The 72,089-nt window shown below is 43.1% G+C and overlaps 1 protein-coding gene across 1 annotated transcript; it reads left to right on the top strand.

The window, feature by feature from the left end:
• Positions 1-11,950: 11,950 nt before the first annotated feature.
• UGCG (UDP-glucose ceramide glucosyltransferase) lies at positions 11,951-41,022 on the top strand. The gene is made up of 9 exons (XM_050913027.1): positions 11,951-12,142; positions 29,632-29,773; positions 33,913-34,015; positions 34,919-35,020; positions 35,415-35,527; positions 37,387-37,565; positions 37,984-38,070; positions 38,473-38,662; positions 40,024-41,022. The coding sequence occupies exons 1-9, from the start codon at positions 12,045-12,047 to the stop codon at positions 40,192-40,194; spliced, it is 1,185 nt and encodes a 394-aa protein (XP_050768984.1). The 5' UTR covers positions 11,951-12,044; the 3' UTR covers positions 40,195-41,022.
• The last annotated feature ends 31,067 nt before the right edge of the window (positions 41,023-72,089 follow it).

The raw sequence follows: 72,089 nt of genomic DNA, 5'->3' as shown, positions 1-72,089 counted from the left end.
CCCCAACTAGCCAAAGGGCTATTCCATACCATGGAACGTCATGCCCAGTATATAAACAGGGGGGAGCTGGCCGGGAGGGGCAGATCGCTGCTCTGGCATCGGTCAGCGGATGGTGAGCAATTGCACTGTGCATCACTTGTCTTTTCTTGGGTATTACTTCTTTTTTTGCTGTTATATTCCTTTTCATTACAATTATTATTATTATTATTTTATTATTATTCTTAGTTAGTAGTGTATTTTATTTTACTTTAGTTATTAAACTGTTCTTATCTCAACCCATGAGTTTTACTTTTTTTTTCCTCCTCCCCACCCCACTGGGAGGGGGGAGGGGGAAGCGGCTGCATGGTGCTTGCTTGCTGGCTGGGGTTAAACCTCGACAAGCCCCTTTCGGAGGATGCAGTAATTTGTAGACACTTGCTTCCTACTTATCAAAATTAACCGTCACACCTTACACTGACACCATGGGGTTGGAATACATGATGCAATGCAACAATGACTCACGATGACGAGTACGCGGAATGAACCTGTCCCCTGTATTTCAGGTAATCCACTCAGTTATGATTTACTGGTGAAGGACTGAACTTCTTGTCCTTAGGCAAAGGGCACAGCAGCTGTGTCTCCCAGACATGATGCCAATGCTTCTATGACATCTCCAAGCTCACTCAAGGGAAGACCCATTCAAGAGCAGTTTTGTCTACCACGGGGCTTTTTGGCACAGACAGACAAGCAGAAGGACAAAATCAAGTGCTTTCACTTTCACACTCTGGGCTGAGGTCTCAACTTAAAAGAAAGTGGGGGAAATTGCTCAATTTGTTCACTTTTTACAATATATGAAACAGATTGTGCTCCTGAACAAGGTGAAATTTTGATGGATGCTGCAGCTATTCCCACTGTTTCTTCCTTGATGTCCAGGCTGATATCACCAATGTTGACAGAACAGCAACCAGCTGCTTCTACTTCTGTTTCTGGCAAGACTCTGCTCTTACAAATGTAAGCATGCCTGATGACAGACACTGATGGTTGCTAAGGGCAGTTGATTCCAGAAGCAGGCAAGTATACATTCCATTTCAGGGGCGTAATTTTGGACACCATTCTGCAATTCATCCATACCAAATCAAATTAATTCCTGTCTGTACATCTTTATATGACAGTCACTCTCTGGGTCAATGTCAAGAACTGGACTGGGAAAAAAACTCCTGAATAAAAGCAGAAGTCATTACACGAAAAGACCGTGATGCTAAGAGCTCTAGTAATCCCACATCTCTTCTAACTAGTAGTCCCTAGTATGCACCCAGTTCACACAACACCTAAGAACTTAATATTTACAGTAAAGAAACAAAAATATGCTCTGCTTAGGGAAAGGAAAATGTACATAGAATTTTATAAAATCACCATTGAAAAAGCAGGAGTTCTCAGAATTTTCTCAAAGCTGCCTCCTTTGTAATGCATCAAAGCTCAGCCTTCTCTCTCACCTGCTGTGTGCTTAATTATAAGAATATTCCATTGCAAAGAAATTTAGAAGAGCATTAAACTGTGGGGCTTTTGTTATGGGCTTAAATGGTAACTGAAACTTGTTAATTTCCCCATCAGCTTTCCCCACTTTCTTAAGGAGTAACTCATGTCAAGCAGGAGGTAACAACACAACTAAGGATGATCTTTCATTTGCAAAGACCTAAAAATGCTGTGGAAATGTTGAATATTTTTAGAAACAGAAGCTCAGATAGCATCGGTTATCTAGAGAGAAACTGAAAACTCTGGTTTCAAACTGTGCCTGTCTAGACCCAATGTATATTAGTCTTCTGAGCCACTTAACAGCTGCTTTGCTGTGAGAGTGGTAATTAAATAACCACAGCAGAAATACAAAGGACCACAAAGGCATCACAGGAAACTTGGCAACTCAGACATGTCAGGTCACCATGTTAGTTACCCGTTGTCTTTGCTTTTAACTGGATGCTCGTCCCTGTGCAAAGCCGGAGCCTGTAACTACGGTGGAAAATGGGCATAGCTCAGAATAGATGATCCCTGTGATCTGGGTGAGCATGGTGAGAACATCTGAGGTACCGATCTGAAACTCTCTGCATGAGGGACTCCCCACTGTTTCAGCTAGTCTCGGTTCATCACGCTCTGTGCACTGCCCAGCTGTGCAGAAGTGGCTACTGAGGTCGTAACGACCTATTAGCATTGCCCAGTTCAGCACATAATTGTGAAAATGGCTGTGCCACTGCAAGCCTGCAACAAAAGAGTGGTTGTATCCTTCTGGAAAAAACATTTCTCTGTTTGAAACAGCAGGACTGGACTACACTATAAACACACTTTGGGACAGCGGAGCTTCTTATGTACAGGGGCCTGTTACTTGCAACTCCTTTAAACAGCAGGAACAGAAATGCATGTACTGCTTTTACAGGATGTATACCTGTATTTGACATGGAATAAGAGGTGCTCCTGAGAAACAGTCAGGAAAACTTGCTCAGGGTTGTGGTGAAATATTATTTGCACGGCAGTTTTTATCACATCCCTCTGAGTAGAGCTCTATTTTTGAGCTTGGTTTCACAAAATAAGGAAACTGGGGTGTCAGAAAGTGAAGTGGTAAGATGGAGAAGCAGCAGTAAAAGCTAAGTGAGCAACTCTGGAATCATTCATATTTGATTAATTGAAATAGTGTTAACAATTATTTAGAAACAACTGTTTCTAAAACACTTAAGTAATAGCCACTAAAATAGTTTTTTAAAAAGCAGTCTGAAAAAGCCAGATGAGTTTTCCCCTAACACTTTTAGCAGTGTATTTTTATCCTCAGGCTACGCTGTCCTCAACTTCTTTCAGCAGCACCCAGGTAGAGACTGGACCAGTCAAGCTATCCCTTTCAACCACTGCCACGAATCTGTGACTCTCTGCGATGAGAACCAAGCATACGGTTAGAACAGATGTCTCAGGGAGTTCTGGCTACTTGTACATAACCTTTCTTTCCATCTTCCGTCTGCACCTCCACTCAAATTCTGGGAGATGGCATGCAAATACTTGTATATATCAGGAAGGAGATCTCAGCACTCCATACGGAAGTGCAGAGTGATTCCTGAACGCTTGGCAACTGTGCAGCAGTTGGGAAAGACATAAATACAGCTCATATCTTCGCAGGTGCTTGGGAAAGAGACATTCCTTAGGGATGTCTCTGACGAAGCTAGTGGGGTATGCTGTAATTCTAGTCCTTGAGACATGAGTAGGAAACCGTGTGAGATGTCTTGATGACTATATTCAATCACAAGAGATATCTTGTAACCAGTGTGTTAATTGTGGACTTCAGAAATTGCTAAGCACTCTGCTTCAAGGCGGGGCTGATCCTGATTTCTAAGCCAGATATCTTTCTAAAGCACATATTTCCTCCACTCCCTGAATACTGCGGTGCTTTGATAAGTAAGGGCTGAAACATCTTTATGATTTTGCTCACCTACCTGGCCAAGGCAGTCTTGCTTCCAGGCTCTCATGGCTGTAGTAGTGAGAAAGGACTGAGGGCTTTCCAACTGCTCCTGGATCTGCTTCCACTGAACTCAGGAACCACCTTCCACCCTAGCCACCATTTTTGTACCATAGGTGTCCAGTGTTGGAGCCCAGGAGTGCACCAGTTGCTTTCTTAAGGACTAATTTCTGTGTCAGTATCTATAGATACATCTAGCTATATTATTTGTATCTATTCGTATTCTTGGAGCATCAAACATTTGTTGATGGAAGCATGAAACAATTTCAAATTTAGTGTCATATTCAGTCATGAAACATCACTGCTTAGCTCATTTCTTCTCTGGACGGACCCTGTTCCCCCTATCACGTTTTCCTTTCATTTCACCCTTTTTGGCGCTTGGTCTCAGCTTAAAAAAGCATTTGTATTTTTGGTCCTCTAGCCCAAGGGGGCCCTCTGACCCCAACTTCTGCTCTGTTGCTCCCAGAACAAATTCTTTCCCCCAGTTCTAGCCCTTGCTGGATGCCTTTGGTTCCTAACTCCCTGAACAACTTTCCCTTTATTGAATCCACGAAGACTTTGAAATTGTGCTCTTGTCTGCCCTTGCCTGGGTTAACAAGAATGCAAGTTTCACAGCAAAAAGGATTGCCAGATGCTAAAAACCGGGAGTGTCTGCTTGGGTCCAACATTTGAAAAAAGAAACCTGACTATATGTTTCTATTGGTAGTATGCTTTTTAACTTGCACTCAGCATTTACTTATGGGTGATTTTTATTTGCAAGAATGTTTGTATTGATGGAAACTCAGAAACTCTCCCATTGAATGAATGCTTGCTCTTCCAAAAGTCATGCAAGATTTACCTATCTAATCAATTTGCAATTTTGTTTGATTCTTCTCCTTATCTTTATAAAACTGAATTGTCCATACAGCACATTAACCATTATGAGGTGATGTCAATGGCCAATTGAGCACCATGCATAAAAAAGTAAATTATAGTCAGAGTGAAAAGTCCATGCATAGTGTGTATCTGACTGGACAATAAACAACAACAATTTTTTTGAAGAGACTTGTGAAAAAATCAAAGTTTATTCTCAGAAGTATTAATGAAAAACATAAATTTAAAACATTATCTAAACAGAACAAAACGTTGTAAGACCTGATGACTTTCTCTTTCCTTCTCTGTGTTCATATTCAGTATTTCTCTAATGCATTTTTTGGTCATAAAAACCCAATTATATTTTGACATATATTCTGCTCAGCATGTAAAATTCCATGGACATACCTGCAAACAGATTTAGCTCTTAAAGGGAAGCTGTTTGCTTAATATTCCTTAGAGGGGTGACTTTTTAAACACTGGCACACAGATATTACTTTTCAAACAAAGCTAGCCCCCAAAAGTGAGAGGATTCAGAGCTTTAAAAAAAACCCCTGAGCCTACAAATATATATATACTGTTTCCTTTTGTACCTCAGATATCATTGTCCATGAAGGATTCACATAAATTCCATACGAAAAATATCACAGATATCGAGCTGTTTCAATCAGATGCTCTCACCCCAGATCACCATCCCTTTTTCTCAGATCACCACACAGGGAGAGTCTTGGCCATCCTCCTTAGCCTGTGGCTCAGCAATAATTGAAATACTGTGGCCAGATGGTTTTGTTTTCCAGGAGGTGAGGATAGCATGATGTTCCCCAGAAGGAGCATGTGATTTGTTTACAGGACATTACATTTTTTTAAGAGCAAAAGAAAGCACTGGTGTGTAGATAAGACAATTTTGTGGCAGTCTGTATATTGGAAAATAATGTCTTTTCACCTTAGAGAGATTATCCTTGTCCTGAAAATCTCACAATAAAAATGAACGGAGACAAGGGAAGGTAAAGGAATAAAAAAAAGGGCAGACGAAAATAGAAAAAAGGAGCTGTTAACACTTACTTATAACAAATCCACATTGTTCTTTCTCATTGATAATTGGAAATTAAAAGGAGAAACTCTGGAGTACCTAACAGAGCACAAGATAGAGCAAACACATTTGGGGGCAGGCCTTGGAGAACAAACCCCTGTGAAATGTGGCAGAATATAGTCTAGGGAGCAAGCAGGGATGGAGTAAGTTTGAATAAAAAGAGACTCAGAAAACAAGAGGACAAGAAGACTGGGCAAGGCAGGAGAAAGAGCCATTAAAACGCAAGGAAGATTGAGGTCTACTGGGCCTCCAGAGTGAAGACTAAGAACTTCAAAGGAGAGTCAGGGAAAAGCAGTAAAGAAAGGGTAGATATTCAGAGCATATGAAGGGAAAAGGTTGAAAAGGCCTGCATGGATGAGCAAGGGCTCCTGACCAAAATCAAACATAAAAAGCAATCTTACAAGAGGTGGGAGCCAGACAGGCAACCCAGGAGTAATACAGACACACTCTCTGAGCATGTAGGGAAAGCCACAGTCCATCTGGAGTTGAATCTGATGAGGAATGTGAAGGACACTGTGAAAGCTTCTACAAGTACCCTGTAGCAAAAGGAAGACCACAGAAAATGTGGGACCAGTGCTGAAGGGGGGAGGGTACCTGGTGACAAAGGACATGGAGAAGACTGAAGTACCCAGTGCCTACCTTCAGCGGAGGAGGATCAGATTAGGGAACATTGAACTGAACTGGACACACATGAGACCATTGGATCTGATGGGATGCACACAAGTGCTGAGGGAGCTGGCCAACATCATCATGAGGGCACTTTTGATTGTCTTTGAAAGGTCAGGCAGAACAGGGGAGGTTCCTGAGGACTAGGAGAAAGCAAATGTCCCTCCTGTTTTCCAGAAGAGCAAGAAGTTAGAGCCAGGAAACTACAGGCCTGGGAAGGTGATGGATCAACTAATCCTGGAAACAATTTCTAAACCTATGAAGAACAAAAAGGTGATTGGGAGCAGTCAGCATGGATTTTTGCAGGGGGAATCATACTTAACCAACCTGATAGCCTTCTATGACAAGATGACTGGTTTGGTGAACACGGGCTGGTATCTGGATGTTGTGAATCTGAACTTTAGCAAGGCTTTCAACACTGTCTCCCATAATACACTCATAAGCAAACTGGCAAGGAATGAACTAGATAAGGGTATCCTGAGGTAGACAGAAAGTTGGCTCAACAGCCAGGCTTCAAGCCTGGTGATCAGTGGCAAGAAGTCCAGCCGGAGGCCAGTCGCTACTGGAGTGCATGAGAGGTCAATAGTGGGGCCAATGCTGATTGACATCTTCATTAATGACAGGTTGCACCCTCAGAAAGTTTGCAAATGATACAAAACTGGGAGGAGTGGCTGATACCATACATGGGTGGACTGGCATTCAGAGGGACTTTGACAGGCTGGCAAAATGGGCTGACAGGAATCACATGAAGTTCAAGAAAGAGAAATGCCAAGTCGTGCATCTGAGGAGGAACAAACCCAGGCACCAGTACACACCGAGGGCCAGCTGTCTGGAAGGCAGCTTTGCAGAGAAGGACCCGGGGGTGCTGGTGGACACAAAGTTGACCATAAGCAGCAACGTGCCCTTTTGACAAAGAAGGCCAACAGCATCCTGATTTGCATTAGTACGTGCGTTGCCACTACAGGAGAGGCATGGGCATAGTGGAGTGAGTCCAGCTGAGGGCCACAAAGACGACGGAGGGACTAGAGCATCTGACATACGAGGAGAGGCTGAGAGAGCTGGGATTGTTCAGCCTGGAGAAGAGAAGGGTCAGGGGAATGTTACCGGTGTGCACAAATACCCGGTCGGGGGAGTAATGAAGATGGAGACAGACTCCAAACTGGGCCAACTGCTCTAATTGACCCAGCTTGAGCAGTAGGTTGGAATAGGTGATCTCCAGAGGTCTCTTCCAAACTCAACTATTCTGTGACTCTGTGAAATTATTTACTTTGGTTTTCTAACTTTAATTCTTCTCCGAGTATTCCATAGTTTAATGATGACTGCATAAGCATAACTGTTTTCAGCAGCAACACTTGGGAGAAGGTTTATAGGTTAGTGCAGACCTGCATCAGTTTCTCAAGAAAAATACCATGTTACTGAAACATTTGCATGGCTCTTACAATATTGTCTGACAATCTTTTTTTAAAAAGTGCTTTCACATTCTCTTACGAAAGATTTCTGAAGATCAAAAGTACTGAAGCCTCATTCCTCACAGATTCGTACTTTGAGGTTTCACTGCAAGCTGTAGGTTTAACTTTTTCCATTCATGGGCATTTGTAAGAGCTCTGGTGTCTAATTTTTCTGGTGTTTGATTTGTTGAGACACTCTACCAGACAAGAGACAGCCTGCGCTATGGCTAGCCTAGAGCTGCATTTGTTAAACCTCATGGGCCACTTTACATACGCTGATTAGATAGCTTGTTGCTGCCAAATAAAGAAGATAGTGGCAGAGTTGTCCGATAAGTTCTGTCCCTCTCTCCTCCTCCTCCTAGACAGACTTTTCCTCAATATTTACAAGTGCTCTAAGACTTGAATAAAATTCTGAACTCACTTAGGCAAGGAGACCTAACAGGCAGAGAGCAATTGCATACATTTCTATATCAAATCCAAGTAATGACTGCATACCTTTTTTCATAACCTAAACAAAGGAGATTTAAACAAGAGGAAGCTGCAAGACAGAACATTTGTATAATAACAAACATGCTGAGCAGTAATATACACATTTATTTAATTCAAAGAAAAGGAACAAAAAAGTTATTTTAATAAAAGGTTACTTATACATACCCAACATCCTGCGTGGCCTTGGAGGCAGACTTTTCAGAGTTTTATAATTCTGAACAGAAACAGTAATAGTACAGTGAACTAGGGAGCGTATACTTGGAAATACTAACGAAGGCACACACAACCTGTGAAATAGCATTTCAGCAGATTTTAAATACATTTTTAAGTGGAATTCAGGTGACAAACTGTTTTGCCATCTGAAGATGGAGAACTCTCTCTCCAAAGCTTATGTAAACAATGGTTTTCGACAGAAGCTCTGATGGTTAAGGAGGAAACGGGAAAGTCTGTGTAGGGGTTAAAAGCTTCTACAGATATACTAATAAGCGAAACTTTTGGAGTTTTGTTTTCCACAGTCTTCTCAGAATTAATACCAGTATCACTACAGGTTAACACACTAATGTTCTTTTGGTAATGATCTATACATATCCCTTTTTATCAGTTCAAAATTATATGAGTGTTTATATTACATCATTTTTGTTGTCGGAACAGTAAGTCTCATATCTAGGCCATTTAGGACCCTTAGGAAGGAGATTTCTATTAAATTCATCTTTTTCAGTCTGCAACAAATCTACACTCAAACACTGTTAACTAAATTAATCAATATTTTGGCAAAATGATGAATGAACCAAGAACAGTAGCTCTATAGCACATGGGAGGGTTGTTTTGTTTCTTTGTTTGTTTTTAATTTAAACACAGTACACATTAGCATAAGTCCAAAGCATTTGATTAAAACACCAGGGTGTATCATGCCTCCAAGGCATGATGAGGCATCTTTGAGGAGGAGGCAGATTTGCAGTATCTGAAGAACACTGCTCTCTGTGAATCGTTCATTGCACTCCACACTGAGGGGAGACCGGGAGCATGTCCTCCACCACTCAACTGTCACAGCTCCAGATGGCCCCTTGTTCCAGGGAACCTTTACTCTTTGCTCTCCCACTAAGCTTAATACACCTGCTTAAAGAATCCATGTGGCAGGGTTTGACTAGAAAAATTACTGAGGTCAAAGGCCTTACCCTACCTGACTTTCCTCCACCATGCTCCCAAAGAATCTCCTGAAAGTATACTGGAGCTTCCTATTTTAAACCAGACATCGACTGGAGTGTTGGGTGCTGCAGCTTTTTACCTTAAACCCCTCATCAGAGAGAAGTTCTTTCTCCCCGTACAACAAAGCCAGGAGGACAGAATTCTGTCCCAGAGAGGACGGCAGAAAGATGCGTCCTTTGCTAAACCACAGTTGTTTACGCCAGCTTGGCATTTTTCTGCGTAGTATTTTTTGAGGACTGCTCATTCATCGGTGTGGTTTGCTGAAGTATAGGAGTCAGTAGCAGGTTAAATAACCCTTATTCATTTTATTTATGAAGAAGCCTCAGCAAAGTTTGTTTGCATGGAGCCATTAACTCTAGCTATTGCAAAATAAGCAGCCTACCAACATAATCTCCCAGGCAAACACCTTCTTGGACAAAGAATAAACTTTACTGCTTCAGCTCAATACTTCTTCAAAACCAGAAAAAGTTTAATAAACTGTGATTATTTGCTCAACTGACTGTTGAAGACAGGCCCTCAGTCTTCCTAAATTCACTGTACTGTCATATTTTAATGCAAGATACTGTTTTGCATAGGCTGTTTCTGCCTTGGAAGAGAGATGCAATCCAACTAGATAAGGGTTATATCAGCTATATTCTAACAATTCATACATATCAGCTCATAATTCTCTGGCTAGACTAGTCGTGTGACAGTGCCAAAATTGAGCATGACAACTCAAATCATGGCTAAAAAATGTATATAAAGCTCATTGACACAATCTTAAGTCAATACAAATGTGATCGTTAGACCTTAACTGCAGGAACAAATAGAAAAATGAAAACTGATTGCCACTTTCAGTTACAAATGAGATATGGACACAATCTGTGATAGGGGAATTTGAAAATTAAGGTAATTTGTTTTACTTGAAAACTTAATTTTAAGGAAGTTTTACTAAGAAAACACTGAAGCCAGTGTAAAGGTATGTTGCTGGCCACCATGATTTATGTGGGAACTAATGTTAAGCAGGAACCAACAGACTACACAGACAATGTCGGCTCTAGGATGGACTGATACCCCACCTGTTCTTACCAGAGTTATCAGTAGTTTTTCACTTTCAATTTTAAATTGTGCTTTTAATTTAGTCAATTTCCTGCCACATCACGTGAGATCCTAGCTTTTCTTACAGTAAGTTGCGTTCGAATCGCTACATCCTAACTTCTCATACACAATTAGAGCTACCTTGAAACCTAATTCTTCTACATTTTCAAAGCATTATGGTGACTAGAATGTTTTAAAAAACCATGACAGTTCTTAAGCAGAATTTATGAATGCTCCTTCATCTGCATTAATAATTGAGAGCTGTGGAAGAAAAAAATCTATTAAGAGAGTGTGCATACACTGCAATGTTCAGCTTTTGCTACTGGTCAAGAGACCTGAGGAAAAAGTGTACCTTCTCATGTACAGGTAACCGTAATCTCTTATGTATGGCTATGCTTCTTCCAGTCTAGAACTAACCTGCATCTGGCAAGCTCAGTATGCAGGCACAGGCACTCAAGTAATTCTCTCTTTCCGCAGCATACCCCAGATTAATGGAGTTAAATTTAAAACGGCTAATGCAATGCATGTTTGCCATTACACAATCAGCAGGAGATAAATTGACATTTCTGACCCCAGATCCAAAACACTAGTGTAAACTGTAAAAGCTGAACAGAAGTGCTGGGAAGTTTCTTCATATGAATCCGCTCAAAACGGGGGGCAACATCACAGTAATAGGAATTGCCATAAATACTGTAACAAAATAAAGGCAAGACTAGATGGCTTAGATGATTAGTAACGAGCAACAGACTCTTTCATTAACTGGGCACTAACCCAAACCCAGCCAAGGCTGGTAGTCACCAGGTTGCACTATCACTGCACGGGCCCTGCTGACCAGAGCTGCAGCGTGACTGCTGGCATCACCCCAGTCCTCTCAGCGGCTGGTCTGACTCAGGGAGGATCAGCACCATCAGTGACTTCCAGGTGCACACCTACACTGGAAGTAGCAATCCTGTCCTGCAGCATTCAAGGTCACCGAGACAGCTTTCAGGCTCAAAAAACACTAACTAAAAAATAATAAAGGCCACGCAGCCCTATCAGCCCGTCTGTGCGGGATGAGCTCGGCAACAACCAGCTACCCCGAGCCCTGCTTCTGTGGATAAAGGGCTGTGGTCTCCTCAGCTGCGGCGACAAGGCCTCTGCGGGCCAGGGAGCGTTTTTAAAAGCCACCAGCAAAGTCTGAGGACAAGGAGCGGCCGCCTCCGCCGCTCCCGCGCCCCACCTCAGCGGCCGCCGCGCCGCCCGGCTGCCGCCTCGCCTGCCTCTACAGCGGCCCCGGGCCCCACGCCTCGGTCCTGCCCGCCCGCTGCCGCCGACCCGAGGGGGACACCCTCAGAGTCACGCAGCCGGCAGCAGGGCGAGGCGCCGGACCAGGCCCTGCTCTACGCCCGGGGCAGGGGAGGCGCGGTAACGGATTTAACCGCCCGCCCCGCCGCCACCGCCAGCCCCGTGACTCCCCGCCCCGCCTCTCCGGGGCCAGCCGCGAGCGAGGGGCGGGCGGGGCCTGCGCCTGACAGAAAGGCGGGGGCGGGCGGCGGCAGGCAGGCAGCGGGCAGGCCGGCCGGCGGCTCGTCAGTGCGTGAGCGGCTGGCAGCGCGGAGGCCGCCGGGCCGGTGGAGGAGCAGTGAGGCGCCTCGAGAGCTCGCCCGCGGCAGCCGCCGCTCCGCACGCCGACAGGCCGCTGAGCGACCCTCCCTCGCTTCGCTCCCGCTCCGCCGCCGGCTCCTGCTCGGGCCGCCGCGCCCCGGGGATGGCGGTGCTGGCCCTGGCCCTGGAGGGACTCGCCATCTTCGGGCTCATCCTCTTCGTCGTGCTCTGGCTCATGCACTTCATGTCCATCATCTACACGTAAGCGCGGGCCGCGGGCGGGGGGGGGGGGGGGATGGCGCCGGCGTTGTTCCCTCACCCCCCTCCACCCCACCCACCCTCCCGCCCGCCATCGCGGCGAGAGCAGGAGCGGCCCCGCCGCTGAGGAGCGGGGCAGCGGGCCTTGTCCCCCGCCACCGCGCCGCCTTCCCCGCGGGCCAGCGGCACCTCTTCTCCCGTTCTCTCCCCCCGGGTGTCCGGCACGGAGGAGCCTCCCGCCTCCCTTCCCCTGGCGTGGGGCCGGAGGGGCACACCTGCGGGCCGGCGTGTTGGGAGCGCCCTCCGCATGTGTCCCGCGGCCGCCGGCGTGAGGCATCCCGGGGGTCGGCTCGGCTGTTGTGAGGGCGTAGCTGGTACCTTGCCATCGGTCTTCGGGTAAAACCCGTTCTCTGTAGGCTTCTGCCGCCTGCTTTTGCACCGTGATCTTTGCTCCTTTGCCGTTAGCACTGCTAGGGAAGGCTTGGGTTTTGTTGTTTGCTGGTACACTTGCAAAGTGAGGCTTTTTCGCTGATGGTGGGAGACCAACGTGCACAGCAGTTATAAAATGTGTGCTATTTGACTGTGCAACGAGTGTACAGCAGAACAACCGAAGTAGCGCAGTGCCCTGTGCTGACCAGACAGAATTTTAGCTATACACTTTTTTTTTTGAGAAATAATGGTAGTACCAGTGAAGAGAAGTGTATATAGTATGTCCAGAGCCTTCTTGGATAACTCCAAGGAAAAATGCTTTAAGAGTTTGTGAGGAGTGTCTGCATTTTGGTGGCTGACAAACAACACAGATTCCTGCCTGAGCTTGGCAGAGGAATTGTCTGTGGGTATGTGGGGAAAGGATTAAGAATGCACCTCTCTTTCTGTCGAAGACCATGTTTCTACTCTCTTAAATAAAAGGTCACTGTTGCATCACTACAGGGATTAGAAAATATCTGAATTTCTGTTTGCTTTGCTTGTGCTTATCTGCTCTGCTTTCTTGCTGTTCCACATTCATCTGATAGGTATCTGTGATAAACCCCAGTGCTTGTTGAAGGCAAAGCTCCTCTTGAATTCATGGATGCTAGAGATTTGCTTCTGCTGCCCTTGGTCATGGTTGCCTTGCTCTTTTTATGTGAAATCACTTATAAGCTCTAATAATTTTTCTGTACTGTAGTTTGGTTGCCTTTAGATCTTATATTTACTCGGATGATTACCTTCTTTCTTGAAAACTAGCTGTATGGGTTGTCTTGGGCACAAATGGCAGGATTTCAGTACTGGGGAGCTGCAAGGCCCTGGTGGGGGAAGAGACCATGGACTACCGTGGGCACACCTGATTCTGGACAGCTTTGAAGCTGATGAAGACAGCCCATTGGATGCTAAAACCTTAGCCTATCAGATGAGTGTGTGTGGTGCTGCTGCTCATAAATCTTTAAGAGTGAGGGGCAGGAGACCCAAATGGAGATATGGGGGAAGACATGCGAGAGAATAAACAGGAGGAAAAAAGAGGAGATACACTAAGAGACGTGGGAGAATAGAGGAGAACCAGAGGAAGGGGACACTATTGGGCAGTCCATGCCACAGGAGCTACACCCTCAAAGGGACTGCATCCTGTGGAGGCCGCACTCTGGAGCGGGGACACTCCTGAAAGGCCTGGAGGTAAGCCATGCCAGGGCAAGTACACGTACACCTGAAGGGACTGTGACCTGTGGGCAACCCATGCTGGGGTGGAGACACCCTGAGGGACTGCAGCCTGTGGGTGACCCACCCCTGAGGAGACTGCAGCCCATGGCAGACCCGTACTGGGGCAGAGACTCTGCCAAAGGGATTGTAACTTGTAGGTGAGTCACTCCAGAGCAGGTACACCTGCTGGAGCAGAGTGACAGTTAAGAAGCAACCTGCAGTGGAGGAAAAATGAGTAAGAAGCAAGGTGTGGCAGAAAAAAACATTACGCACTGACCCTCACCTCCTGTGTCACCTCGCTGAAGGGCTCGGGAGGGACTGAGTGTAAGGAGTAGTGAAAACAAGAGCAGTTCAGATAGAAAGGTGGGGAGGAACGGTCTCTGACTGAAGGTGAGCCTGGGGAAGGAGGACAGAAGGTGCTTACCTAAAAATTTGGTTGTCTTTTTTTTCCTCAATACCCAAATCAGTAATTAATTGTCTGTTAATTGGCAATAATTTAAAGTAAGTGGAATTTCCTGAGTTGAGACTGTTTTGCCAGTGACAGTAATTGGTGGGGAATGCAGGTAGCAGCTGGACCTGGTGTGGCCTGGGGCTGGAGTATTTGCAGTGGTGTGAAACTTGGAAGGAGTTGTCTTTTTTGTTATTAGGGAATTTGTGTTGCAAGTGTATGTAATGTGTACGGGGAGATAATGCAAACAATGTGTTAACAGGTAGAAAACCTGCCAGCTGGGAAGGGGATGGGTAAGAATTGGAGTGGTCATGTCCCAACCTGAGAGACCCCTGGAGAAAAGTGTGCTTCCAGTGGGGCTCTCGAGATACCATTTCAGCAGGTACAGAGCCAGGAGCTCACTGTCTTTGTCAGAGTAATGGGCTGGTGGTAACGGGTATTTAGTCTTCAGTGTGAAGAGGTGGCCCTTGGTTGGAGATGAGCAGCTGGTAGCACTGAAGTGACCAAACTGCAAGCTGTGCTGGGTTGGCAGGCTGTTGTGGAGGAGCTTCCCCAGTTACAGTGATTTGGTAGATCTGTACAAACAGGACTGCTGCTCCCTATAGTGTGACCATGCAGCTGCCCTTTGCTTGTAGTGAAATTAAAGAAATGCTGGACACCTACAACAGACCATGCCAGGGAGATGTCCTTGCAGTAGTGGTACTGGGAAACTGGAGCTGGTGGGATATAGCTGATGGTTGGAGAAGGCACTGCTCTGGTGAGTTTGGAGTCTGTGCCACTTGTAAGCACTGCCCTGCACAAGGGAGGAGGGCTGTGGGGTTGTCTGGTGGAATGATATGTGGAGGAATGGCCTGGTCCTGCAAGTGAGATACCCCTGTGAAGGGAATTACCAGGAGGTAATCACCTGTGTTTGCTTCAACTGCTGGAGCGCATTTAGAGGGAAGGGACCCCAGATAAATGGTGATTGTTAATGCCATGGCCTGAAAACTCTGGTGGCTGGACACTGTTATTAGTCCCCCTTATCTCATAGACTATTTCATCCTGGACAATGGGCACAGCACACTGCACCCTTTCCTAGACCACTGAGGTATGAAGGGGTCTTCACTTAGACAGAAACTCCTTTTGATGTCAGTAGGAGGATGTAGTATTAGAGTAGAATTATGTGATGCTTGTCATATACTGAAAGCTACTTATACTGTACCTGTTATAGGCAGTGAAGAAGAAAGATGAAAATAATTAGTCTTCCTGTTTTCTCTTTATGGATGGTATTGTTGGTTTGACATTTTTTAAAGTCACTGGGGTAGAGGCTGTTTGTCCTCGATTTACGCTCTGTCTAGCAATGCTGAACTGGTGTGTTGGAAGGGCTGATCTGTGCCACTTGAGTACTAAGATAATGTTGAAACATATCAGCAAAGCTGTTGTGGCCTAGGCAGTCATCCTCCTGTGGTTCCCCATTGGTATTTTAGATGTTTGATTTAGCAAAATAGTTAAAACATGTGAATTAAGTAGATAAATGGGATTATTCAAGGAAGTAAGCTTTTTTGTCTTGAAGTGCTGTCAGCAGTTGTCAAGGTTAAGGTCATGACAGCACTTCAGCTGTGTTGGTTTGTGCTGTAATTGCTTTAAAACATGTAGGGTTTGGATATCTAAGGTACTGTACAAGGTTTCAGTTGAGGATGAATGTCTGTTCTTCCATACCGCACTTGCAAAATCTGGTTCTTGCCACCTCTTTCCCCTACTGCCCTTCCCTACTTCGAATGGCTTTGGTTTATAAATAAGTACAGTAGCATGGATTGATTTCATACTCCTTTAAAATAAACAGGTGGGCTGAAGGAATGAAATGCAGATAGCCACACTGTTAAGTCAAAAGGCCAATCTTTATAAATTGTCTGATGTATGTTATTAGGAAATGGGTCTTGGTTTGGTGCTTTCTCAGTAATACTGAGTCAGGTGAAGTAAATGCAATAAAAGTGGACCAAATAGCATGTTTTTATAGCTAGTAATTAGATAAAGGGCAGTTTGCCTATATTACTCTGCATAGTAAGGCTGTGATATTTGGCCTGTTTGAGTTGCTATCCTTTATAAACAACTTGGGACATTGACTAAGACCCTTCCTTGCTTGCACATAGGCTCTTCAGCTGGAGTTGAGCCACCAGCTGATCCAGTAGGAAGAGTTCAGTGTTGGAGATTATCTGATATACGGACTCTGAAACCATCTGAAGTTATGTAGTTGTATGGACAACTAAAATGAACTTTCAAAACCGAAACCAAATGTATAGCTATATCTGAAATGGAAGACCGTGTGTATGATGTGCTAATAAAGAAAAAAGATTTATAGTGTTGGCTAAAATGTTGTTGAGGAAACCGAGCAGTAAATTTTGATATTTTAGCAGTCTACTAAAATAGTGTTTTAGTGATTCTTACTAACTTCCATTCTAAGGACATGCAAAGAGTGGAACAGAAGTCTTGTGAAATCAGGGAAAAGGTAAAAAAACCAAACAAACCCCAAAACAAAACTAAAGCTGTTTTCTTGGGGTTTATAGTGCACAAACACATCTTGTAATTCTGAATCACTGGCTAGCAAGATCTGTGGCAGTGGATTTGCTGTTTTAACTGTATTTCAAAATAGATCATTCTAGTTTAATAATGACAGGAGCTTTCTGAACATGATGTGCCTCTTTCTAAAATAAAGCTGGCAAGCGAAGCCTGCAGAACCTAGAAAATGCCTTATTTAAGCATAATCAATCTGATCTCAGTTTCCCTGCTATGTCTTCAGACTTTAGTCTAAAAACGAATGAGAGGTTTTATATTTTTTTCTCTGAATAACTCTCTCACTTTTTGTTGCTGATGATTATTTCAACTTGAACACCAAGTAGAGGTGTGTATTGTAAAGTTTTTCTGGGACTGAGGAGAGGCAATAGAATGGCTTTTAAGTTAAGGAAGTCAGATTCAATCTTTAGTGACTTGCACTCAGCATTGCCTCTGCCACAGAGTTCCTAGAAAATGTTTGGTAAATCTGTTAAGCTGTTTGTATCTTGCTGCTTTATTTGCCTGGTCCACAAAACTGAACTCATGGAATCATGTTCTGGTTTTGAGTCTCCATTGTTTTTGTAGTGGTTGTCAGTGGCAATTCTAATTACAGCACTTAATGTAAATCACTTTCTTTAAGGCATCCGCAGTCAGTTGATACTGAGGTTGTTCACTGTCTTGGTTCCTAGTTGTAAGTGGGAAGGGTAGTGTGTGTCATTTAATTGATAAATGTATTGCTAGTTTTAGCTTTTAAAAATTTAATTGTTTATGTTACAGTAGTCAATGAAGAAATAATCAATTCTGCATTCATGTGGCATTGGGATGTAACTGGGCCCATTGTGCCTTGTCTCCTGAGTGAAACCCAAGACTTTCAGAAACATATAAATGTAATACAACACGTGAATGTAGCTAAAAGTAATTAATAGCCATGCATATGCGTACAAGGAGGAAATTCAGTTTGCACAGATGCATAAAACTCAAGTTTCCTGAAGTACTTCTGCAATGTTGAAGAGCTTTCTAAACGTGGCTTCTAAACCTAAACAAAAAATCCCACATAGCCAATGTTTGATTTCTGTTTTTTTAATGTGAAGTCATTTTGATTGTTTGGTTAATAATCTATTACTATATAGTAGTTGTGACCTTTCATTCTTAAGAAAATAACAATTCTATTTCTCTCGGCCCTATTTGATTGTCTTGTCACCGTGTTTTTCTCTTTGTCCCTCCCTTGCTGCTCAGTCCATGATTTGTGTTCAGACTTACCCTGCTATGTTCGCTGACCTCTCTGTTTGTCTTCTGTCATCTCCTTTTGACGTTTTTGCTTGTTGATGGGGCCATCTCTTCCTTTGGGCTGTCTTATATTTTCCACTGTCAGTGTGTGGCAATAGATTGGCTAAAGTAGCTGTTAAGAGCAGTAGTAGTTATTCACCTTGCCATCATAGGGTTGTATTTTCTTTGGTTTGTGCAAGTGCTTCAGAGGCAGCCTTGTCACAGATAGGAGCCAGGAGGGGATGTAGTGTAGATCTAATTTAAAAGGCAATCTTTAGAGAACTCACTTGTTACTATCAAGTGTTACCAGGCGTAAGTGAACTAACATTTTGATAGACTTTGATGGAGATAATGCAAATACCCGTTTCTGAGATTAGAGGTACCCTTCCTTCTTGTTGATAATCAAACTCAAACAGAAAACTGAGAAGTGTGATTGTACTGGAGCTTCTCTAGGAAGTGGCTGGAAGACGTCTAGCACATGTGGAATGCCACGTCTGTTCTTGGGTTTGTCTTTGTTCCTTAGTTGAATCTTTATTGAACTTGAACCACTTATGCTGAAATTTTGGGTGCAGGTTGTCTACCTCAGCGTAAACAGTTTTTCCAGTTACGTAGCTGATGACAAGCTTGATGGAAAATGTTGGTAACTTTAACAATAGATTGTTGTCTGTGATCTTGTATATGTGGAACTGGGAATGGAGCAAGCTCATGATCTGTATTAGCAATCTCTTTCTGCAAAAATTCTTAGAGAGTTAAGAGCAAGCAAAAAAGGACTTGGATGTTTGACCACAAACTGGGACGTTGGAGAAGCGTGAAAAGTTGGAAAGTTATCTGAGGCTTCTGTTTGTTCTTGGGTAGCATTTTCATCTTCCTGCTCTTTCTCTCAGTAACCCTGTCTCCAATAACCTGTGCATTGAGGATGGACACTACTTTATGCAGAAACCTTAAGGTACTTGCTGTGAGTGTTACATCCATACAACTTGATTGGTTGCTTTTACTGAGCAAGTGAATGACAGCATTATAGCAGAGGCAATCTGAAGGATAGCAATGCAAAGATATGAAGTCAAGTACAGTTACTGAGGAAGAACACAGGAAAATGACAGGCTATGGGAACACACAAGTGGCAGAGACTTTTCTCTAGCAACTTAGAGGCAGAGGTGAGAGTCATTTTTTCAGCACTGTGAAGGAAATCGGAGTGCTTCAGGCTGGAAATGCCTGTTGAAGGTTCAGTTCCAACCCCCTGCTCAAAGCTGTACCAAATTTCAGCAGTTTGCTCTATGCACAGTGCACAGATAGGATAATGATAGCTTGTGATAGAAGATGGAAACCACTGAAGGGATGCGAAGTTTGAGATGTACAAAATCATCAGGGGTCAGTGCTGGGGCCAATAGCATTTGACATCTTCATTAATGACCTGGAAGATGGGACATATCAGCAAACTTGCTGATGATATAGAACTGGGAGGAGTGGCTGATATATCAGGTGGGTGTGCTGCCATTCAGAGGGACCAGGACAGACTGGAGAAATGGTCTGACAGGAACCTCATTGTCCTGGTTTCAGCTGGGATAGAGTTAATTTTCTTCCTAGTAGCTGGTACAGTGCTGTGTTTTGGATTTAGTGTGAGAATAATGTTGATAACACGCTGCTGTCTTAGTTGTTGCTAAGTAGTGCTTATCTTCAGCCAAGGACTTTTCAGTTTCCCATGCTCTGCTAGCAAGCAGGTGTACAAGAAGCTGGGAGGGAGCACAGCCAGGACAGCTGACCTGAACTAGCCAAAGGGGTATTCCATACCATGGAATGTCATGCCCAGTATGTAAACGGGGGAATTGGCCGGGAGGGGCGGATCGCTGCTCGTGCATCGGTCAGTGGGTGGTGAGCTTGTCTTTTCTTCGGTGTTATTTCTTTTTTTGTTATATTCTTTTCATTACAATTATTATGATAATATTATTATTTTTAGTTAGTAGTGTATTTTATTTTACTTTAGTTGTTAAACTGTTCTTATCTCAACCCATGAGTTTTACCTTTTTTTTCTCCTCCTCCCCACCCCACGGGGAGGGGGAAGCGGCTGCGTGGTGCTTAGTTGCTGGCTGGGGTTAAACCATGACACTCATGAAGCTCAACCAAGGAAAATGCCAAGTCCTGCTCCTGGCAGGAATAACTCCATGCATCATCACAGGCTGGGGGCTGACTGGCTAGAAAGCAGCTTGGCAGAAAAGGACCTGGGAGTGCTGGTGGATGCCAATTGGACTATGAACAGCAATGTGCCTGTGCTGGTAAAGGCGGCCAATAGTATGAGAAACACAGATATACTGGAGCAAGTCTGGCTTAGGGCTACAGAGATGATGGTGGGGCTGCAGCATCTGACATACAAGGAGGGGCTGAGAGCTGGGACTATTCAGCCTGGAGGAGGCTGAGGGGGATCCCATCAATGTGTGTACATACCTGATTTTTGGGGGGTAGAGGGGTGTGAGGAAGATGGGGCAAGACTCTTCTGTGGTGCCCAGTGACAGGATGAGAGGCAACAAGCACAAATTCAAATGAAAGACTCTAATTTTAAACAAAAGAAGACTTTCATGGTCAAATGCTGGAACAGGCTTTCCAGAGAGGTTGTGGAGGCTCCATCCTTGGAGACAGGAAGGGCTGACTGGATGCTCCTGAGCAACCTACTCTAGTTAACCTGACTTTGAGCCAGAGAGTTGGAGTAGCTGATATCCAGAGGTGCCTTCCAACCTCTCTTGTTCTGTGATTTTGTGAAAGGTGACACCCAGGCTGCTGCCTGGACTATTATGGAGCAATAGACTGAGAAGGTGGTTGTGTGGAGGGTATAAGTTGTGTATGTTGCTTATTTTAAACAAGCTGAAATTTACCTGACACTGTGTAGTCACAAGACTTAAATTTAGGTAATCCTTAGGGGAAGACAGATCTGGAGAAAGCAGGAGTTAATTTTTGAGTTGTTTATACTAAGATTGTGGTTGAATGAGTTTCTGTATTACAAGATTAATAATTAGGGAAAGCAAAACAGTGCAGAACCAGAAATCTGAGAGTGATAACAATTTGGGAGAAAACCCACATAATGTTGGAGGCAGTTAGGGAAGGCCAATTTTTTAATAGTGTGAGTCAGGAGGATAAGACACAGACTATGAACTTTGGGGTGACAATATGGTAGTAGTGGCTCCAAACATGAATGACTTAACAGAATGCAAGGAACCAAAGCCTAGATTAAAGACTGTCTAGTGTAGATTTAAAGGAGAGGAATTGTGGCAGACTGGATGGTATGCTTATGTTGAGAAGAGAGAAGATGGTGCAATAGATGTGACAAGTGGGCTTTAAAAACAAACCACATCTGTTTGAGTGGTTTGCGTGGAAGGGGAAGATAGACTGTAAGATTTAGAGTATGTTAGATGGAAATGAAATGGGTTGGGTTAGTGAAGCGTGTGGAGCTCTTGGAGCGCAAAAAAAGTATCCAGCCTTGTATGTCAGCTGGAATGGAAGAAGCTGAACAGTGGGATGAGGAAGAATATAATCTTTTTCTCAGCTTTTGTCAGGATATGAAGATTTCAAAGAGGTTTAAAGAAGCTGAGGCTTTATGTGAACCATGTTTCCATAAAGGCATAACTTTTGAGTAAGGTGGGTGAGTAGAGTGGTAGATGATAATTAGTGACTTTAAAAATTAATTTGTGAAATTTCTCTCAGAACTGTTCTGTGGCATGCTAACTATGTAACTAGTTTTACTGGTTTGCTAGAGCACCCTTCAGTATTTGTGTCCGTCACTCCCTGGGAATTACATAATGCCAAATAGCGGTGTCAGAGTTCACTGGGATTTTTACATTTTATTTTAAGCTAAATGAGGTTCTGTGGTTTTGACACACTTAATATTGGTTTTGCATTTTACTGAAGCCTATGGTTTAAAAGAAATGATTAATTACTTTATTTTGAGAAATGTTTTGCTATAGATCAAAAAAAGCTTTTCATTTTGCTAGTTGCAAGGTGAATAGTTTTGCATTTTCTTAAATGTGTTGCTTTTAATAATAGTTGATGAGGACCTAGGCTAGACTATAGCTTCTTATAATTAGCCTGGGTGAATTCATACATTGAGTCAAATTATTGAAGTTGTAGCATGCATAAAGAAAGTCTTATGCTGTCCTTTGGACAAGTAAGGTAAAAACATGTTTACAAGTGTAGACAAAGATAGAAAGCCAAAGTGAAGCATTGTACTAAGTGAAAGATTAGGACTATCTTGACAGTGCTACTTGTAACTTTTTGCTTTGGAATTGTTGCATTTCTTAAAGCAATTTTTGAACACTTGATAGGTGCTTCTAGTGGATCGATCTTTTTTTCATTAAAACAGCAGGATGACTAATAATGTATCTTGGCCAATTTGTGCTGGTAGTTGGTTTGATCTGTTTTAGACCACTTGAATTCTTGTCCCCCTCTTCAGAAACACCTCTTTAAACCAAAGACTGTTTTGGTTTCCCCCCATGCTCCCCCTTGGTAGGGTTCATCTCAGCTTTGTCAGCAGTACAGTCCATGAGGAGGAATCTGTAAATGAAGTTAAGCATTTATTTTTACATTGTTTGCAAGTGTCCTATTTTTATTAAGTGCTTCTCTTGAGGTCTTGGTTCAATATGCCTGTATAGTAATGACTTCCCAGGTGACTGCTGCTTTGGTTTGGTAATGGGTAGTGTGCTACACTTCATTATGAAGCAGAAAAAATATTTCTCTAGTCATGTGCACACTTTGTTAGACGTAGAATAGTCAAGCTGCTGAAAGTCAGATTTTGGTCAATGTACTGAGCTGTTATTGAGGAGATATCCGAAGCACTTTCTACTGACACGCTTTTTTAGTTTAAATCAACATGCATTTTTCTTGCAAGCCTTGCTAAGGTAAGATTCTGGGTTAAAAAGAGGTAGAAAACTTTCAGACTCATCTCCTTCATGAGAACATACATTTTGAGCTGTTGAATGTTCATAATAACAGGAGGAATTCTTCCTGCCTTCGTCCTCACAGATCTCTGTGATGGGCTAGGGGAGAGTAGGCAGGATTTGTAGGCCACAGGAGTCTGTGGGTTTTTTCGCTGCTTTTTCCTCTGCCTGCTAGACTGACTGCACAGTATGAGGTGGTACAGTGGGTGGTTGAAACACAGTTCCAAGGGTTGCACCTGTTAACCTTTTGAAATACTAATGAGATGTTTTAAGATACTCCACACTTCCTTTTAAGCATTTTTAAGAGAGATGATACATATGTTTCATAACAGCATTTCCAAGCAGATTGTTTTATGTAGATTGTGTAGTGGTGAGGGAGGTAAATGGTTTTTTTGAGGGTCTGTGAACCAAGAGTTGTGTGTTGCGGTCTTTTTTTTTTTAGAGAGAAGACAGGTGAAATGTACCAAGTTAGTTTTTCTGGTTTGTATCTGTTGGAAACATTAAAAAAAATTGCTCTTCTGAAATGCTGTTAAATATGGTGTTGAGTGTAGAAGTGTTACTTTAATTTATATTTTCTTTCAAATGTGTTTTTTATAATTGCTTTCTTTCAGTTTCTGATGTTCCTCATAGGAGACTTATTCAGGCTCTCCAAGGCATTTGCAGTGTGAGGGCAGTGACACTGTCTCACTGGCAACTCTGTAGTCCAGACAAGGTTTACGGCTTTTTTTACTACCCCAACTAGGGGTAATAGGGCTGCGACTGTGTGTTCAAACTTGTGTGAATTGGTGTTTGAGTAAGGTTTCTGCTTCAGTGGTATGCTGTTTTGTACTATGGAAACACTTGCAGCTGAGTTAATTAAATAAAAAATGGCCTGTTGTCCACTGAAAATTAAGAAAAAAATATTGGCATGGTATCTGCTTTATGATTCGTTAATGTAGTTTCTGTTTAGTCATTAACATAATTCTGTTACTGACAGTTAACTGTTTTGGAAGCTTTTAGGCAGAAGAAACTGGAAAATATTGATGGGTGGCAGGGATCTTTGGCACAAAGGGAACAGTAAGGAGCAACCTGGGGTCTGTAGGAAGCACATTATCTAATATTTAGCAAAGGTTGTCATTTAAACTTGTGGCTTATGAAATTAATAAGGCTGAGCTATTTTAATCCTATAGATTTGCAAAATAAAAGTCAGAAAAACAAATTGAATAGTCTAACAGTACAAATGTTGTAAAGCTTTGTGTTTTAAAAGAACCCTTACTTAACATGAGGGGTTGGTCCTGTACTAAAAGCTCTCTGCTGTGGTTGGTTTATCTGGCCCAGAGTTACTGCTGTCCACTGGAGATGCTTTCATAAATAAAACACAAATCATGCTGGATGCAGTTCTCTGAAGTTGCATAATACTTGTTGCAAGGAGTCTGTATCAAAAAGCATTTCTGTTTCTATGCCTCAGTGGCTCTTGATTTGATGCTCAAAGGGATAATCCAAATCCCCTCCTACCCCTACACCTTTCTAAACATTTCTGCTATTCTAATCCTGCCTTTAGTGAGCATGTGGCTATGTGGTGACTCAGATCAGCAAGCTAGCTTTTTTTGTGGGATAGTTCTCTGATCAGCAGACTGATCCAATTTATCTTGTGGTGCTGACTGCTTCATAGCCACCAGTAGGCTGAGGGTGTGGGAAAGCAGAAACGGAATGAATTGCTATTTTGATGGCAGCCTGCAGATAGACTAGAAGGAAAAACTGTGTGTTCATTTTAATGCTTGTATGATCCAGTAATGGCTGTGTTGTAGGCAACTTGCTGTGTTTGTTAAGCACATTTCATTTCAGCTTGCTGAATTGTAAACTATTTAGGATTCAGATAGTAAAAGGGTTCCAATTACTTCAGGTTTAACTACAATCTATTGTATGGGAGCCTGTTTATTTATCTTATCATGCAGATGTGGGGGCAGGGAGGGGAGAAGGAGAGAAATTCCTTGATTAAAAAAAGGGAGTGTTTGCTGCTTTTAAGTTGAGTTCTGTAGTGTTTGCTCTTTCTTCTTCCTGAAAGATAAGTTTTTTTTTCCTACTTAAAACTCCAAAACATGTTTGAAAGTTTAAACTCCACCCCTCCCCCCCCCCCCCAAAAGACTGTATCAAGTTATGGATTGTATCTACTGAACATGACTTTTGTGATAACATTTGGAAGATGCTTCTTAAAGAATTTCAGCTGTGTATGAAGATTTCAAATTCAAATTGTCAAATAGCACTAGATAGGATTTCTACTGTTCTGCATTGTATGATTTTGTTTATCTTTGTAACTAGTCACTGCTCGAACTACTACTTCCCAAAACTGGAAGAGCAAATTGAAGTTTGGGTTTTGAGAACATTTACCTTCTGAAAAATTACAGTGATCACAATCTACGTTCTTTCTTGCTCAATTCAGTCTCAAGACCTTTAATTTGACTTTTTTTCAGTGAAAAAGCTTTGACTCTTGCTATTTTGGAGCTTGTTTTAAGGTTGGTTTTTTAAATCATTCCCCTTCCTCTCCACTACTCATTGTGATTTCAGTGCATTACTTTCTAAGGTCCTTTTCTTTTTTGTCTGTGGAGTATGTGTAGTACAGGAGAAGATATGCACTGAAAGTGAATGAAATGTCTGGTCTGCCTTCTACCCTCAGCTGGCTTGTGATGAAGCACTAACCAATTGCAGCATGCTTTTTAACATAAACTTCTGGTATGCAAACAGTAGGATTACATTTTTTGTTTTCCCTTTTTTGCAGGCATGCAGAAACCTGTGACTGTTTCTCTGCTGGCAGACAGCCACAAGAAGTCTGTACTGCAAAGTGGGCACTTGAATCTTACCCACCATTTCCTTCATTCAGACTTGTCTACTTCCTTCTATCTCTGAGCATTTTATCAAGGCCAAGGGATGTGTTAATTGTTTTTAATTACAATTGCTGTCCTACTGAAAGCGACATTAGGGTTTCCTCTTAAGTCCTCTCCACTTGTCCCCAGTTGTGCATTTCTGCTCCTCCCTGTCGTTGGATCTGACGCTTGTGTAACTGTTAGGTCAGTGGGTGGGTGGATTGACTAGCCGTGTGTCCATATGGCCATTGAATTGGATGGGCAAGAGTGGAGGATGGGGGAAGACTGCCTACCTAAGAACACTCTGGTTGGCTGGTAGGATGGGTTGACCTGGGCCAGCAGCCAAGCAAAGGTGTCCTGAACTGGCACCAGCACATTTCTATGGGGCAATCTCTTCCTTTCTGCCAAGAGAGGCAGAAGGGTGGCATGCCTCAAGTATTACTTCAAGAGTCACTTGTGAATGCAGGCAGTGTTTTCTACTAGTAATTAATTCTAGTTAGCTGTTTCTGGCAGGCAAATAAGGGCAGGGAGCAAGCTATGAGGGAGTGAATGCTGTAAAGGAAAACTGTGATGCAGAGTTGGTTGTGGAAGAGTTTTCAAGGGCCCGACCCTAACACTTGTGTACGTTTCTAGAGGAGGATGGTGTGCCCCTGATGCTTCCTTTGTGGTGATGCTGGTCCTCCTCTGACTCCATGGTGAGTGGGCTTATGCTGCTTATCCATGGGCAGCTCAACTCTTCTGGAAGCCCACTGAAGCCTGAGGGGGAAGGAGACCCTAATCCTCCTCTTCTCCCATGATCTTGGCAGCGCATTCACAGCTGTCTTCTTGAACATGTTCTGGAGCTTCTTGTAGCCTTCCCTAAGGTGCCCTAACTCTGACTTGGCAGAAGACAACCTGGAGTGGGAGGAAAAAAGCCAGATTTAACTTTCTGTTGAGTGAGTTGAAGCAGGATTGTATGGGCATTGATACTGGCACAATGTCTTGTTTGGCTAGTGTGGATGGCAGTACAGAGAAGGAACACTGAGGGATCTTTGCTTCTGGTGAAGCTGCATGATCATCTTGCCCCATCCTTTCAAACTGTATACTTGCTAAGTTAAAACTGACAAAATACTAACATTATATATGGGGTAACAGTTATGTGGTGGTTTACATATCTTGACTAGGTCACTGTGGGATCAGATAAATGTAAGCACCACTGAGAAGCACAGCACATCCCAGAAAAAGAGGGGAAAGGAGGAAAGAGGGAGTGCCTCTGAGCAGTAGCCTGTAGTTAAACTGGTTCAGCTATGTTGGATAAGGAATTGGCTGGATGGTCGCACTCAAAAGAGTTGTGGTCAACAGCTTGATCTCCAAGTGGAAACCGGTGACGAATGGCATTCCTCAGGGGTTGGTATTGGGACCGACGCTGTTTAACATCTTTGTTGTCGACATGGACAGCGGGATGGAGTGCACCCTCAGCAAGTTTGCTGATGACACCAAGCTGTGTGAAGCGGTCAACACGCTGGAGGGGAGGGATGCTCTCTGTACAGCCCGGCTGGTCGTCTTCCCTGCCGGCTTGTCTTTTGGCACATGGGGACGGCCTGCTCCTGCGCCTTTAGGATTTCCTTCTTGAAGAATGTCCAGCGTTCCTGGGCTCCTTTGCCCTTCAGGACAAAGATACCTTACTATCTCTGCTGAGAGACCCAGCAGTCTGTCTACTGTAGCAAGCTTTTTGTTTTTGCTAGAATACTCTCCTGCCCTTAATGAGGTGGTGAGAGGAAGTGTAGTCTTGACCTTTAAAAAAAAAGTTTCATTGCTTAATTTGATACAGGTTAGCAAGAATTCATGATGTAGTATACTGGGCAGTGATAACTCAGTAGCCTGGTTTTTGTCTTTGGAAATACTTTTTTTCATCTGCTGAGAGAAGAAGAAACCTAGATTACAGTTGCTTCTGTGGGTTAATTAATATCATGTTAAGGAACTAAGTTTGAGAAAATTTTGCAGATGCCTCTTACATGATAAAGGATAGTGGAACTATAGCTCCTGACACCATTATGCATCCTGCTGCTTTTTTCTTTCCCCACCTACATATACCAGCAGCAGACTGCTTAGAAGGAGTTTCACAGTTTCGCTACCTAGGGATTGCAGGTTCATCCATTTTATGTATGTAGGTGCAAAAGTGCTTATAGATAACCTGGCTACTGGCCTTTCACATATAGGATCTGAAAGTGCCTTTGAGTAGTGCTCTGCCAGCATCTGTTTCAGAGCTCAAAGTTGTTATACATTCCTTGGTATAGTGTTTTTCTGCAGCTTACTGCATTAGGCAGAGGTAGAAAAAAATGCATTAAGCATGTACATCTGTATAGTTAGTGTTTTTGACTGCTTTGGGCTAATTTCAATGCAAAATAACATATAGTATTCTATATGTGATATAAACTTTGTGAAAGGATTGCTTTCCTTTATAATTTTGAACTGTACATGTCATACATGCTCCGTGGTAACAAAAACCACTGTGATCACAACACCTATCTGAGAGAACTGAACCACCATAAGCACAAGTTAGTACTCAAATACCAACTTACTGCTTCATCTTACCTCTACTTTGGAGACTTTGGTACATGTTTTGTAACACACAACTTCATTTAGAACATACCTGCATCAACAGTGTTAAACGTTTAAATTTAGTGTATTTTTTGACTTCCGTGTTAACATGAACTGGAGTCTTATTTTTAAGATAGCATGTTAAAGACAGTCTTACCATACTGAGCCATACTCTGTCAAAAGTGTCAGTGTATGGTATTTTGTAGCTGAATATGTCCTGATACTGCTGCATGCCTCATTTGCATGCTTTGCAAAGTTTCCCTCTCTTGCACCAGGTGTAGGCTTTTCCTTATGTAATTCAATCACCTGTATAATCGTGTGTGTCAGCATGGTTTGTAATATGATGCCTTGCAAGATTCTGCAATTTTATCACTTTGTGCTTATTTTTTATCACAGGTCTGCCTCAAGTCTGTCTTCATCGTTTCTCTCCTTACCTTTTTCCATTTCTTTGCCACTTTCTTCTCTATTTCCTGTTCATCAAGGCTTTTGCCTCTGTACAAAGCTATGTGCTTTGCTACTGTCTGTTTTAAATGGAGTACTGTTTTTTTTCCTTGCGTTATCAACCTTTTGTTCCTCCTAGTCAAAGTTGCATTCTGCAGACTCCCTTCTTATTGGCACTAAAGCCTTGTTTGCTGTTATGTTTGTGAAAATTGGTAAGGAAATCTTTCTCTGTCTGTGGTAGCTATCTGAGCTATTGCTTTCTTACTTTGGTCTGACTGTCCCTTGGCTGTTAATTGCTCAGCAAGACTATTTCAGTTTACCTCTGCAGTGCCCGGGCTTCGACTCAATAACAGTACAAGGACATAATCTGCTTTAATGCAGGAAAAAACACCTGACCCTTTTCTTTTTTTGCCTCATTTACATTGGTTTTTTTTGATTATCCTGTTATAATACTATGAGTTTTAATGCTATGGAGGAAGGCAGAAAAATCTTGTCTCCTGTGTAGCTTGAAAAAAGTTATACTCTTATTGTGCAAAATGCATAGTGCAAAATGCATTTATCTGAAATGTCTGGTAAGTTGAATAAGGTTGAATTTAACCTACATACAATGCAAAGGTTTTTTTAGGCATTGTCTGACATATCAACTGTCAGATATAAAAAGCTGTTGTTTCTACAACCAAAACTAATTTTTTTGCAGCAATTTTAACTCCCAAGCTTTCTTTAGTTCTGACTGTATTTTGAATGGATTTCTCTAGCATATTTTCTTTATGTGGTGGTATATGTTATTTCTCCTTACAGACGCCTCCACCTCAATAAGAAAGCCACAGACAAACAGCCATATAGCAAGCTTCCTGGTGTTTCACTACTAAAACCATTAAAAGGTGTGGATCCTAACCTGATCAACAACTTGGAAACCTTCTTTGAACTGGATTATCCAAAAGTATGTATACTATTTAGTGTCTTTTTCCTTTTCCTCCCATGCCTCCAAAAGACATATCAGGAGCTTGGGCTGGAACTACGCAACTTGATTATGTCTTGGATTGTTCTTCCTTCCACAGCAAATGCGTAATTACACATTTTACATGTTGCAAACAAAACTTACTCCTTTTTAAAAATCTGTCTATAAAGAAACATGACAAAGGCTTAGGGATGAAACATACTCTATACTTCACTAAGATTTGTTAATCATTATTCCCATATTGTAGTGTTCATAGCAGTATGAAACCCTTCAATCTATGGAAGATCATTTGAGAGGCCAGACACCCTCCTCAATTAACTACTTCTGTGTAACAGATCCTCTAAAAGAGGATACTTAACTGGTAGCCTGAAACTTTCTGGTGGGTCTTACTGATGGCTCATCTAACAAACAGTTGCTCAATGATGAGGTGGTGTACCTCACCAGTTGTTGGTAGGCAGGGTAGTCTCCAAGCCACTTATTGGTGTTGGGAAACAAATAGGTAATAAAAGCTTACATTTGCTGTTGAACACTGTTTGACTTTGTAATTGTCGTGGTTTAACCCAGCCAGCAGCTAAGCACCACGCAGCTGCTCCCTCACTCCCTGCCCCTGCTCCCAGTGGGATGGGGAGGAGGATCGGGCAAGAAGGTAAAACTTGTGTGTTGAGATAAGAACAGTTTCATAACGAAAGTAAAATATAGTACTAACAACAATAATAATGAAATATAATAATAATAGTAATGCAAAAGAATATAACAAAAAAAGAAGGGGAGGGATGGAAAAAACAAGTGATGCGCAGTCCAATTGCTCATCACCTGCTGACTCATGCATGAGCAGTGATCTGCCCCTCCTGGCCAGCTCCCCACACTTTATATATTGAGCATGACGTTCCATGGTATGGAATATCCCTTTGGCTAGTTCGGGTCAGCTGCCCCGGCTGTGCTCCCTCCCAGCTTCTTGCACACCTGCTTGCTGGAGAGCATGGGAAACTGAAAAGTCCTTGGCTTAAGATAAGTGCTACTTAGCAACAACTAAACCATCAGCATGTTATCAACAGTATTCTCACACTAAATCCAAAACCCAGCACTGTACCAGCTACTAAGAAGAAAATTAACTCTATCCCAGCTGAAACCAGGACAGTAATATCAGTGACAAGCGTGTCAGATGCTGTCCTTGCTGTAGGGAGCTTACAACTTAAAGTAGAAATCTGTAAATGCGTGCTGCAATGTTCATTACTTGGTATATGCTCCTGTGGATGGAAAAAGGACTACATTTTCTACTGCATATCTCCTCAATTCTAAAACTTGTGGTTTACTTTTAATAAAAACTCTCAATTCTTCTTGAAACTGCTTCTGACACTGCTGCTTCAGTTGTAAAAGGTCAAAGATATGTGTAAGCTGTACAGTGAGTTTCCTTTGTGTATTCTGACCAAGAGCTTTAAACTTACTCCTGAGTAGGCAGGGTAAAACAAACAAAAAACCCCACACCATTTGGAACTTATTAAAAGTTGGATAGTTTTTCTGTAATGAAGCTTGGGACCTTTTGCAAAGCTTCAGGCATGAACATTTGAATCCTTTCAACTCAACAAAAGCGCAATAAAGATTAAGTGTGGTCAAGATAAGTTTAAAGTATACTTGAGGTATGCTGTGTATGCTAATATTGCAAACAGTGCAAAGAAGCTGCGACAATATCTTAAGTTATTTTATGACTATAATAAGCATCAAAACATTATGCAGCTGAAACATTTGACTACAAATACAATTTGTTTGAGAATTCAGAAAAACAGTTATGCTGGATCTTGCTTTATGAGACAGTCTTGACCCTTACTTCTGATAACTTATGCATATGGTTGGCAATCTTAAAATAGTGCTATTCCACACAAATCTGAATTTCAGATAACAATAGTGACAATCATATTTTTCCCAAGGAGAATGAAAATGGAGGTATGAATGCTTCAGTTTACTGGGGCACAGATTATACAGTACAAGCAAGATCCCCAAACTGTTTGAAAACACTTCTGTACCATAACTACAAAAATATTTCATTTAAGAGATTGACGTTACACCACAAAAATTAGAACAGTATTGACTGGTATTCAAAGTTTAGCTGTCCAGGGAAAAATTATTAGGAAAGAATAATCTTAGACTTGTTCCAGTGAAGCTGAGTTCAACCTGCAGTGATACAGATTCTCTCATACTCTTCTGTGATACCCCATGTGTGAAATAATTTTGTCTTGCATGGAAGCCAGTTATGTAGCTTCTAAACTGCAAGACTTACATGTAATATTTTTATCAGTGAACAGTACCTACTGTGCATATCGTAATTTTGGCAGAAATCTTTCTATTCATGTTATGCCTGCATCTTTTGTATTTCTTCTGCTTTAGTCATAGATTTTGTAGTTCTTTACTTTGTTACTGCATACAAAGGCCATTTACTGTGAAACTTTCTGTTTTCAAATATTGGGATGTCAAAGTTTCTTATTATTTGTGGTTGAATTTCTTGGAGAATATGGATATAGAAGTGTCATTGCAACTGTGGATTGAAGATTAGTTATTTAATTACTAGCAAAAATAGTTGTTCTTTTACATATTTAATTGGATGAGCAATAAAGAACTAATTTCTTCAGTTGGTAATTTCTGTGGTGGTCATGCTGTCGGGATTGTTCTGTTGTGGTGGAAGGACCTGTCTGCTTAATGAGATAGGTCTTTTACCCTTTACATTCCATTTTCCACGCTGGTAAAATGATAGGAATCAAGTACTGCTTGCTCTTTTTAGGTAAATTGGTCAATTCTGAGAGGTAGAGATGTGTTTGTCTGATAGTTTGTAGTGCTAGACCAAGTCTTGGCAACTCCCATTTAGTGGTTAATGATTGTAAGTTTCCACAATATTCTGAATGCAGTTAGTCGTTGGGGATTTTTGTATTTAACAATACCATTTTTTTCTGGAAAGAATGTATTTATTTAGCTTAGTGTCTTCTGTTGTATGAAATACTTCTTACTGAACAAGAACATCAGAGATTGTCATCATTGAGCCTACAGGCAGCTTTCAAAGTTCAGATTACTTTTTGCTTAAGTAGTTTACTGAAAGTAAAGTTCAGTGAGGTGATAGAGTAGTATAAGGGAGAATAAGAACTGTTTTGATCACTAGTTGGGACTCTTATTTACAACTGCTGTATCAGATGAGGTCCAAGAAAATTGTTTTTAATGAGATTGAATTTTTAAATCTTGGACTGTAAAAACAGGTATCTTGATCAGAAATTTACATTTTCTGAATTTTATTCTTTGTATTGGTGCTCTAATAACTTGTTTTAATAGTTCAGTAATTTTAACAGGGAGAGAGGAAGGTTGTATCAAGTAAGGAGTATTCAAGGAATTTGCTGTTAATGCAGGAACAGAAATACCTCCATCAAAGCTTGCAAAGCTGTCTGTGTTGAGTGATTCTTAAAATGCTGTTTCCTCACCCACTGTCTGTAGTTCATGTGTAACAAGCTTGTAGCTTGATTGCTGAAACAGCTACGGTTTCCCTTACCTCTTGTTGATTTTTGAACCGTTATTCTATTAACGGGGAAAATACATATACATTACATATATATGTTCCTGAGCATAGCTTTATTATACAATTAAGTGTACGTATACTGGTCTCTGTGGGTTGTCTTCCGAATCTGTTCTGCATGTGTAAGGAAGGTGTAGTTCAGAGGTATGCAGTCAAGTGTATCATAACATCATTCCTTTAATATTTTGTGTGCTGTAATTTCATTGAATATAAGATTGGATTTAAGATTTGTATGTGAACAAAAATGGAAGTGGAAATAAAAATTTTACCTTGTATACTAGGATGTCTTGCTTCATGCCTAACAAACCCTTCCGATAACAGGAAAACTAATGTTCCTCAGTACAAGAGTTTATTGGGATACAGGCTTGGTTCTTTTTTCACAAGTACTTGGTTGTGCATTAAAAAATAGTCTTATTTAGCTGTAAAACAACTGCTTTGGTTTTATTTTTAATTCTATAACAGCACTCTTTATTTTTTCAGTTTGGTACACTATTAAGCTTTATTCCCTAGACCATATTGATAACAACTGTGTGTAAATATACATATGTGTATACATTTTTGTTTTTACTAGTATGAAGTACTACTCTGTGTACAAGATCATGATGATCCAGCTATTGATGTGTGCAAAAAGCTGCTTGGCAAATACCCGAATGTTGATGCTAGACTGTTCATAGGTAAGCAGTGCAACTCGAAGGTAGGACTCTTACTTGCAAAATGTTTTTAGGTCTTAAACTCCATATACAGTATTCTAAAATAAGTAGTCATGTTGTTCAGCCCATGTTGGTTCTGTAGGTTAATCATCAGTTTAGGGTGAATAAATAAGTGTGTAGTCACAATCTGTGACATCGGTCCAGAAAATCTCTAGGAAGAATGATTTATGCAACCCCTGCAACTTTTTCGTTCTACATCTTGAAACAGCAGTTTAAATTCCTGTCTTTGCACTGAACTAAATGTGCAGGAAGTGACTTGGAGTTGTGGCTATATTTGAGCTTGAGGTTCTGCAACAATCCTTTTTCATCAGCTTAGGCTGTAGGGCTCTTTCTTCACTCTACATTTGAATTAGAGGAGGGAAGGGACATTAGAATTAGGTAGTAGAATGTATTTTTTTTCTCTGACATGAAACAAACTGGACCATGGCTATCAGTTGGAAGCAAAAGAGTGTGTCTCACTTTATTCTGCTCCTTCTAGATTTTTCTGCTAAAATTACTGTAGAGAATAATGGTCATAATCAGTAGTATTAAGAAATAAGAGGTAGAAGATATTTACCTCACAGAATGTACTAATAAACTTTGTAGTTCTACTGCCCTTTTAATTACATTAACCTTGTTACCCTGCCATTTTGAGGAAGCATTTGAATATTTTTTTCCTTTTTAATTCTCTGCATAATTGTAGAAGATCTAAAATATACAAGTGAAAGAATACTTAAAATATAAATCCTTTTCATAAGAGTGGACTTTAAGAATTGATGGGTCAACATTTACTGTTCTTCAGTTAGTATATCTAAATATTTTGGGTATTGAGTCTGAATTCTAAAAAAACCCCATACACAAATAGTGTATGATGTTTGTATTTTTTAGGTGGCAAGAAGGTTGGCATCAACCCCAAGATTAACAACTTAATGCCTGGCTATGAAGTTGCTAAATATGATCTCATATGGATTTGTGATAGTGGAATCAGAGGTAGGTGTGTGTTGTAATGACTGTAATATTGCTCTTATTCCCTGTAGGCAAGCAGTTGTTGGAGATAATTGTGACTGAGAATACAAGTAGAAATGAAAGCTAAAAATCTGGAAAAAATATTTTCATGGTATAAAAATGTTTACTCTCTAATTAAAGGTGAAAATCCCATTTAAAAAAAAATACTGTTCAAACTGTTTCCATTGTATTTGTTGTTGATCGTAATAATGATGTTAATCACTTACTATTTTTCTCAAACTTCGTTCCTCCAAAATAATGTGCATCAAAGTATATGTGCTCTTCATATTGGTAATAGAATGAGAATTAGTGTCTCTATACAGTAGTCTGCTAATGACAGAATTGCTCAATGAACTGTCTTTTTTAATTTGTCTCTTAGTAACGCCAGACACACTGACAGATATGGCCAATCAAATGACTGAAAAAGTAGGCTTGGTCCATGGCCTTCCCTATGTCGCGGACAGACAGGGTTTTGCTGCTACCCTTGAACAGGTGAGTGCAATGTTAGTTTTGGGGTTTTTTTTTTTTTTTTGCAAGACCTTGCTGAATAAAAGTTGTATAGTGCCTCTTGCCCATTTTGAGTGAAGAAATGTTTATTTTCAGCTGCCGTCACACTTCAAACTGTCTAGGATAACTTTTAAATGCTCGAATTCTGCTGTGGTGCTCTGAACATTGATTCAATATTTAGGTTTACAATACAAACAATAAAGATTACAGGATGAAAATGATTAATTTCATTTTAAAAATTATTAAAACTGAAGAATTTTCTAGTGCTTAGTCAGAAAGGGCCATTAATTCTATTTTGATGTCTGAAAAGGAACACAGAAATGGCCATGACAAGTCAGAGCAAAGTCCAGCTCACACAGTAGCTTATTTCCAGCAGGGGTTATAAGCAGAGCCTTTGAGTAGAACACAAGCAAGGCTTATATCCTGTTTTCGTGTAATACTGTCTCAACTTTCTGCAGTTTTCAGCTGAGACACTTCCTGAGCAGGAAGTAGACTTGTATATTTACTAGTTCTCAATCTATTAGTATTTTAGTAAGAACAGATTTCTTACATGAACTTTTCTATTCTTTGAGTCCATATAGATTTTGAACATCTATAACTGTCTTTACCAGGAAGTTCCATAGATCTACTATCTGTTACAGGAACTACCACCTTGTTCACTCTGACCCTTGTTCTTCTATAGTGCTATTTCATGTCTCCTAATACTTGTTTTGGAGGAGAAAGTGAACAGTTGATTCTTACTCACTGTCTTCATGTCACTCATTCTGTCCTATTCTCCCCTCTCTTCTTTCTCAGTAAGTTCTCTTTTGTAGAATGAAGAGGTTGAGTTTTCTTGTTTGTTCTTTGTGTCTCAAGGCATGTATCAACTAGCTTTTATTCTAAGCTGGCATGTATAAGGCATTTTGGCCCCAAGGCTGACTAATGTGTGTCAAAGGCAGAAATGTGAGAGATGAAAGTGCAGTGAAATTCAGTACTCCTTCATTGCGTGGAGAGAGGGCAGTTCGTGTGATTTCTGTGACACAAAGTCTGAATTTCCTCTTACAGGAGAAGAGCACAAAGCTCTCAGTACTGCTACATGCTAAAGTAGCAAGAATTATAACTCCTGCTTCTATATTTCTTGAAGAGCTTTTTGCGTCTAGATTCAGTATACTGCAAGATGAGCATGCATTTTCTGCAATGAGTTACTGTATTGGTAAGACCAGTGTGAAGGCCATCTGTAGGAAGAATAGTAGTGAGAGGTGCTAGCACTCATTCCCACTGTCTCTTTATAGGACACTCCTAGTTTTAAGTTACTGAATCTTGTAAAAAGACTTAATCACAATCTGAATTTTTTCTTTGCTATTTCTGTTTGCAAGTACATCAAGTAAACAAAATTCCCCTGCTTCTGTACAACCATATAGTAATTTTCTAAGAACATGTATGCAGAAATGCAGTTAATCTTTACAAGAGGAAGGAGACAGCATGTCTGTCAGCTATCACCAAATAATACATTAATCCTTGTGATTAGTAAGTTACCTAATGAATTTTTTAATATATGTATTCCCTGAGAACAGCCTCAGTAAATTCGAAATGAAATACCAAATGAAATACAATAGTTGAATATGTGGATTTAAAACCCGCTTATAGATTTGTAAAAACACAGCCAATAGTACTACCAGATTTCTCAGATTTGGCTGTAGACTAGATTTCTTAGATTGGTGGTAAAGATCTTTCCAAATACACTGTCATAATTGGCCACATCTAGCACTCTTTTCTGTCCAAACATTTTTGGAGAAAAAGTTGTCAGTGAGTAGTACTTGCATAAATACATACAGAGTTTTAAAAGCCTTATCTTGTTTTGGCAGGTTTATTTTGGAACTTCACATCCAAGGTCATATATTTCAGCCAACTTAACTGGCTTTAAGTGTGTAACAGGAATGTCATGCTTGATGAGGAAGGATGTCTTGGACCAAGCTGGAGGACTGATAGCTTTTGCACAATATATTGCTGAAGATTACTTTATGGCCAAAGCTATAGCTGACCGGTAAGATGACTCTCAAGTAAGCTTATTGCTTTAAGTGCAGTTTAAATCTTTTTTAAATACATAAGTATATACTATAAGTATAGGTGTTCAGGTCAGCTTCACATGTATACAGCAAACATACTTGACACGTGCTTTGTCCTATCAATATAGTCTTTTAGAAATAATTAAACCATATCATTGTCAATTGCTTTAGAAAAAAGTTTCTGAGAACTTGGTTTAAGTATTATTCAAGTGGTATTTGCTCTCTTCCAATGAAGAGACTTGATAAAATACACTTAATTTTTTTGCTTATACCCATTGTAATAATATGGCAGATATGCCAAAGAAACTTTTCAAGCCTAAAAAAAATCTTGGTTGTTCTCTAACTGTTTTTTGCATCTCTTATTTGCACATTTTTTATAATAAATTTGTTTTTCAGGGGCTGGAAATTTGCAATGGCTACACAAGTTGCAATGCAAAACTCTGGTTCATATTCCATTTCTCAGTTTCAGTCCAGAATGATCAGGTAAAACTTTAATCTTTACTTCCTTTCCCACCCACCCCTGTCACCTGCTTCTGATGTGGATAACCTGATAATGAGGGGGAATACGTTTTCTAAGCTAATTTGATCTAATGTCCAGAATGCTGAAGTTCCAATGCACAGCTTGATGCACACTTCTTGTTAGTGCTAATACTTCTTCCACAGAAGTATGACTGATAAGTATTAAACCGCTCCCCTTAGTACCTTTTAAATGCTGTGTGCAGTATCTTTGAAAGGGAGAATTTTTGCAATATTTTGTTTGGAGGTGTAAATTAAATGAGATTAACATTGTCAAAAAAGACCATGATGGCTCATCATTTGATGAGGTGGGGGAGGAGGGCATAAAGAATAATGCATAGTCAGAACTGATTTGTTTGTCTTTTCTAGGTGGGCCAAACTGCGAATTAATATGTTGCCTGCCACAATAATTTGTGAGCCAATCTCAGAGTGCTTTGTTGCCAGTCTAGTTATTGGATGGGCAGCTCATCATGTGTTTAGATGGGATATAATGGTATTTTTCATGTGTCACTGCTTGGCATGGTTTATATTTGACTACATTCAACTAAAAGGTGTTCAGGTATGTAGCTTCATTTTCTCTGGAGGTTATTAAAGTTACTAGTGCCATCTACTGCAGCAAAAAGCTAAGCCTAATTATAACAACAAAATAATTCTCTTGACATCAAGGAAACAACAGGTCAAATCCTGTTACTTCTCAGTCTTCCAGCTTCAGTTATAGTAGCACGAAAAGGAGTAAGTGTGCTTGGTTGGAATTGTGTTTTCTATATGCACTGCCTCTGCTTAGGCTCTGAAAGTTTGCATATCTGTCCCCTTAATCTTCACATTTCCAGTCTGCTCTACCTAGGTATATCCAGAACTTTTAAGCTTTTTTAACAGTACAAGAACAGCAGTTTTGTGGGATTTTTATGGGTTTTTTCCTTTTATTTTGTCACTTTGTCTTGTATTTGAGGTGTATATGTACTCTTGAGTACATTTTTCACTCTTTTGGTAATAATGGACTTACAGGACAGCTGTAGTCTCCTTCTAAAAATAAAATCTTCCTATCGCTATAAGTGAGGCCTCAAACTTTTAATATAGGAAGATATCACAAATCAGAACAGCATTTGTTCTTCTAATGTTGTAGGAACTATTTACACTACTTTCTGCTGTGACTGTATTCCATCCAAATCTGATCCATAATTACTTGTGTATTCAAACTTACCAAATAGTTCTCATCATACTGAAAAATATTCTTTTCGTAGTCTTAACACGTACTGGAAATAAAAAAAAAAAAAAAAAAAAAAGAGCTAGGCCTTGTGTTGATTCTGTAGAACTCCAGAAGGTCAGTTTAATAGTCACCTTTCTGATTACTCTTCTCACCATGCACAGCATGTAAAAGAGCTTTGTGCCTACTCTTCTTCTTCTGAAGCCTCTTCGATTTCCAGCTCTGCATGTAGCTGGAAATTCTCAAAGGAGCAGAAAATGTAGAGGTGCTATAAGCTTTTTCCTTAGTCCTAGTTTGCCTATGCAATAGGCCAAAGGCTTATTTATTTGGATTTCACTCCTGTGGGAATGTGCAGGAGTGTTCTGTCTCAGTGCTGCTGTTCTCAGGTCTATGGCAAAAACCCATTGTCTGCTTGAACAGTTTTACAAAGCTTCAAAAAGAGAAGTGAAATTGTCATGCTTTTCCTTGCCTTTTGCTCTGCAGACAAGTCTCTTTTCAAACCTTGTGGGTCATTGTGCCAAGCTCGCATGTTTAATATGGGTGATCATATCTTGAACAGGAAAATGTTCTTGGCTTATAAAAAAATATGCTATTGATATGTAAATCTGTATAATAAGCTTTAGAATAGATTTATCTGTAACACAAATGTTTTAAACTACTTTAAAATTCCTTTTGAATAATCAGTATGTTTAAATACTTGTCTTTTGTATTCCTAGGGTGGTGCTCTGTGTTTTTCAAAACTTGATTATGCAGTAGCTTGGTTCATCAGAGAATCCATGACAATTTATATTTTCCTATCTGCTTTGTGGGACCCCACTATTAGCTGGAGGACAGGACGCTACAGATTACGTTGTGGAGGCACTGCAGAAGAAATTCTTGATGTATAGCCACAGCTTTGTAACTGTGAATGTCAAAAAGAGAGGGGGGGGAAGAAAAGTATTATAAATTGTTTATAGAAATACTTTTAAGAAAATCTACCTTCAGTAGTTTTACTACTTGTATGTTTTGGTATTTGTTCTTTAATTTATTTTTGCATGGCACTTGCATCTGTGAAAATACATCTGTAGTCTTGGCCAAATGGTACCTTGCTCCTATGTACAAATAGAAATGGAGAGAATTGGTCCTGACATCTACTTTCTATAGGAATGCTCTGCAGTAAACTCTTTTTAAAAAAAAAAAAAAAAGTATCCTCCTGGATATGAACAGCTTCTTACTCCATGCTGTGCTAGCCTAGCAAATCCAGGGTTCGCATAGCTATTTTCCAGCTGTATTGTACAAGGCTGTACCTAGTAAAATCACAGAAGTACAGCTGATTTCTATTTTATCCCACTAATTGAGCTAGTAACAGGACCTTGGGAAAGAAGCTCTTAAATGCTTTATGCCTACCTCTTGCAGTTGCTGCAGAACAAAATGAATGGGAAGGTGAAAACACTTTGCAAAAACAAACTAAAGCAAAGCTGGAGTCTTGTGTTTATATGTATATATGAAATTCTTTAGTCATTGCAATGAACCAAAAGTGGACTGAGTTTGATAGAATGAGTTGGAAGGAATTACTGGTCAGGGATGTATTGTGGGCATCTTTTGGCCAACCATGATCTGGTTCTGTCTTGAACCTTGTTAAAGCACTGTGCTGTAACTAGCCAAGCTGGTCCCCTTCAATATTTCCATCCTTTTTTAAGGGGTGTTTGTCTTTCCCTGTGAGTGAATGCTTTGATTGGGGGGAGGGGGTGGTGGTGTGTGTGTGTTGGACATAGTAGGGGGTAGAAGGGAGCAGAAATACATTTCAGAAACATTTCACACATGAGCTATTTTCTTACACAATGTCTTAAGAATGTAATTTCATGATGCAGGTATTTAATATCTTTTTAAAGTGAACATACATACCTATACTAGTCATAATTAAGTATTCAATTGCAGTAGATATTGTGAATATATTAAAGGGCCGAGTGAGTTTGCTGTTACTGATTAAAATTGTAATCTTAATTTAAATATCAAACTAAGTCTACTCTTGGCTTTTTGCCTTCTACTGTTAGTCTAGCCTTTAAATTGGACTTTTGTATTCCAGTGGTATGACTAAAAGGACTAGATTATAATGCATGCCGTGTTTTTCCCCTCTCTGCTCCCTGTAGCTTGGTTTCCAACCTCATTGTGAGACTTCCTAATTTGTGGTGAACTGGACTTGTTTTCTTTGAACACTTTTTAATTAAAAACACAGCAAAGCTAGAGAGGGATGTTGCATAAGCCTTTTGTTTTCATAGTTGTTTTTATGCTGCTTTACTTTTCTTCATATGGAATAGCATATTGTCACCATGAATAGAAGCTGCTAATTACAAGGCTAATGCCATCAAAGCAGCTTTAAGTTGGATGATAACGTGTAGCATATTAGCAATAATGACATGTATTTATAAAAATGGACATTTTTACCTTACTGAGCCAATCCCTTACCTGTCATATGCTACACAAGTGTAATGTGTATGTTTGTGTCGTAAAACATACTCTGGGCCAAAATGCTTCATCCACCTTAATATCTCTTTTGCCTTATGATACCATGGAACTCTTTTAATGGGCATTTCTGTATGAACAAAGGCTTTTGATGCATGCTTCATTCTTTTCATGTGAATCGGGAAGAAGCACTTTTCCTGAGGAGAGTTGCACACTGAAAGCTAGTCTAGTTGTGACCCACGAAAACATTCTGGTTTAATATTGTTTTTTACATAGTTGAATTTTGCTGACAATGTTTGTATCTTTGTTTGTTTCATGAAGTTTGATGCCATTCATTGCACTGCTAAAGTGAAGCTTAGCTTGCAACTTAGCTTTATGCTGATTTCTATGCAGGCAATGGAACAGAACCAAAAAAAAGGCTGAACAGACTTCATTTAAAAAAAATTAGGTGGGGATAATTGTTTAACAGGTGCTTTTGTATTAGTAGAGCCATCTTTGGTCACAAAAAATAAAGCTTCACTTAAGCAAATAGTTTCATTTGGGTATTGTTTGGTTGATTATGAAATGGAAACCAACACTGTCAAATGTTGTAGGAGATGCTGCAACAGAACTTCTAAAAGTTAAAAATGGGTAATGTAAAGTTGTGTTGATCTACAGATGTGTAGAATATACCATGTTTATTTAAAATCATTGTCTTGTTTTTTCTTTTATTTAAAAAAATTTTGAATAAATCTGTTTGGAATACAGGATGTTTTTGCCCTTTGTTCAATGATGCTGTAACATGACAGCTTTAAGTATTTATGGCAGTTTTGATAGATTTGATTTCTAATTAATCTTCACAGCAATAAATTGATGTGCCTTTCTTTTGAGGTTTTTTACACCTGGACTGTCTGGTTTGGATTTTATATTTTGCTGAAATTAACTTACATGTGCCTAAATCTGATTTTGAGTTATCCTTAGTTTTTTAGAGTAACTTCAGTGTATAAAAACCTCACAGCTGAACAGATAGTTCCCTATCTATTGTAACTAGTCAGCCTAGATTCAGACTTTAGAGATGGATATCTTTGCCACAAAACATGTTGAAATTGAGTACTAGTGTTGATACTTTGCTTTGAGGTACTCTACCAAGAAAGCACTCTGTGCTTGCTCTGTCATGTGTCTTGGCTTTTTCTTATCTCTTCCCTAACACTTATTAAGATTTTCATGCAAAACTTAATAAGAGACTGTGTGTACAATAGAGTTGTTTGAATCTGGGAGGCATGGCAGAAACAAACACCACTGGAATCACTTGAACACTAGTTATAGAAACTTAACTATTCCTGAGTATTTTTTGTGCTCAGTACATTTGGAGCCACACAGCACAATACCTAAATCCCCTTTCCCGAGTCCTTTTATTTTCCTGCCTACTTATTAAATAATGTTTTGATTTTATTCTGTGCTTTCAAATGAAATCTTTCCCATTTGAATTCCTTTCATTGCCACTCTTCTGTCTCCTGATACTGACTGCTGACTACCTGCATTTCCTCTTGGTCTGTTTTGTCAGCTGGAAAAGTTTGTCTCCTTCTAACCACCTGCTTTCGTATATCACTTCTAAAAGCTGCTTCATTCATCTTAAAGGCTTCTTTTAATCCTCACACCTAATTTCTGATCATCTAGTTTTAAGGTGGGTTTGAGCTCCAGCTATTCTTGGGTTGAACTGGTCCCCCAACAGCTGTGACGCTAATTCTGGCTATTGAGGCTAAGAAAACCTGAAGTTTTGTATGGCAATAGGTAAACTTTTTACAGTTATACAAAGTGACTTCAGCTTAAATACTCTCCAGGCTTGTCTAAATAATAACACTCAGAAGAGAGGACGGCAGTGTATAGAATGCAATAATTTCAAACTTAATCCAGTTTTTGGATCCAAGAATGCAGAAGCTGAAGTTTCTAACTGTCAGAGCATACTGCATGGGTCTGCTACTTGGATATTCAGACTGAATGCACAGGTTTAAAAAAAGGTGTTTTCTTAGCTCTTCAAATAAACTAAATTCCATGTCAGAACTGCCCCATAACAATAAGTGCTGCATATCTGGGCAGATGAGATGTGCTTTTAACAAAAAAAAATCCCAAAACCCACAACAGTACACAACCTCAAAAAACCCACAGAACCAAACCCCACTGGCTTTGTGTCCTGTAGATCCTGAGCGTTTGAAGTCAGACTGCTTTAAAGGTCGTTAGCCCTTCTGCATTGCACAAACAAATTTCCGTGGCCAACTATCAGACAATTGAGAGTAAGTGATGATTATGGTTAAATTCCCCACATTCTGCTTTCACTGCTTATTTGTCTGGTCGTTAGAGTTTGAACCTTTCAGTAACAAAGCAAAGATTAATGAAGCACTTCAGGCCAGTTTAGCTACTGCCATGTTTGTGTTAGAGTCTGGTTACCTGTTTCATGTAGAAAGTTGCTGTTGACTATATTGCAAATCTTTGCTGAAAATGTTTCTTTTGTAGCAGTTTCTACTGACAGCTGGCTCTGTTTTAAATTTTAAGTCCTACATGCAGGTCAATGTCCAGTTCTCCCTTCAAATCCATCTTGTTCAACTACAAGCAAACCACTCAGTCTTGTGGATCCTAAGGCCTGTGGATCCTAAGGCTTTGTCAATGTTCAGCTATAACCTTGCAAGGTTATGTCCAGTGTGTTTCCTTTTCAAAAGCAGTTTTAGGTTAGTGTCTTGTAAATGTTGTTCTGTCCTGAAGTCCTGCAGTCTGTATATGGACAGAAGTGTGTCTAACTAGCCTTTTCAGTGGAAGATGTTTGCGATGCTTATCTTCACACTTCACTTAGGTTAAAATAACTAATCAGCTTTTCCTGTAAACTAAGAGACTAAAAAGAGCAGTAGTATTTCTAATACTCTCCAATACAGCTTGTGGAATGCTTCATTTTTAAATTCTCATCAGATCAAGAGTGGGCTGCTACTTATGTGTGGTTTGTGCTTCTGGGGAGAATATGCTTCCTCTTCTTGATCTTAATCAGCTCTAAGTATTTTTGCCTACATGTTGGTGTGACTCTAGATGATACACTAAGAGGTGCTCACAATGGAAGTTTGTGGATTGCTGCTTGTTTCTATCTCGTTCTTCCACACATCCCCCCAGCTCTTTCGCTGTTGCTGACAGGAAGGAAGGGCCTCAGCCAAACCCATGTGCCAGCTAGAATTAATGGCCATTTTATATGCAGCCAACTTGTGGGTGAATGGGGGAGGTCAGGCTCGTGTGCCTGTGCAGGAAGCCAGTAAGCTCACTGGGAGCATGAAACAGGAGCTGTCAAAAGAAATCTCGTCACTGGGCTTTGATATGAAATGAGTTATTGTTCTTGACTTGGGCTTTGCGTCCTCTGGGCCTGTGTTAAACTTAGATTGCTCACAGGGTTGCAGTGAGCTCAAATGAATCTAAAGCTCTGCTAGTCTTCCCCCCTGCCCTTACTGTATGATGAGTAGCTTTTCCTCTTTTAAGGCTTGCCTGTTGCCTGGAAGAGTGTATTTTTATGTATTCAACAGTAACTTATTTTTGGTGGTAATGGCTCCTTCCTTTCTCTGATACCAAAATATTGGGGGAGGTGCTGAGACAACAGCAGACCCATACAGTACACATGTAAAATGCAGTAACACATTCGAGAGTGACCCCCTAGCCCTGTGGAAATGAGAAAATATAGAGGAACTATGAAGTCTTTGGGGGATTCTGTCAGGTGCATACATTTTAATATAAACTTTTATATATAATTATATATGTACTAATACCAAAATAAAACCTTGCAAGACGCCTTGAATTTGACAAGCCTGTTCTTTTCTGTAGGTGGACCAGACAGGTAAATAATGTTTTTCTAGTATAAAAAGCCAGCAGCTCAAAGTTAAATAAATCATGAGCCACTGGGGCTAGTATCCAGTTTCATTTCATCTCTCAGGAAGCATACAGAGGAAGCCTCAGAAAAATGTCAGAGGGGTTTTTTTTTTGGACTCTTTACTTATAAGCTTGAACAATATTTTATTCGTCTAGCCTTTTGGGTCATCTCAGTAACTCCCCACTGAGGGAGAACTCAGAGACTCTGCTTCCTTATCTGGCAGCCCCCCAAAATTGGAGCAAGGCACATACTTTTGTCACTTGCCTCCTCTCCGTTCAATTTCACTGGCTTCTGCTCTTCCCTCTTGGGACAACTGTTTTGTCCCTGAAGGCCTTTATAAAAGGAGTTTTCCCCTAGGACAGAAAAATGTGGGGAGAAAGAACAGAAAGAGGGAGAGAACTGTAGTGAATGCAGTATTAAATTTGTCTGTGACTAATGCTCCAGAGTGAAGGAGTACGGGCAAATCTGGGTGCTTTTGCAAGATGTTGGGTAATAAGGAAGAAGAACATAGAGGTGAAACCTCGGAAATGTTTTTAAGGGTTCTTGCTTAGAGAGAGGCTGAGACCTCTGAGATGTTCCTCAGGGCGAGCTCTCTAGAATAGGCCTGCTTCCCTTGAATTATATGGGGCTTTCAGCAAGATCTGTGTTAGGGTTATGTCGTGTGGCTGGCGAAGGAAGGAAGCAAGCCAGCAGCGGTTGCTGCCCACCCTGCAGCGGAGTAGTGAGACGTGAGAACTTGCAGGTATTGTCTCCTGGTTACAGGCCGCTCAGACCTTCTCATTTTGGATCCCCATGTCTTGGAGCATTCTGCTGCATGCAAACTCCTGCAGATGACTTGTAGGATAAAGATGGCTTGTCGCTGTTGGCCCGTTGGCTGAGTGGGGAGGGAGCTACAGCTGGAGCGGACAGATCGGGACCTTCCCCAAGTTTGGGAGTGTCTGCAGCCACGGGCTTTATTTGAGATGACAATGTTTACTCTCGAAATTGGTGCTGGTGGATTTCCCTACCGTGAAGAGTCCCTGCCGATGCTGTGGGACCTGGAGAATCCATTTGTCTAAAGCAGACAGTGTATCAGGGAGGGAGAAGGGAGCTGGCAGATGTTAGAAGGAGCATTGTCCTGTGACTATGACCTGTCTAACCCTGGTGCTATGGACTAGGAGCCTTCTTACTTTCAAATACTAGAACAGCACAGACTTAAAATGTTGGTGTGTTTCAGGCATCCTCCTGCAATTATGATGGCAATTAAGCAGAGTTGTGTTGCATGTGGTCAATGATGACTGCATGTGGATACAAAGTGCATCTTGTTTGTATGCAGGCTGACACAAACAATGATCTCATCATAATGTGTCAGCAATATGCTAACTCTTCTAGAACTGAACAGTCATATTTGACATCTAGCGGTACTTTCATAAAGACAGTCTTGGTGCAGCCAGAATACAACTACATAGTATTTTCATGCTTCGCTTGTCAAACAGATTGCTTCTGTATGCAGCAGGTGATGGCTAAAGAGATTATTTCATTTCACTTAAAGCCGTAGCTGAAAAGAACACCAGAAGTGAAATTTGGCATTTCCAGCCCTCTGTTCTATGATTAACAGAGAAGCTGGTGCATTTCTGCCTCAGGCAGTCTGTTGCTGTTAAACAGCGGACCCATTCTTTATCCATTATCTAAAGTAATAAAACCAAATCTGTAAAGCAGGAAAGACTGCACTTGTGCATAGAGTCTGTCTCAAGGCTGGTTTTCGCAGAGTCTCAGCAAAGTAGCCTAAGCCAAGTGGCAGAGTTATGCCCAGAGGCCATGTACCCATGGAGCTGTTCAAAGTAAAAGGTCTCCCAGGGGAAATTGCCTTTCAAATGGCTGGCAGGGTGGTGATAGCCGTTTTGCAGGACCACAGAGGCCAGTTTGCTGGCCACAAAATTATGCCATTTTGCACTGCATGAGTAGCATTTCCTGCTGTTGCTTTAAGTCTAAACACAGATCACATCCTAAAGGAAAGTATCTTACAGACTAAAGGAGGGCCTTTGTACTAACCCCTTTCCGCCACCTCCAAAACCCAGTAGCTTTCCCCTCTAAAAAAACACTGTGGAATTAGTCAATTTATCACTCCCAACATCACATTGTTGTTTTCCCCCCTCTTGGCTGTGAATTGTTTTGAGCTTCTCACTCCCCAGGAAGTTGATGTTATCATCATAAATAGGCTGGACACATTTTTCCTCCTTTTTTCAGGCTGCCGGAGGTGGCAAATCTGAAGGGACTGAAGCTCTGCTGTTTCATTTTTCTGCACCAGAACTTCCCTGCTGTGTGCCTTCACCTGCAGCCACTTCTGATGTCTGCTGCATCTGTGACAGCCGTTTGCTCCCATTGCAACACTGCAACCAGTGGATTAATGTGTTTCACCTAAGCAAAGGAAAATGACCACCTCCTCCCTGCTGTTAGCAATGGATCAAAATCAGAGGGCACTAAAGAGCACACCTGAGTCCTGGTTGGTGAATGTTATCTCCCTGTACCACAGTGTGCAGACCGTGTAAGTCTGACACAGCTGATGCTTGGCAGTCCCTTGCTGGGAACTGCTTCCTGCCAAGGTGGCAATAGAAAAAGGAAAAAAAGGGTAAGCCTTCGCTTACCATTTACTCAGAGATAAACAGGTTGTTCAGAGAGTCTCACTGTAGTATTCCTGTGAAAGACAGTCCTTGCTACCCATCTCCTTAGCAATGTTTCACGTTCCTGGACTTTTCTCCATACTTAGCTGAAACCTATTGTTTTGGGGAGAGAAAGGTGCATTGCTGCCCACTTGAGTTTGATCAGATTGACTAAATCATGGCCATCCTTTTTCCTCTGTCCGCCCAACTGATAGATCCTTAAACTTTTTTTCCTGGATGGTTTGTTGAAGGCTTTTTGTGACAGGCTCACTTCGCTTAGTTACTTTCTGTGTGTCCTCTAGAAGTACTCTACACATGTCCACAAGTCCATAGGCAATTAATCAGAAGACACCAGTCTAAGAAAACTTTGTGTGACAAAGAAATTTGTACTCCCCACCAGAGAGGGCCCGTGCTGCCTTAGGGATTCTCTTGGTAAAACTGAGAATTGGATTCTTTGGTGAAAGATAGATAATCACTGCTGCTGCAAACAGCACCAAATAGCCCACTGTGAGCATCCTTGTAGCACAGGACCTTCTTGCTCCCTTGTCCATCCAAGAGTAGATGTATGTGCTGCTGTCAGGGAGCTGCAGCGCAGTCCTCCCCACAAAGAATTAGATGTGAATCTTCGACTTGCAGAGTAGCTGAGGTTGGAAGGGACCTCTGGAGACCTAGTCCAGCCTGGGTCAGCTAGAGCAGGTTGCTCAGGACTGCGTCCAGCTGGGTTTTGAGCATCTCCAAGGATAGAGACTCCACAAACTCTCTGGGCAACCTGTTCGGCCACTCTCATAGCAAAAATGCTTCCTGATGTTCAGAGGCAACCTCCTGTATTTCAGTTTGTGCCCATTGCCTCTGGTCCTGTCTCTGGGCACCACTGAGAAAAGTCTGGCTCCATCTCCTTTACTCCACCATCATCAGGTGTTTATACATATGGATAAGATCCCCTTGAGCTTTCTCTTCTCCAGGCTGAGCAGTCCCAGCTTTCTCAGCTTCTCCTTATATGTCAGATTCTCCAGTTCCTTCATCATCTTTGTGGTATTTCCATGGACTTGCTCGAGGGGTGGCCTCAGCAGTGCTGAGCAGCGGGAAAGGATCACCTCCCTTGACCTGCTGGCATCACTCTTCCCTGTGCAGCCCAGGACACTGTTAGCCTTCTTTGCAGCAAGGGCACACTGCTGGCTCATGTTCAACCTGGTGTCCACCAGCACCTCCAGACCCTTTTCTGCCAAGCTGCTTTCCAGCCAGTCAGCCCCCAGCATATATTGATGCCTGCGGTTGTTCCTCCCCGGGTGCAGGGCTTTGAACTTCTCCCTGTTGAACTTCATGAAGTTCCTGTTGGCCCATTTCTCCAGCCAGACCAGGTCCCTCTGGATGACAGCATGACCTCCTGGCTGTCATATGTGCATCAGCACCCTGTAAAAAGGGAGCATGTATGCCAGAGTAATGTGTACTCTAATATATTTTGGATCTCTGATAAAAACCCCTTGTAGCAAGTGTATGAGTCCTCTTGACGGCAAGTCTTAGTCATACACATCAAGTTATTTTATTGGCTTCTTCTAAGTCCCCACAATTTTCCGTTGTACAGACTAGGTGCATAACTGGTCTCTCAGTTACATTTCTTTAACCTTTCTGCCCTATGTCTGCCTAACTGGCAAGCTATCCCAAGCAGCTATTTAAAGCACGGGAAGATTTGGGCTCTTGTTTTTGCCATGTTAATTAATTAACTGTAGGTAAAGTTGGCTGCAGGAGAAGCTGAGTTTTTTAATACTTCCTACCAGCAGGAATCAATGACTATGCAACCTCTCATTTTTGCACCAGATTTAAAAAAAAAAAAGCCAAACCAGAAGAACACCAAGTCTGGATTTCACACGCTTAGTTTCTGGCTTCTGTGTACTCTTTGAGGGTCTGACTGGACCTGGGCTTTTGAAGAGTTTCAACTTCTGTTCACGAGAACTGGAACTGAAAGTGCTCTAGGCATCACCAGGCTGCCCTAGTAAGGCTCTCCTGCCTACACCCAGACTTCAAGTAAAGAATAGGTTCATTTCAGGAGTGTAACGCAGGCAGTCAGGGCTGCCAGATCTTTGTGTCTGCATTACACGTTCATGAACAAATAGGTACATTCAGCCAGGGAGCAGCATTTGAGCCTCTCTGCAAGCATTCAGATTACGAATCTGAAATTATTTTACTTCAGTATAAATAGGGAAAAAAGCATCCTATTACTCTGAACCAAAAGCAAATTATCTCCTCCTTGGTCTGAAACGGAAACAATACAAATGGATTGCTGATTGTAATCATTGGCTGTGACTGCTGGCTCCATCATTCATTCCTGAAATAACTGGGTGAAAAAAGAAAATAAATGGGTTTTGTATAACCCTGATGCATGCATCTGGGCACAGATTCTGAGTGCATTCATTGCATTTTCGATAAGAGTAATCTTTTCTGGGTGAAGGAATCAACAAACAGTCCTTCACATCAAGCATTCCTCTTTGTCTGGTGCCCCCTGTCTCTCTGCCAGGCTTCCCCCTTCATCTGCCCAGTCTTCCCACTGCCATCATCTTACCCCTAGGTTTGTTCTCTCCCCTCTTACTTCCCATTTCTTCCCTCCCAGCCAAGTGCAGACACAGGCTGCTGCTCCCTGCCCAACAGCACATCTATGGGAATGAGTTGTGTGTCCTCTTCTGTGTGCCTAGTGCAGGGACTGACAGTGCTCTCTCCCCCTTCACTCTTCTCCTCCATTTCCAGGAGGTACCAGTTCACGCGGAAGCCAACCATGCATGGGCTGCTGGCGTGCACCGGCCTGGAGGACTTGCATGTGGGAAAAGCCTGCTGCTCGCTGGAGCACAAATGCAGAGGCAGCTGTGGTGGGTTGACGGCCACCACCATGCTGACCACCAGCCGGTCCTGCTGCTCCCATGCCTGGTGGGGCGGTGTGCGGTGGGAATGGGCAGCACGTGTGGTGGGTGTAGCAGTTTTCTGCTGGGGTCAGGGTATATCCAGTGTCTGTGCCAGATCCCACTGCCTGAAACTTGGTAAGAGGAGCCAGGAGCTGCTGGAATGGAGTGCTGGATGCTCTGGAGATGCTTTGGAGCAGTGAGGAAGGCAAGTTGGGGAATAAAACAGAGGGTTCAGCTGCTGTCTGGGTGTCTTCTGCCTTGTGCTTTTGTCTGGCTGTCTTGGCATTCAGACAGCTGGTGCACAGAGTTGGTGTGTGTGCAGCGTCTATCCTGTGTCCCTGAGAAGTGCAGCTCTCTTGGTTCAGACAAACGTGCCTGCTGGTCCTCCAGCGGGCTGAGGCGTGGGGCATGGGCTTCTGAGCTTGACAAGTCTGTACAAGTCATAGGCATGCCTTGAAACAGACCCTTAGCCGCAGAAATTTGAGCACCTGCCAGCTTCAAGGCATGGGCGCAGTTGGGCAGAGGCCATGGAGGTCAAATGGTTTCTGAATGCCCCTCCTTTGCGCTGGCTGCAGTGATTGCTAAACCCTTTGCAAAGCTGTTTCAGCAAACTAAATCCAGTCACAAAGCAGGGAAGTACTCGGGGGGGGGGAGGGATTTTTTTCTTTTTGTTTGTTTGTTGCTTTAGGGGTGGAAGAGCTCAGTGAAGGGTCTGGTGGCTGACAGGAGGAGGGGAACCGCAGTAGCCAGTGCCAACACCAGTACAAGCTGCAGTGGGCTCACACCATCAGACAGTGATGCCTTTAATGGCTTAGCCCAGGTTTCAGTGCACATGCTGGTTTTCAGATGTTGGGCTAAGTGATTTAGCTTTTATGAATGGCCATTAAAGCATGCAGCTTTGTCATAAAATGTATTAAGCTGTGGGAATTTGAATTGCATATTGGATTAGGTTTAGCTTTAAGCTAGCTAAGTAACATTAACCATGTGCATATTGAGTTTATACGCAATATATTCACTTTCAAACTAAATATATTGACTTTCATATTAACTCCTTATTTTTTTCTTTAGGAGGATGTATTTTATGTAATTTTAAATAAACATAAGGCATGCTTGTTTGTACATAAGTTTGTGCATGTAAATAGAAAAAAACAGAAAATGTGCTGTTAATAATCCTCCTCCCCTTTATTTTCCGTTAAATATATAACATTTCTATTTCCGTAAATGAAAAAAGTTTTTAATTTGCATGCTTGCCTGTCTGCTGTCTGGAGGTGTTTGCATTCCTACTTGCTAGAAAGACCTTTTGTTCAAACACAGTACTCTTTCAGCAGGGTACCAGATATTACAGAAATACAAGCAAACTGAGATCTTAGCCTTGAATTTTTCCACAAGGTAGTACATCCTATTCCTGAGAAGGTTTATTATCTATCTAGCAGCCACAGGGCTGGATTCCTCACTGTCTTCCTTTGTTCCAGTGCAAAAGAGAGGGGAAAAGTATAAAATGCTGCCAGTCTGAAATCTAGTATCTTCCACCCTCTTTATTCTGGTTTGACTGACATAATGATGCATAAGGCAGTGGATGTGTCCTCCCTGTGTCTCGTTTGAATGGTTATCCTGGTATTCGCCAGCGGCGTTATTTGGAATTAGTCTTTTTTAGCTATAATTGCTGTTTCCTAAGCAATGCTTTTACTGAGACTAGTATTTCTCAGGTCTCTGTGTTTGCAAATGTCTCCTCCAGATTTAAGTCATTGTGCATGTACCTTGGACTTGCTCTTTCAGGCCATGTTGCCGGCTCAGGAAGGAGCAAAAAGTTTTGTGGCTGCCCTCCTACCAAAACGATGCACAGAAAGTGCCATATGCTGATGAAGTTGGATGAAGCCCCTGGATACTGCCACAGGGGAATATGAAAATTTTTTTTCCTTGGAAACACATGTGGCAAATGCCTGCGTACCTACCGTGGCGCAGCACTCACGCTTGGGACAAGGGACAGTGAGAAAACTGTGCTGTGGTATTTGCTGTGGGCCCACGGAGGTGGCTGCGCAGTGCGAGAGCGGGGACCAGGCTCAGGACTGTCAGGCTTCATTGACACGTAAGTAAATGCGATGAAGACCCAGAGCCTCCACCGCGCATCATCGTGACCCATGTGGTGTAACTTGCTCCTAACAGCCTCAGAGCCGTGACCTGAGCAGAGGCAGACTGAAACCGAGCGCTTTTAACCAGTGCCACATACCATGTTGTTTTTCTTCTAGGCTGTCTTTAGTATTATCTTCATGCTGGGTATTTACTGGTAGTCCCCATAAAAGGATTTTGAATTAGCTTTTGGACTTTGATGAGCTTTGCAGATAACACTGTTCCCTTCCCTGTTTCGTGCATTGTTTCTTTGATAGCTGAACAGCTATTTAATACAGGAAGGTTTTCTGAAGGCCTGCTCTAGTAACACTGCATACTGTTGTTTTTCTCATTACCAGGCCTTTTCCCATTCAGCCGAGAGCACAGCCCCATCGTTGGGTCTGCCATTTTGCTAAGAGCCGAGTTTGGGTGGGTGCAAGCTGACCCAGGGGAGCGGAGCCTGTGGGACACATGGTGCCATGGCCAGCACGGTGCTGGGGACGTGGGTGCTGCTGACCTTGGCTTTGGCAGCCCAAGGCAAAGAGCCCTTCCTCGAGGTGTGCCACAGCAACGTTTAACTATAATGTAAGCCTCGTGTAACCTGGGAGGTGAGAAATCACGGGGACGGGTTGTGCAAACCTGTCAACAGTGCCGGTTAGACTGAGCCAGGGGCAGGCCTGAGGATGCCTTCTGCTGTTTTAAGGGATTCATCCTGCCTGATTTTGGAGCAAAGGAGACTGCTGTCCATGAGTCTGGCTTCCACCACTGCCAATGGATGGACTTGGTTGGGTGCCGGGATCAGGCCTCTGCTGGGGAAATAACTCCTTCGCTTAGAGGTGGTGCAACTATTTGGCCCACTTCTGAGCGAGCCAGGACCAATGGCACAACATCACACGCACAGTAAGCTGCTAACAGCGAGGCAGCATCTGCAGGCAGAAGCCAGGGGGAACAGGCTTTATGGCAAATTCAGAGAAGGGCAGCGAGGGTGGATGGAGCCGGGAGGGCCATTTTCTCACCTGTAAATGCACGTGTGCCTCTTCCCCTTCCTGGGGCTGGGAGGAAGTAATTTGGAAGGATATTCTGATGAGTCCTCACCCAACCCTGCCTGAGTTACTGCTGCACGGGGAAATGGAGGTGAGTGGCTCCCCGCATCATCCCTCTGTGTCAGCACTACAACTGAAAGCAAGTAGTCAACATAGCCCATTTTCCCTTGTGGTGCTGCACAGGTGGAGCCTCTGCTGTGGCCCATGGTGTAGATTTTGCTGCTGGGCTTTCGCGCTGGAGGAGAGAGTACGAAAAAGCAGAAGTAAGTGGCAGAGTTGGCACAGTCCCCCTGTGCGGCTGGTGCTGCCTGTACAAGAGGTGCTGCCGGCCCCACGGCGCCCTCAGGACCCCCGGGGCAGGATTGTCTAATTAGGTTTCCATTTCTCCAAGAAGCTGCTGCCACGGGCGTCTCTTTGCCACCCGAGAGGTGCCAGTGCAGCACCAGCTCCCCACAGCCTGGGCAGTGCCAACCCTTTGAGATGCCTTAGAGGGTCCCGCGTGTCCCTGTCAGGGCCAAGCGTCACCTTCAAGAGGTCTGGAGCAGCCTGCAGGAGGTGCAGGCAACACTTGTGAGATGAGCTGTTGCCTAAAAATTTTGCTAAATTTGGGCTGCAAACAGAGGCAGCTGCCTTGTACTCATGCAGGGGGTAGGATCCTGGGGCTAAATGTTGGAAGCCACCTGTACCCCTGTATCAGAGAGCACCCTGTTCCTTATTCTGTGCCCACAGCTACCCTATTGCTAGCTCTGATCATCTGGGGACATGAAACGGGGACCTCTGCAGCCTTCGTAGCCACCAGTGGTGCTGCACTGCCTGGGGCCCCATCTGTAGTGCAGCACGCTCCCAAAACCAGCTGCCCGCTCTCTGGGGCTCTTGATGAAAGGCTGACCTCCTAACAAGGGGAGTAAGTTCGTTTGTTAGTTACCCCCATCAATGCGCTCTTTACTTTTTCTTGCTCTTGGAGGTCTCTCTTGTGAGGCCAGGCAGGGGAAACAAGCGACCGCTCCTTGCAGCAAATGATGTTGCACAGCCTTTGCCACAACTAGTTCATTTCAGAGAAATCACAGCAGGGCTAGATATTCAATTAGCACATGCTGAATACCACAAAGGTCTATTTTGCTTTTTCTTGTTTTTCAAAAAGGAAGAAGGTGATGCCATTTCCAGAAAATGGGGCTTTCCGAAGCATACTGAAGAGAGTGAGGTTTGTGGCAGTAATGCAAAACCTGACAGTGCTGCCATTTAGGGAAAGCACATGAAAAACATTCTACATCTTCTGCCCAGCTGCTTTTGCTGGGTACACATTACTCACCTCCTCCTTGCAGTCTGGATAGGAAATAGCAATGCTCAGCAGAGTTCATCCAACCCACTGCTAGATAGCACAGCTGTTTTGTTCAAGCCCAGTCCCTCTAAAGCTGTGTGTGTCTCCAGAGAAGTGCCAAAAGCCTTTAATCCCTGTGGCTGGGGAGAAGGTTCACACCTCTCCAGAGCTGCTGATCAGCTTGCAAGATTTCTCGGACATTATAGACTTGCATTTTGGAGCATGAAAACTGTTTGCAAATGCCAGAGGAAATAGGCTGTTAAAGCACTAAGAGAGACAGCATCTGACTACAGCCTGGAGGTCAGGTATAGCTGTGTGAAGCAAACATCTTCCAGGTGTGTTTTCCCAGGATGTCTATTGGGCTGGCACCTGGAGGGCAACACCTCACATCCCAGGAACCTGCCAATTACCAGGAGAGAGTTAAAGCCCAGCAAACTCATAGGCATGTGAGCAACGTCCCACAGCCAGCTGCACTCCCTGGCTGAGTACTGCCCTGGTAGAAATGTTGTGGTACTGCCCTTCTGTCAGTGAGCAAATGGGTTGCTGGCCCATCCCTGACTTTATCTTCTGAACACTAGCAAAGGGGGCTAGGAACAAGGTAGTAAGTTTTCCAACCCTCACGACAGTCAGCCAGGACAAACAGGCCAATATCTGCTCACTATCGGAGCTTCCCGCAGGCTTTTTACTGTCGTGGAGCTGCTCTCCTGTTTTAGCTGCACGGAAATGCAAAACAGCTAAGCTCAGATCCCCTCCATTGCAAACGCCTGAGAAAGGAGGGGGAGCTCAGATCTGAGGCTCCAGTTCAAAGTAAAATAGCTTTCTAAGCAGTGAGCCTGGCTGATGTAGACTGATGCAAGTCCATAGCTGGTCTTCGCTGTTGCCTCCTGGATTTCTGTTTCTCTGGCAGCACTGATTGATTTCACCTTGCTGAATAGACTAGAAAGGAAAAGAAAAGACAAAGAGAGAAAAGCAATGACATAGTCTTCCTGAGAAAGGAAGCAGCCTGCATGTCTATATCTTTAGTGCCATTTGTCTTGAAACGCTCCTCAGCCTCGTCCTACTGCAGTTTGCAGTGTGGTGAGGCATAAATGACAGCTTTGTTCAAGGGATGAAAGTAGGAAATATGTGGGATATAGAGGCATGGATGCTACCTGCAGCATGATTGCTCAAGCTGAGATAATCTTACAAGGACATTGTTTCAAAGAAATGTTTCTACTAACGCACAAAAAAAGCACAAAAAGCTGCAGAATCCTGGAAATTCCGCGTGAAATCAGAACTGTCAAAAACCTTTGGATTGCAGCCCAAAAGGAAACTCTTGCATACCGAAGTGTGGCTATGACCTGGGACAAGCCTATGGAACAATGCTTAACTATCCTATGTGGTAGAGGGGCGTTTCATAAAAAACTTCTGGAGAAAAGCCATGGGTCAACCCAAAATATCTCCGGCTGTGGTTGTGCTGTGGATTTTGTTCAGCATTTGCTACCAGGAGAACCTGGGCACATTGCAGGCAGATCTTGGGGCTTCTTGCTCCCGTCTCTCCTGGACTGCAAACAGTCACACTGTTAACAGTTTTAGCTGCTGTATCAGCCACGTGGAAACTGGCCCTTTATTTTGTGCTGCAAATGGTGATGGAGGGTCGTTTTCTCTTGACATCCCGCCACAGACAAGATCACTTCAGGCAGGCAGAAGCCAGGCTGCATCAAACAGCCTAGTTTTGGTTTGCAGGAAGGCCTCTGCAGCACAGGATGGGCTGTACAGGGACAGGAAGGCAGCCTGCCCTTTACTGCATTGGCACATCTTTGCAAACCACTCAGATATATTCCTTCCACACGTCATAGTTTGCTTACGTGTGATGGCTACGGAAAAATTTCTAGGTGGTACAATTTTCTAATGATGCAACCGTCATAACGTTGGTGACTTGAGATGGCTTAGTATAGAAATGGAGTATTAGTATTTTTATCTGCGCATATATGAAGCACAGTTGGGGTTTTGCTGGTTTGTAAGAGAGGAAATACCTTAGCCTCCCTGTGGTTTTTCTTCCCGGGATTTCTTCCTATGAAGTAATGAGCATGCCTAAAATTCACTGCGGTGAGTAATTTAACAAATGGTTTCACTTAAAAAGAGAAAGAAAAGCATACTTATTCAGGAGAGGAGTTGGTAAAGTTGCTAGTTTCCAGAAGTCTTGAAATTCCCTATGTCCCTCACCTCCCTCCAAATGTCCAAGTAGGAGGCAAAGCACTTAGGATAGCTTTCTGGCCCTGAAGAGTTAAAAAAAGCATAGCTGGAAAGATCTAGTTAGATACAGTCAGAATTTTGACTTAACGAAGTGGAGAAAATTGCAGCTCCAGAAACATGATGGAGATCTACTGGCCGGTGGCTGGAGATGATCTGCACAAGGGGTAGGAGTGATGTGGAGAGGGTGGATCTTGCAGGGTATGCAAAGCCACCGGGAGGGAGCACCAGCATGGGAAGCACTTCCCACAGTGCAGCCCTGCACCGTGCTTTCCAGAGGAGGGGGGAGAAGCGGGCTGCAACCCTCAAACCCAGGATGTGAAGACCTTTGGGCCCTTTTACTACTGACTTCCAGACCTCCTGCCTTGGTGTCATTGTGCTTTCCGGTAAATGCTGAAAAAACCACATATTTTTTTTCTGGATGAGGCTTTCTAAGGGTGCTCAGAGGCCTCTGTGCTGTGGGGCCGGGTGGCCAGGATGGCTGGAAGTCACTCTGCTCAGCAGGGGACAGGATCCTGGCTCTGCCCCAAGAGACTGGGGCCACGATGCATGGCAGCAGGTACTGACCCTCCTGCAGGAGAGGGAGGAAAGGCTGCCAGCTTTGGCAGCCCCAGCTCATTGCCTGGCTCATGTGGAGGTCCAGGGTGTGTGACACTGTATGCTGTCACACATCGTCACATGGAGGTGGCATGTGCTAGAGGAAGGTAACTAGGACATGTGCGTTTGTCTCCCTGAACTGCTTCTTCATACTTTGGATCTACTGGGAGCTTATGCTGTGGTTTCACAGTTTCGGTTGAATAAAAATACTGGGGTTTGGGTGAATTACAAACCATGTGGTGTTTGTTAATTACAAACAGCGTGAGCTGGTTGTCCCCTGGCCTGGCCTTCAGAGGCTGGTCCTTGCATGTGTCCAGTGTGGTCTCAGAGTTACTGATTTGTCTGCAGAGAGGTGATAGAAGTGCTCAGAAATGCGACGGGACATCAGGGCACTCACCATTGCCATCTGTTACTGAGAGCTTGACCCTGGCTTGACCGTCTGAGAGATACGTTCTGGTTTCTGCCAGGACCTGCCTATTCTTGTGCTGGGTTTATCACTTTTCTCTGACTTTTAAATTTTCTTTTTATTTCTTCTTCCTGTGTTACAATGTTTATTCTGAATTTTAAGACTATTTCAGATCATCTAACAGTTTAACATCTTAAAATTCTGGAGAGAATATACTTTCTAACTTTATGTAAAGCTAAATGCATATGTATACCTATATTTAGGTATTTAATTTGGGGTATTTTAAGCACAGATAAAGCACTATTCATATAAAATATGTCTCTAAAAGAGCTTCATCTCTTCTTAGTGCTCCAGATTGTCTGACAAAGCAGTCCCTGTGATTAGTGGCTGACATAAAAGGATAATTAGATTTTTGCCAAGTTATCTCAACTTTTTCCCTTCAAAAGGTTAGCACCAAGTTGAAGTGGAGGCTCAGTAGCTGTGTGTGGTATTTACCGCAGCAGGCACTGTGAAGGTGTGTATTTGCTCACGTCAATGCGCATGTGTGTGCAGGAGCCCAAACGATTGCATAGCAAAATATCTGGTATAGGTATGATGAAAAATATGAACCAGGTCTGCTCAAGGTTACCTCGCTCCCTTCATCTCCCCTATGCAAAGCACCGGGGAGGAGGCTGCTGTCCTCTGATGCTCCCATAGTCTCAGCAGCGGAAAAGGTAAAAGTCTTGATGGGCCTTTATTTTCCTCTTGCTTGCAGGGATTTGAGGAGCAGCGGTAGCTGGGGTGATGGTGCCCCATGGGTAGCTGTGCAGTCCCCCCGCCACACCAGTCCCCATTCTCCCACCCATGGGTAACCCACCCTGGGGAGACTGCTCAAAGGCAGGGTGCAGGACAGTGCTCAACAGTTATTCTGTCACCTACTTAAAAAAAAAGTATTCTCCAATTCTGTACTGGGGCTCCCAGGAGAATCTCCCCTGTCCTCCTGCAGCTCAGGCTGTCATGCTGCCTGTAAAGAGCAGCAGGAGAGAGGGGAGGAAATAAAAGTTGAAAGCTGACTCTGGTTCCTTAGAGTAGCTCGCACAGCTCCTGTGCATTTATTTGAATACATCACTGAGCACTGATTTCCACCTCTTTTAACTTCCCTCTCCTCTTCCTCTTTCTATCCTCCTTGATCTTTGCAGATGTGCTGCTTCTTCTGTGGGCATGGGAGCAGTTCAGAGATGATTTATTCCCCATAAAGCACTGCCCGACACCAGAGGAGGGTGGGACCTTTGTTTATTTTGCCCGTGGGCTACCCATGTTATGGAAATCCTGTTGTACCACCATGCCAGTTCAGGTAGGTGGGGGTTGTGGTGGCTGGCAAGCTCCCAGGTTCCCTTAACTGATACATCAGCTTCACATTCCCACTTGCTCTATGCATATTGGTCCTAATCACCACTTCTTTCAAGACTTCCCTTTGCCTTGTTTCACAGCATCTCACCCGCCCTGTGGTCTAAGACAGTGAGGTGCTGAGATACACCCTCGCACCCTTGTCTGCCCTGCTTATTCCAGAGGGTCTGATATGTCCTCAGGGCTTGGAGTTAGTGGACCAATTAATTCTTGCACAGTCCCATTCTGGTATGGCTTGACTCCCCTGGTCTGGTGGGCAGCGGGGTGGCCAGGACCTGAGATCACTCAGCACAGCTACATTGCATGTATATGTCCTCTCCAGCAATGGTGCCCCTTTCAGATTAATCTCTGCATTGGCAGCTCACATACCTGTGTTTCATGAAAGTGTAAGAAAGAGTTTGGAAAGGTGAAAATCAATCCCTTTCATACGCTCTTTTTGTAAAACCGGTGGCCCGTCCTCTCAGCGATGAAGTTTGCTGTGTATGGACAATGTTGCATGACTGTCCAGGGACCTGAGGTTTAGCATCTTCCTCCTCAATGGGTGTTCACAGAGAATGGTTGAGGTTGGAAGGGATCTCTGGAGGTCACCTGGTCCAACCCCCCCTGCCCAAGCAGGGCCAACTAGAGCCAGTTGCTGAGGACCATGGCTTTTGTATATCTCCAAGGATGGACACTCCACCACCTCTCTGGGTAACCTGTGCCAGTGCTCAGTCACTCCCACAGTGAAAAGGTGTTTCCTGATGTTCAGGCTGAACCTCCTGTGTTTCAGTCTCTGTCCTGTCACTGGGCACCACTGGAAAGAGCCAGGCTCCATCCTCTTTGCACCCCCCTGCAGGTATTTGTACACATTGATAAGAGCCCCCTTGAGCCTGCTCTTCTCCAGGATGAACAGTCCCAGCTCTCTCAGCCCGTCTTTATAGATGAGATGCTCCAGGCCCTTCATCATCTTGCGGGACTCTCCAGTATGTCCATGTCTCTCTTGTACTGAGAGCCCAGAAAGGAAAGGTAAAGAAACCTGCATGGGAGACTACCGAAAGCATGAACCAACCGAGACAGCATCTGTGACCTGACCTTTTCTTCTTTCAGTCCAGTGATGGGGATTCAGCAGTGATTTTTCTGTTTTGATTTCAACCTGTCTCTCCGCTGAACTCAGTTAAACCTTGCATGCTTGGAGAGTTTCAGTGCACTTTCGCTGTTCGATTTGCCAGTAAATTTCAGGTTGTGGTTTCTGTGCCACTCTACACTAAGCTGGTGGTTTTCAGCCTGCTAGGCCAGCAGAAGAAACCTATTGCTAAAGGCTTTCACTTGCGGGACATAGGTCTCTGCCTCTGTCAGAAAACCTGGAAGCTCTGGAAATGAAAAACAAGTTGAAAACCACCACTGTAATGTAGCTACTATAATTTCAAATCAATCGAACACTGCCCAACCCAGGCATCAGCACTCGAGTCTTGTGCTCAGAGGTGTAATGGTGCTCCTTGGTGAAGGTGCTCATCCAAATGCAAAACAAAGAAACATCTTTGCATAGTGAGGCAGTCCTGCTGTGAGGAACTTCGTCCTGGGCAGAACACTATGGGGGGCACCAGCAGTGTCCCACAGCTGGGACAGGGGCTGTGCCTTGGTCTTTCTTCCATAGTGATAGGAATAAGACTAAAGAAAAGATGTAAATGCATGGTGTGTTTGGTTGTCTGACATCCTGAAACACATCTCAAACGCAGAAGTTTTTTGGGCTGAAGGAAGTCGTGGCTTATTATGTGAAAGGAGTAGTTTGACTTATGGTTTGTTGTATTATCTCATACACAGCAGGAGCCCTATTTGTGGATCAGGCCTTTTAAGTGGTTGGCACAGAGCAAACCCAGAACAAAAGGGTGTCTGAGGTGAAACACAGGCATTTTCTTTCATCTGCAGGTGCTGTTCAAATGCATCCCCTTGCTTTTGAGGAGCTCCTGTAAAATGTGCAGCTGAAACAAACATCATTTTTACAGTTAGCTGATGCAGCTGCATTGACACAGCTACCAGCCTGGCTGCAGATACAAGCCACTTGTGAAGGTTATCATAGCTAGCTTAACCTGGGACACACCTGCGCAGGTTTAGCCAATTTTGCACTTAAAGGGATGGGTTTCAATTCACTTTATTGCAACCAGTTATTCCCTTTGAAGTGTCACCTGTCCTCCAGAACAGGGCTGCCAAGAGCAGCACAGCTGGCTGTCACTACAGCAGCTGACCTACCTTACTGAGATGCACACTAAATATCCTCCTGTTGAAACCTAAATCCCACACTTTCAGGCTTGGACCCAGTCTGCTCAAGCTAGCTATAACGTACTTGACAGTGGTTAAGAAGCTGAATGCTCTGAATTCAGTGTAAACCACAGTTTCAGCTCATCTTGATTTTTTGAGTTTAAGGAAGCTTTATGTCTGTTTCACAATGTCAGTTTGGGAGTTCTGTACGGATTTAATTATGTGATTTTTAAATCACACATTTTTTTAATCTGCAGTGACTTGGAATAAAAGAAGGGCTTAGATCTTCTGTGATGAGAAGCTAAAGGGCAAACTGAAAATACCACGTCTGATATCTGGAAACATGGAACACATAAGGCTGTGGACAGCGCAATCTCCTTGGGGAAAAAAAAAATCTATCTTTTGCAGCTGACATCTCAATTTGCAATTCTGTCTCTGGGCATAGCGTCTAACATGTGTCTCACAAAATGCATGGGGTGGTAGATAATTTGCTAATTTTGTGACCACAGATGTGATTTGGTTCATTTCAGGAAAGTGCTTGCCCTCAGTGACTCGCATTTTGCCTTTAAACGGTCAGGAATGTATTTGCAGGCTGCTGTAACAATGGTTTAAATGACTGCCCTTTGTCTGATTCAAGAACAACTGTTTTGTCTAAGCAGAATTTACACATATTCATTATGTTCCTTTAGAAAACATCACATTTGTGCTGGATTAGCTTTCACCAAAAAAAAAAAAAGAGCGGCTGACAATGAAGCCAGCTTGGGCTGCATGCTGAACTGCATTTTGCTTGTCTAAATGCACTCGCTGGAGGCCAATGGGCTGCCTTGTCTGCTCTGGAGTGGCAATGCTCCAGTGCCATTTACACCGGGGTAACCAATGATAGCTGTTTTAAACTTCAGATTTAGAACAATGTCATTTAGCACTTGACAGGTCACATTAAACACCTTGAAAAATAATCTTCAGGTCTTAGACCTGCACCAGCACAGAGAGGCATACATACATACTTATGTGTATGTATATGCCCACATATATGTGTATTTTAGTTCAGTGAGCATAGTAATTCCCTGAATTCTTCCTCTCAGCTAAAGGATCTGATCTGGAGGGGTTACTTGAGTCTTGGACAGGGAAAGGCAAGAGCATTCAACCTTCTTTTTTCTTCAGTTTGCATGGTGGGAGGTAGCTCAAAGGATGGGAAAATGAGCACTTGCTCATAAGAGCATAAAGGGAGTTCTGATTTTCCTTTTATTTACTCCAGTTGTCTGACACTTTCATAGTGTTGGGTTTAGCCCTGCTGTACACAACACCAGTGATGCTAGGATCCAGCCCACTGATATTCTGGATGACTGTGTTGTGTTCCTGTTGAGTTTATGGCTCAGTAGTGTTCTGTTTTCCTTTGTTTTTTTCTGTATGTTAGAGTTTCAAGATGATTTATCCTATAGTTGCAAGGAAATATGTGATAGCTGGGTCTGATACTACTCAGAGGGAATTAACACCGGAGAGTAAGCTGAAGGGGGTTGCAAAGTGGATCGAAAAGGGCAAAGTGGAGGGAAGTTGGTATGTAAGGGGGGAAAAGGGAAAAAAGTTTGAAATAGATGGACCAGGATGGAAGGTTCAGTGGTAAAGGTGTAGCAACCAGAAACTGTGATGTGATGGTCAGTGTAGCTGAACTTCATTGGCTGAGTAGCCAGGGAATTTGTTTGGGTACAAGAAGAACTTACCCTAGAGATAACTTTTCTCTAGATGCATTGGCTTGGTGACCTTAAAACTCAAACTGGGTGCTGTACTTATCATGTGCTGGGGACAGGAGAGATGACAGAAATGTCATATCATGTTTGCACAGGCTGCAGCTTTCCTTATTACCATCGTTAGATTGCACAACTATTTGGATTCACGCACTTTGCAGTTTAATTAAACCTTATCTTCACCTTTAAGATCATATGCCCTGATGTGACTGAGCAACAACAACAGTTGCCGTCAAGTAATTTTTATTGCCAGAGCTGCCTCCTCTAACCTTTGACATGATCCAGGCAGTGACTCACCAGAGCCTTTTGTAGCGTGGTGCACGCTCGTATCACTGCAGGCTTTTCTTCTGTGGTGGCAGGAACTTTTGTCTCCCCTGTGCTGTGGTCTCCCTGACGTTCCTGCACTCCCTCGTTCTCTGCTATTTTTACTATGGAGCCCTCCAAAATACCACCTGCAGGTGCTTATGTTTGCCTGTTGCTCCCCCAAGGACCCAGCTCCAGGACAGAGAGGCATTGGCTTGGTGACCTTAAGACTCAAACTGGGTGTTGTACTCGTTATGATAGAAATCTTGTATCTTCTGTCGAAAGCCATGTTTATTTCAACAAGACCCTTTCAGTATAAGTCTGTCAGTTCCTTTTTTTTCTGTAAGCGATGATAATGTCACATATCGCTGTCGTGTGTGCAGCTCCTTTTTCCATACAGCTGGCAAAGGTTAATATGGTTCATGTACAGCTGACAAAGGTTAATATTGTTGACATGAAGTTGCAAGGTTTAGGCCTTATCTGCCCCGTCTGCTGTTTAGGTATTGCTGCAGTTCAGGGGAGAATCACATTTTTTTTTCAACTGGCAATCAATGGAAAGTTTGGGTCTAATTTCCACCAAGTAATCTTGGTCTCTCCATAACCAGTCACTGCTTAAGTCATGGACTTTTGAACCCTCCTCACAGTCCCATACCGATTATTCTGCAATGACTGATGAGTTACTGTCAATTAATGGAAATCTGGGCATGCTGGCCAGGCTTACTGGGGAAATTAAGCCCCTGGTTTTCTCGGCAGGGGATCCTTCAGCACCTTGTGGTAGGTGCAGGAGGCAAGCATGTGCAGATGCAGAAGCAGGAGGAGCTGAGACAGACACAGAATAAGCTTTGGCGTTATGTCCATCGTTGAAGAGCAGTCCCCCAGAGACACAGGTTGATGGTGGAGCTGCTTTACCAGTTTTAACAGCACGTGCAAAGGAGGTGGGACTCCCAGGGATGAAGCCATGGGCTTTGGCTTTGCAAGTTACCTTACCTCACCTTTGTTTCTTCCAGGAGCTTCTGCCCGTGGGATGGTGCCGGCTTTGAGAGACTAACCTTGCTGCATGTCATAGCACTGACTGCATCCTCCTCTCCGTGGGGATGGGTGTGAGCAGCAGGGGAGAGCTACCCACATACAAGCAGCTGTGAGCACAGTCCTGCATGGGGACTGGTGATGGATACGCAGCTGTTGGTGCTTGCTTCAGGATCCCTCCTCACGTGGCTGTGCGCTTTGCTGTCATTACTGAAGCAATAACCAACCCTGCCATCATATCCTTATAAACATCCTGTTCAGAACTTGCCCTTCTGCACTTTGGGGCTTGCCAGCTCCTTTGGTCATGACGAAAGACCAACACCTGATGTGTGACCTTTAACAACTGTGCTCTGCAGCCTGTTTTCAGGCAAGGCGGTGTTAGCTACAGGTACATTTCCTCTCCTTCGTTTACAGTGAGCTGGGATACCCTTCATCCTCCCCACGCCTTGCCAGCTGCTAGCATCTGGCTTCTGCAAGACCGATTGCTGCTGCTCCCACTGCCCACCTGTGCAGAGGCTGCCAGGAGCATGGAAAAGCAAGGTGATGTTTCCATGAAGATGTTTCCAGGGCCACAAGAAGAATCCTCAGCCCCTGCAGACACGGGCACCTGCATTTATTATTTACCTAACACTGGCCTTGGAAATGAAACTATCCCAGCAGCTCAGGTGGCATAGCATTTCTCTGGGCATTTCTCTCTCCCAGCAGGCAGGGATTATAACCTGCACACAGAGGGACAGAAGTGTCTGGTTACAGCTAACAGGCAAAACCATTAGAGCACACCAGAAGCAATGCAGGTGTGATAAATATTGCATGAACGTGTTTGCTTTTTGCCCATGACCCTCTGCAGTCTTAGGAGGGAGGGCTTTTTAGTTGAGGGCAAAATGCAAAGCGAAAAAATCCCCATGCATCTGAAGCAAATAGGGTCATGAATCCAAGCTCCATAAAGCTGAAGAAATGTCTTCTGAGGTGAAGTGAGACTGAAATAGCTAATATTTATAAATCTCTCAAGAATTAATTATTGATTGAAATTTCAAGAGACCATTATCAGCCTGAAAAAGGCAGAATTTCACCTCACCTGTTGTGACATCAAAACAGCACAAAGTGAAATTATTGCCGTATGAGACCAACACCATCCTCTGAGCATTTCCTGCACCTGGGAAAACATACCCCCTCTTTTGGGCTAACAGGAGTCTTGCTCGAAAACCACATTTGCTCTGATAGCATTTTTGCATAACTCTTCGTCCATTTCTCAACCTCCAACCAGACCTGACCTGAGGCAGTCTGTGAGATGAACTTGACCCATCCACTGGCTGTTTTTGCAAAATCTCAAATACTAGATGGGAACCATTGTGAAAATGCAGCCAAGTCTGCAGCTGTGGTAGCTCTGGACAAGGGCACATAGACCAGACCTAGAAGGGAGAGAGAGACTCAGACTACTGCAATGGCTGTATATGATATAAGACTGTCTTGTCAGGCTACTCTGGACCTCTGGGATCTTCTGTGGGTTTTGTTTGAGACTCTTCTTTCCTGTGCAATAATCCCTATTTTTTCTAGGATGCCCCATGACTTCAGAGAAATTCTAGCTGGATAGACCTTACTGTATTAACAGCAGGCATAACTTTGTGTTACTCTGGAGAAATAGTTCTTCCCTCTTCTGCCTCTCTAGCCCCCGTTGCCTGTTGCTTTATTTCTCCCACTTTTGGACAAACCGAAGCATACTTCATTCTGCTGATCTTCTCTTCCACTATGGCATTTCCATGCTATCTTTTTAGTCTGAAGCGTTTTGGAGGCAAGGTACATCTATTACTTCCTGGCTGTATCACAGGTGTCACACTTTAGAGCCGCCTTTAGTTTCTTAATTTAATGGCATTTTCCTTATCAAAGTAATACTATTATTAATAAGAACAGCCATGCCAGGAGCCTGGATAGCATGAAAAATGTTCATGTGCATGTGCACATGAGCATGTGCATGTGACCCTGCACAAGTCATCAACAACTGATCAAGCCCTCTTGCTGTTTCTGAGATTGAGCACAAGAATGGGAGACGTTAATTGCCAACATTTGTGTGAAATCGCTGAGCGTAAGCCAAACTGCTGTGAATGTCAGAGAACACACTCTGCCTGTGATAACAAGAACATTGTGTAACGTCCTTTTATTACAGGCCAAGCTAATAACAGATTATCTCACATTTCCATCAGCTAAATGCATGCACACAGACTGCTACTGCACTGCAGTGTGATCCTATCTGGCCTTCAGTCTAAACAACTGCTCTCTCTCGAGAGAGAGCAGCTTTCACAGAGGCTCTACCTGATTTTGCTTGGACTTACAGTAGGAAGTATCAAACATATTGTGCTCTCCTGGCAATACTGGCATTACAAGCAGCTTAACGGGCTTTGAAATTAGGAGTATTCGTAGTACAACATAAAAACTGGTTTCCGATCAGCTTCTGCTTTATTCTGTCTAGCAGGCAGGAGAACCTGTAAACAGAGTATTTTACAGTGTTAATTCTTTCTCTGCTCAAATTTCTTAAATTTGCTTTAGTGGCCTGACATCTCACCATGGCAGGGTGCATGAGGGTCTGGGAGAAGATCTCAGCCTGTGGAAGTCTGGAGAAAAATGTCTTTCATTCTTGTTTCCAAGACTGCCCTCTTGCACAGCCAGAGATCTCCACGAATGGAGGAAGACCACTCACCCCAAACCACCTCTGAGCTAATGATCAAGGGTCAGCCTTCTCCACTGGAAACAGGGTCACCACGTTTAGGGTGAGAAGTTTATACCCACCGATATAACAAACATAAGCACTTGCCCAGGGAAGTAAGGTGTGGGTTATTTATTTAATCTTTGGAGCAATCTGACTCCCTTTTTTCTTTCCTCTCTGAGAAAACTCCAGAGGTGAGTGAAGACAAACTAGGTTATTCTTTTTATTACTTTTTTTTTTAATCAGGGAGTTATTGCATTTGTCAGTCCACATTCCTTCTGACACAGTGAAAGCTGTGAATGAATCTTGGAGCCTATAAGCCTGATTTATGTGCCTATTTCCACCACTTTGACAGCAGAAGGAGATGGCAAACTGGGCATGTATGTGATGAATATCCACAGAAAAAAATGTATGTGCCAACAAAATGGCTTCAAGTATGCTCAATGCAAATGAGAATTGGGCTCACAGCATCCAGGAATTATTCACAGCTCATAATACCTGTCAGCAGCAATGATGATAAATCTCAGCAATTCAGAAGCTCATCAGTTCTTCCCCTTCTCACATTGGGTACCTGTTTGCACAAGGAGCTCCTTGGAACTGAAGAAAAGGGACCACTGAGTAAATAAATATGAGTTTTTCCTACTGTTTTCTTTTTCAGCATACAGAAGCAATCTGAGGACTTCTGAAGTGTAGGCTTTTCAGGCTTTTCTTTCTTTCTTTTTTTTTTTTTTTTAAATTACCCAAAAACTTTCCTTCTAAATGGTAAGGCAGTGGAAATAAACAGTAGAAATAAAACAGGGAGGAAAATAGATCCCTGGGTCTGGGTGTTTGTAGCCAAAGGACCCACTTCAGCTTAGCCACTCAAGCACCTGCCTGCAGCTCGGTGCAAGAGGAGCACCCCCAGGCTGGTGGCACTCGGGGAAGGGGTGCAGTGCCCCATGCCCAGGCGTCTCTGGCAGAGAAGGAAGATGGGTGGCAGCAACAAACTCTGGTGCCCACATCCACAGAGACGGAAAGGAGAGGCTTGTCCCCACCTCCACCACAGCCTTGCTTCCTCTCTGTCACAGGACCCTCACCTTCCCTCTGCTGTTCTCCATACGAACCTGGACACTGCTGTGGATCACCGCTCCCCCTGATCCTCTCACACACCATACCTCTTTCCACCTTTCCTACCTCACACAGGATCCCCTCGTCCACCTCCTCCCCTTAATGCCACCTCCTTTTCCTCCTTGACCTGATTCTGCATCTTGCTTGGCAAACAGGGCTGGGTCTCTGCAGTGGGGGCTGTGAAAGTGATGCTCACCCTGTAAGTCATGCAAGTGATTTTTGTACCAGCATTTGTGCTTAGCAGTACCAGGCTCCTGGTGGCACAGGAGCATCTGGCCCGGAACATATCTCTCAGCCAAAGCCCAGCCTCTGCATGAGCCCTCGGGGGCCCAGAGGGCTAAGCAATGTCCACTGATTTCCCCTTGTCCATCTCCCTGCCAGATGCCACCATCTCAGTTTTCCAGTCGGCTGCAGACACAGCAGCAGTGCCATGGTGAGATGAACGGCGACTCTGAAACTCCCATCATTGATCCGCTTTGAGGGGGTGCTGTGGGACGCTAACACCACCGTTAGACTCGCATGAGCATCTGCTCCTCCTTCCACTACTTGTCTAACCCGCGTTCACCCACATCTGAGGGTTGTAGCGGAAAGTATGACACTGAGCGTGCACCTGAAACGTCAAGTGGGCCAAAAAGCAAGGAAGGGTAAAATGTGCCCTTCCATCCCTGGTCAGGACCCCCTCCACCCCAGCTCTCAGGGCCATCCATGGAGAGCAGGGCAGGGAGGGAAACGGACATGTAGGTAGCATGGGAAAACATGGTACTAAGACCTTGGCCTCCCACAGGCAGGCTGTTGCGCAAGAGCAAATCTGCTGGCTGGGAGGTTTTGCACAGAGCCTTGCATAAAATAATTACTGCCAGAGCCTGAAAAGGACGACATCTGGAATGACCTTCCCTGTTCTCTGCCTTTGTGGGGAGGGATGCGGGCTGCTTCTGTCTCTGCAGCGCCTGGCACAGTGGGGTTCAGCCGTGGCACTGCAGGATGCTCACGAACCCACCTGGCACCTCGGCGCTCGCTGGTACAGGAGGCAATGTCTGGGCTGGCAGTCTGGCCACCTGCTCCTCCATGGCTTCTCCCTGGTGCTCTCAGGAGCTCCTGAGATCATCACTCGTGCTCGCCGTGATCCGGGTGCCTTCGCACGGTGGGGCTGTGACACGCAGACCTGTGCATGAGCTCCCCTGGCCGCTGGTGAGTCCCATACCCACCCTTCCATTGGTACGCTGTGCTGTGGCCTCTGGGACCGGAGTTAGGGGAACACCGCGCTCCTGCCTCCTTGCAACCGTTTGCTCTGCGTGTGATCACACGTCAGGTGCCATCCCAGGGTGCCTAGGAAGTGTGTTGTAGAACATGGGAAGTAAGGTGAAAAACAAAATAGGTGTTTGGGATTTTTTTTGGCTGGACTGTCTCTCTGTAACTGTCACTCCAACATGACATGAAATAGGAAATCTGGCAAAACACTGCTTTGCTCTTTATCTTTCCCACAACGGTTCTCAGCATCTGACTTGGCTGTGAGAAAAAAATCTTTCTTTAATGCAGAAGCAGATGATGCCAAGTCCACGTACAGGGACTTGTGGCAGTCAGCAGACACCAGAGTGCTGAAAACAGGAAATTCAGTATCATTTTAAGCAGGCAAAACATTTTTAAAAAGTCTGAAAAGATGTACAAAGCCTTATTTCTTCTCTCCAGACAATATCGCTTAACATCCTACCATGGATAATGAGTTTGCCTACAACTCCTGGTAATGATGCCTTTTTTTCCATTACTTTGCTAGCGCCCTTTGTGGACACCCATGTCCCCATTGCTTGAACTGATGCAACCCAGCAGATGTGCAATTACTTCTTGGCACACTGCAGGAAAGTCCCACCTGGAAAAACAACTTACCTGACTCAGACTAGTTCACTTAATGGAAACAGGAGTTGCTGCACTTTGGCAATATCCTTTCCTCCTTACTTTATTTTTTTTCAGCATCAGCATTTTGCACGTGCCTCTGGACACCTCTCTCACAAGAACAGATTATCAGTGGCACAACTGGCTTAACACCTCCCCAGCATGGCTCAATGCCATGGCTCAATATCATGGGGGCGGGAGGATGCAGCCTTGGCAGAAGCAAGAAAGGTATTGCCACCCATTTTCAGTCTTTGGTGTGTCTGCAACCCAAGAAATACTCTGTTTTGCTCCAGTCACTGCGTTACCAAAGGAAGACTGACAGCTTGAAGATCTCTCCAGGAACAGCAGCAAAAATTAATCCTTTGAGATCTCCTGAGCTAGCCATGATGTTGTGCACATTTCCAGGTGGGCCCTGGTGTATCGGATGGATGGGGGAGACTGCAGGTCAGCAGAGTCTCTTTTAGCACCAAGAAATCAGGACTGTTACTGGTGGCACAGCTCATACAACATCACCAATCTGCAACAGCCAACAGTGATGCTGAGGTCCCCGGTTGCCCTCATTTCAACTCTTGTGGAAGACCACTAGTGCTCAGATTATTTCCTTTGGTTATTGGACTGCAGGAGGCTAAGCAGCAGGAAACATCCACGCCACTGTTTGAAGACATACGGCACTTGGCTGTACGATGCATCAGAGCTTTCCTCCCTGACCCCGGAGGCTGGCAACCATTTTTACCGTGTCTGGATTTTGGGCCCTGTGCATGAATAGGTTTGCCCAGCTGACCTCCTTTCCACACATGGGATGCTTGTGTCACTGCAGTGATGTGGAGGCAGAGAAGCAGGATGGTAAGGG

Source organism: Gymnogyps californianus, chromosome Z (genome assembly GCF_018139145.2).
Source record: "Gymnogyps californianus isolate 813 chromosome Z, ASM1813914v2, whole genome shotgun sequence".
NCBI classification, from domain to species: Eukaryota; Metazoa; Chordata; class Aves; order Accipitriformes; family Cathartidae; genus Gymnogyps; species Gymnogyps californianus.
The sequence above is the reverse complement of the archived record's forward strand: the minus strand, read 5'-3'. Positions and strand labels throughout refer to the sequence as shown.

Excerpts from the sequence above, each read along its gene's own strand:
- UGCG (XM_050913027.1), top strand. The coding sequence starts at position 12,045 with ATGGCGGTGCTGGCCCTGGCCCTGGAGGGACTCGCCATCTTCGGGCTC. Across the intron at positions 35,021-35,414 it reads TTGTGATAGTGGAATCAGAG|TAACGCCAGACACACTGACA; the intron begins GTAGGTGTGTGT and ends TTTGTCTCTTAG. Across the intron at positions 35,528-37,386 it reads TTGCTGCTACCCTTGAACAG|GTTTATTTTGGAACTTCACA; the intron begins GTGAGTGCAATG and ends TTGTTTTGGCAG.